General features: G+C 36.8%; 1 protein-coding gene across 1 annotated transcript; it reads right to left on the bottom strand.

Annotated features, from left to right (window-relative positions):
• Positions 1-1472: 1472 nt before the first annotated feature.
• On the bottom strand, positions 1473-47672 carry LOC118185846 (uncharacterized). Its single transcript, XM_085819532.1, has 4 exons — positions 47569-47672; positions 39566-39636; positions 36551-36831; positions 1473-1894 (listed from the first exon to the last, which is right to left on the bottom strand). The coding sequence occupies exons 2-4, from the start codon at positions 39612-39614 to the stop codon at positions 1568-1570; spliced, it is 657 nt and encodes a 218-aa protein (XP_085675658.1). The 5' UTR covers positions 39615-39636; positions 47569-47672; the 3' UTR covers positions 1473-1567.
• Positions 47673-60948: the final 13276 nt, after the last annotated feature.

Raw genomic sequence — 60948 nt, 5'->3', positions numbered from 1 at the left:
AAAACATCTATATTGATTAATATAAAATATAAAAATAACAGCTAATATTGTAGCAGAATTATAAATAGAATGAAATTAAAGATTTCGGGAGGAGCCTAAATTTAACGAAGACTAACTTATTCACAAAGAAACTGCCCAGCTCTTCTTAATGACTTATCGTGACATCCTCTGAGGAGCTGTGGGAGGGGGGCTGTACTCTTCGATATCGAGGGAACAGGAGGAATTTTGAAAAACGCGGAAAGAAAAAACGCGGAAACAGAACGAATTCCTGAATTTACAAGCGTTTAAACAGAATTCTATTTCCTAATGATACTCAGATCGGTTTTAACATAGAAACCTCTTAAGGTATTTCTCCCGCTTTCTTAGCATGCCTTCGTAGTGTAGTGGTCAGCACACTCGGCGCGTATTCGAGAGGTCTGTGGTTCGAGTCCCGGCAAGGGCATTGCTCATTTTCCATCTCTCCTCCTTCGAAATAACCTAATGTTTCTACAATCTCAATTCAATCACAAAAACAATGCGCCACCGTGTCTATATATTGTAACGAATTTTGTACATAGATAGATGATTATAGTGCAATTATATGTGAAATTGTTGTATTTTTCTGTGTTTTGTAACATGAAAAATCTAAAGAGACAAGCTATGCCATAAAATGTAAGAATACAGGACAAGTCTATTCAACATTGAGTAAATGTAAGTATTGAGTAATGTGTCTATTAAACATTGAGTAAATGCTCGGTAATTTGGCGACATATTGTCAAGCTGGCAACGGTTTTGGCAACTAATATTTGTCAACAAGTTTGGCAAGAAACCGTCAAAAGTTGCCAAACTTGGAGATCATTTGGCGACATTTTGGTCCGGTCCCTATATCGCCGTAAAAGGTATTGTATTTTAATAAGTGTAATTGATCACTATATCATCTGTAACCATAATTCGACCCTCGTATTGCGTTCCAGTAATTTTGAGAAGCAGAAAATACTAGAAATATCTCGCCTAACGAATGAAAATTATATAATGCCGAAGAGAGCAGGCGCTCTCATTTCTTGTAGTTGCGAGTTGTTGGTTCAGCGTGAGCTCGGAGCACTGAGATATCTCCAGGTTTGCTTTCCCTTTAGATGCACTTTGCATTTCCTTGTGTTTAACGTTCTTATTAGTATGAAGTGTAACTACTGATAGTACTCTGTGAAAGTGTGACCACATGTACGAGTATATATATCTGGAAAGTTCCAGAACTCTGAAGTGTTCTTTTGATAAAATAAATTTCATCAACCTACTACTGAACCTGTAAGCATTCAATCTCTTTCGAACCCGTACGCACGCAACAATAGTCTTACATTACCCAATTTAATATTATTACTCAATTAATATTACCCATATTAATTAATAATATTACCCAATTTAATATTACTAATTTACTTAAAGTAGGAATGTCTATGCCATGCCCATAAATGTTGAAATATGTATTTCATAAAGTGTTTCTGGAATGAAACCAGCAACTTTATTTCAGTTCTCCATTAAAGTTAGAAAGAATAGGAGCCAATCAGCATCTGGGTGCAACAATTTCTCAACTTTAATCTAAGTTTATCTCTCGAAATTCTCTTTCGAGAGCTTCTTGCAGTGGGCCTTGAATAGCTCTACCAATAGCTCGTTGGAAGATTCCGGACATCAATGTGGTCACTTCGCCTAGAGTCCAAGTGAACAAACCGAGACCCGTCATTTCAATTTTAGCGTCCTTGAACTTCTTTATTTCAAAGCGTGTAAGACGAGGATGGTTCTCTTTTCCTTCACGTTTTTCAATAACGACTTCAACATCTGCCTCGAAATCATCCGAGATGAAAACGACGTAACCGTCTTTATCTTCCTTACGTCTACGTGGTTTTGTCCAGGTGTAACGACCCTAGAAAAAAGATATATAATTAAAATTTGAAAATAATAGGATGGTAATTGTTTATGATGACTTCCCTTTAAGTAACTTGTAGGGTTTATATTTATTTTAACTAACATTTATTTTAAGTTTAAACTATCTTTCCTGTCAAGCCTTACTTTCCCCTGGAACTGCCAATGCCAGAATATGTAAATTTTAGTAGAACGCGCAAGGATTCAAATTATCAGCGGAAGTATTATGATTTAAATAGGGAGGAAACGAGTTCGGTGTGTGATATTCTTACTTCACGAGCGCGGAGGTAGTTAGCGAGAAATTGAAGAACCCCGCGTTTCGGCCTATGTGCTTGGCGGGAAGTAGTGTTAATCGTTCAAGTGAGCTTCAAGTCTGCTGAATTAGCAGCGGTATTGTAAAACGCGGTGAGTTAGTTATTTTAAAGCCTCGTAGTTAGAGTCTTGTCTTTAGTTTCTTTTCAGGTTATTATTTTTATTTGACCGCCGAGTTGGCGCAGTCTGTGAGCGTCAAGAGCACGCAATTGTAATTTTTACGTTGAATAAAAAGGGACTTAAACCCTTCACAAGACTCTGTATTTTATCCAGTTTTCACAGTCACCTCTTGGTTGCGTGCAAGTTGGAGGCGCGCAACGTTACATTGGCGCCCGAACACTTATCGAACTGAAATGGCCGAAAATTGGATGCAAGCCGCTGGACAACACCAAGAAATGACAACTCAGTTGGAAGGATTTGGATACCTGGTCCAGACTTTGAGAGCGTCAATCAAGCCAAACGTCCATTTCGACGGAAAAAATTCGGTGGCGGTATTTCTAGAAGGTCTAGAAAACCACTTTCAGCTCTACCCTGTTCCTGAAAGACAAAAGTTTGCCATCGCCACATCAGCACTAAGAGGACAGGCCGCGCTATGGTGGAAAAATATAGGCAAATTTTTATTAGGGGAATTTGGAAGCCAGACATATACATTTGAAAATTTCAAAAAATCGTTAGTAAAGGCCTTCCCCATAGTGAAAGATCGCGCACGGCTGGAAGTCGAACTATATAGTTTCTATCAACGGGATATAGCAGAATTGACGGACTTTATTCTACGAAAAATCAAGCTAACGGATATGCTGTATGGAAAGAAACCCGATGCGGAGATTATTGAAATAATATTACCAAGATTGTTACCCGCTGTTCAAGACTACTTTGAAATTAGAAACCCAAGCACATTGCAGGAACTCTTCGAATTGGCGGTGAAGTTTCAAAATCGCAGAAGAGCGGAAAAAGCGAGAGGGGAAACATATTCTCAAAGTACCCGAAGGAAATCTTCAAATGAGGAAACCAGAAATGGAAATCGCTCTTATGGGGGAAAGAGCTATCAAGCTAACGCATCGAAACTCGAAGGTCAAGGCCCAAAAAGAAAATTTGAAAATAAACATCCGCGTACCCAGAAGACACAGATTGAAAGGAAAGCTTTAAACGAGTAGAGGGGCCTGTGAAAGGGAGGGTCCAGACCCCAAAAGTTTAAAAAAAACCCTCAAATAGACATTTAAATACGGTCATCGTAAAAAACTCACAGCTACCAATTATACAAGTCCTGGTTGGTGATGTACCAGTAGAAGCCCTCATCGATACAGGAGCAGAAGGAAATTTTATGAGTGAAAATTTCTTCAAAAAGAATTTTTATAGGGTACGATTATTTAAAACCAAAAATACGGAAATTATAGCGGCGCAAGGAAAAACATGTCACTATATCGGGAAATTATCATTAAACTTACAGGTAAAAGAGGAAAGTCTCAAAGTATTAATTTTTGTGGTGAAAGATCTGCAACATTCTCTTATTTTAGGTATGGAGTTTTTAAGGGCCGCGAGGGCCAAATTAAATTTTCAAGATAGTTCCGTGGTGTTGGAGATGGACCAGAGGGTGGTGGAACCTGTGGAGACACCGCAATTGGACCTTAGCCATCTGAATGACCATGAAAGGAAAGCAATACAGCAAGTGGTGAGTAATTTTTCTCATTTGTTTTCAGAAAAACCAGGAAACTGCCAAATAGTTACGCACAAGATTCAATTAAATGCCGAAAAACCTTGTAGGACTAAACCTTATCGGTATGACAAACAAAAAGACGTAATCATCGAAGAACATATTCAAGAGATGTTAAAGAATAAAATAATAACGCCCATAAATAGTGAGTACGCGAGTCCAGTCGTACTATGTAGGAAAAAGAACGAGTTTCCTCCTTCGGATAAAAGGGCTTGGAGGTTTGCTATCGATTACAGAAAACTAAATAGTATTACTAAATTTCCAGTTTACCCTTTGCCGGTTATAGACGAGATCATTAGACAGATCAAATCGACAAGATATATGTCTACTTTGGACTTAACGTCTGGCTACTATCAAATAGCTATGAGATCCGAAGATATACACAAAACCGCGTTTATAACAAAATCGGGCACTTATGCATTTTTACGCATGCCCTTTGGGTTGTGTGGGGCCCCATCAACATTCCAGAGAGCTATGGACATTGTTCTAAAGCCTGTCCTAGGAAAGTCAACTTTAATTTATCTAGATGATATAATTATAACGAGTAGTACGTTGGAACAACACATTAATGATCTAGAACAAGTTTTTAAATTATTAAAAGAGGCCGGTCTTACAATTAACGCCTCAAAATGCAAGTTCGCAACTAAAGAACTTAAATATCTCGGTTATAAAATTTCGCAAAAGGGTATAGAAACGCAAGATTCAAAAATAAAAGCTATTAAGAATTTCCCACCGCCCAACACCGCCAAGAAACTTTCTTCTTTTCTTGGGTTATGTTCTTACTATCGATCTTTCATAAAAGATTGCGCTAATATTGTTGAACCACTCTTAGTAATCAAACGAAAAAGGGGTAAATTTACGTGGACAGCGGAAGCTAACACAGTATTTGAAAGATTAAAAGAAGCGCTCATTAATGCCCCTGTTTTAAAATTCCCGGAGGGGGACGAAAACCTGGAAATTGGAGCAGATGCGTCAGACTATGCGGTGGGCGCGGTTCTTATGCAAAATAACCATCCTCTGGCATTTTTTAGTAAAACATTGAATCAGACACAAAGGAATTATACAGCTACAGAAAGAGAAACATTAGCCGTATTAATGGCTGTACACAAATTTCGAGTTTATTTCGGCAAATCGCCAGTAACAGTCTTTTCGGATCATGCGGCTGTTGGTAGACTTTACTCGGGGAAAAACCTAACGCCCAGGTTAATAAGATGGGCTTTAAAACTCCAAGAATATAATATCACAATAAAATATAAACCGGGTAAGGAAAACAATGTAGCTGACGCACTTTCTCGTATAAAACTGGACGATGAAGGAAATGAACTTAAATGCGCTGTGTTGACTTCAAAAATTTGAGACTCTAGAGATACGGTTATTACTGAACTGAAAGGTGATCCTGAATTTGGAAATATCTATGCTTATTTGAAAGACCCCGAAAGCTTCGAGCACACAGATATCGATGCGATAAGAAATAGAGCAAAAAACTATGAAATAATAGATAATGTATTATTTTATACGAAAACAACAAACGAAAATCTTGAGTATAAGCCAGTCATCCCAGCCTCGCTTCGATTAAGCATTTTGAAGGAGTTGCACGAAGCAAAAACAGCGGGCCATTTAGGGGTCAGGAAGACTTTAAAAAGGGTACGCGAGGCGGTATATTTCCCGCAATTATACAAAAAAGTAACTGCGTATGTCAGGTCCTGCAATCAATGTCAGTTAATAAATGATATTAATTACAGCCCGGCCGGGTACTTAAATAGCATTCGCGCTACATTTCCGAATGAAATTTTAGGCATAGATCTTCTTGGTCCCTTCCCCCAGAGCGAGTTAAATAAAAATAGTTTTCTTTTAGTAATAGTAGATCATTTTTCAAAATGGACAGAAATTGTTCCACTTAAACGCGCGTCAGCCAAAACAGTCGCAGATGCATTCTTACACAGATACATTTTAAAATACGGTGCACCGATAAAAGTCATTAGCGATAACGGAAAACAATTCATTAGTCAAATATTTAAAAACATATGCAATGGACTTGGCATACGCCATATCAAAACATAGCAGAAAGAGTTAATAAAAACATAGTAAAAATAATTCGCAGTTACGTGAGCACACATCACAAGCGCTGGGATGGCTACATAAATGAATTAGCTTATGCTTTAAGAACGGCACATCATGATACTACGGGGAAAACTCCAGCAGAATTATTTTTAGGCAGAAAGTTAATTACGCCTTTAGATAAATTATTCTTTGTGCAACAAAGAGAGCAGGAGTTTAAACAAAAAGATGTGCAAAAGCTGATTGATCAGGCGTTTAAAAGCTCGGATACGGCAAGAAATAGGCAGAAAATATATTATGATAGAAAACGCCGTGAAGCAGATTTTAAAGTTGGGGATAAAGTATTGAAGCGGAAATTTTCTTTATCAAGTGCCCCAGACAATTTTACGGCAAAGCTAGCTCCAAAGTTTGAAGGCCCCTATGTAATTCAGGAAATCAAAGGAGTAGTATTATCTATACTATTAAAATCTGTGTGCCTCTGTCTGTTTGTGTGTTTGTAACATCATCTCCTCGGGAACGGCTGGGTGTAGAGCTTAGCGGAAGGTACCGTTGGATTCAGAATGCCCGTGGCTCGCCGGATTGACCATCGGCATCTTCGTGCGACTTTAATTAGCCGAGATATTAATTAAAAACTGATTTTCTCCCTACATTTCCCTACGTTTTGCACTTTCTTTCACGGGTTTCCCCTATTTAGGGATTTGGCCGAGTGCCAAATTCGTTTTCCTCGAATATCTGCGGAACGGCTCCGAGTTGCGATTCGAAACGCATATCCCCGTATTCGAAAAAAAATCAACGAATCCATCGATACCGGTCCCATCTTCGTACGACAATAATCGGCGGAGTTATTAATTAAAAACTGCGAAAACTTTATTTCGTTTTTCGGAGTGGCAACCGTCTCGGAATTAGCTGAGATAAAATTGCTTTTTCGAAAGCGCCGGGGGGATGACAATTGCTTCCGCTCGAGATTTGTGCTGGCGAAAGGTCACGTGTCAATTTCTTTTTTCTTAAATATCTATGGAACGGCGCTGAGTTGGAATTCGAGGCAGGTGTCTGCGGATTCCAAAAAATTCTACGAATCCAACGATACCATTCTCATCTTCGTAGGACGTTAATCAGCTGAGATATTAATTAAAAACTGTGAAAACGCTAATTTTCGGGCTCATTTTTCCGATTGCAACAGTTTCTTGAATCGCCGCAGATACAAATCAAGGTTATATTCTAAAGTTGAATAAAGCACGCGATTGCATGTTACCTAACTGTATTTTAAAAATATTTCGTTAATGTAGGCATTTTAAATAAACAGCTGCTTTTCACAATTTTTTTTTAATTTCAGGTTAGGATGATTGTCACGTTAATTCTTTTATTGATATTGAATAAAAGTTATTATATTACATTAAATTTAAATGATGACGTTCTTGAAGTTGTACAACTTTAATCAGCTGGGATATTAATTAAAAAATCTGAAAAAGCTATTTTTTAAAAATATGTTGTTATTTTTTTAATAATAAATTTGATTTTTTGGAATAATATATTTTTTTATGTTATTAGATACGTGCACTTAATTTAGATATTATCTTTTAATGCAAATGATATTTTAAATAAGTTCGCACCAATAAAAATTAAATTCACACTTTTTTTTTTAGATTAAAGATTTTTCTTTGCTCCTTTGAGATGGTATACGGTAACTTTCGAATCCCGGTGAGCAGGCAGGCTACACTCATGTTTTTTGTGATTTTACGCATATCTGTTGTGTATGCAGTGTCTTCTGGATGCATAAATGAATAAAGCTGAACTCTGGTAGTTCGGTCCTAATTTCGAATCCCGGCGAAAGGGCTGGGTCCATGGGTGTTTGCGTGATTTTACGCATGTGCCTCGTGTACGCAGCATCTTCTGGATGCATAAGTGAATAAAGCGGCCGAAATTCGCTCAAAACCTCTGATTACTGGTAGTTCGGTCCAACTTTCGAATCCAAGCGACCGTGTTGGCTCAATGTGTGTTTTCGGGATTTTTCGCATGTGTAACGTGTATGCGGTATCTTCTGCATGCATACTTGAATAAAGCGGGAGCAGCCCGCGCAAAACTACAGAACACTGGTAGTTCGGTCCAACTTTCGAATTCCGGGGTACTGTACATAAAATTTGGTCGCATACGTGAATACAGCGCGCGGATACCGGGTAAAACCGCTGAACACTGGTAGTTCGGTCAAACATTCGAATCTCTGCGAGCGGGCTGGCTGCATGGGTGTTTTCCTGATTTTCCGCATGTGTATAGTGTATAAAGTGATTTCTGGATGCATATGTGATAAAAGTGGGCGCAGCCTGCTCAAAACCTCTTAACGCTGGTAGTTCGATCCAACTTTCGGTGTCGGCGAACCAGCTGGCTCCCCGGGTGTTTTCTTGCTTTAACTCATGTGTATCGTTTATGCAGTATCCTCTCCATGCTTATGTGTATAAAGCGGGCGCAGCCCGCTCCACAAAATCGCTGAACACTGGTATTTCGGTCCTACTTTCGAATTCCGGGGTACTGTATATAAAATTTGGATGCATACGTGAATACAGCGCGCGGATACCGGGTAAAACCGCTGAACGCTGGTAGTTCGCTCAAACTTTCGAATCTCGACGAGCGGGCTGGCTGCATGGGTGTTTTCGTGATTGTTCGCATGTGTATCGTTTATAAAGTATCTCATGGATGCATACGTGAATAAAGCGGGCACAGAATACTGGTAATGCGGTTCTGGTAATGCGGTAATTTCGAATCCCGACGAACTGGCTGGCTCCATGGGTGTTTTCGTGATTTTACGCATGTGTATAGTGTATGGAGTATCTTCTGGGTGTATATGTGAATAAAGCGGGCAGAGCCCGCGCAAAGCCACATAACACTGGTAATTCGGTCCAACTTTCGAATACCGCCGAACAGGCAGGCTCCATGTTTGTTTTCGTGATTTTACGCATGTGTATCGTTTATGCACCATCTTCAGCATGCATACGTGAATAAAGCGGGCACAGCACGCGCAAAATCGCTGAAAAATTGTATTTCGGTCCAACTTTCGAATCGGCAGCGGGCTGGCTGGAGGGGTGTTTTCGTGATTTTACGCATGTGTACGGTGTACGCAGTATTTTTTGCATGCACACGTGAACACTGTTTTGGGCGGGCTCCCGCCCAAAAGCGCTGAACACTGGTATTTCGGTCCAAATTTCGAATAACCGCGAAAGGGCTGGAAGCATGGGTGTTTTCGTGATTTTCCGCATATGTATAGTGTATGCGGTAACTTCTGGATGCATAGGTGAAAAAAGCGGGGGAAGCCCGCGGAATGCCGCTAAAAAATGGTAGTTCGGTTCAACTTTTCAATACCGGCCAAATTTAACATAGGATATCTTTTAAAAACGAACAATGATAAGCGGGCTTCAGCCCGCTCAGCTGGCGGGCTTGCCCGCTAGTCTATACTATTAAAATCTGTGTGCCTCTGTCTGTTTGTGTGTTTGTAACATCATCTCCTCGGGAACGGCTGGGTGTAGAGCTTAGCGGAAGGTACCGTTGGATTCAGAATTCCCGTGGCTCGCCATATTGACCATCGGCATCTTCGTGCGACTTTAATTAGCCGAGATATTAATTAAAAACTGCTTTTTCCCCCTACGTTTCCCTACGTTTTGCACTTTCTTTCACCCGTTTTCCCTGTTTTAGGGATTTGGCCGAGTGCCAAATTCGTTTTTCTCGAATAACTTGGGAACGGCGCCGAGTTGGAATTCGAAACGCATATCTCCGGATTCGAAAAAAATCAACAAATCCATCGATACCGGTCCCATCTTCTTACGACAATAATCCGCGGAGTTATTAATTAAAAACTGCGAAAACAATAATTTCGGCACTCAGTCTTCCGAGTGGCAACAGTCTCGGCAGTCGTCGGAGATAAAAATGCTATGGGAACGCCAAGGCCGTTCGCCACTAACAAACTAAGAATAAAAAATTAAAATAACTTAAAGGAATAAACTGAAAAGCTAAAATAAAACTAAAAATAGAAACATTCTCTTCATTTAGTTGTCGTTAGTTGAATGTAGATTGGTTTATGCCCTTGATAAGTCGAGTAAATGACGTCATAGATAAAATAAAAAGTTTTGTTTCCCGGTCTGGCAACAGATCAAATAGAATCAAAAGTTTAGTTTCCTGGTTTGGCAACAAAAAATTTATTTACGAATTTTGGATTTGGAAGGAGACCGTCGCAATTTTTTCCAGCATTTCAAATTTCGTAAATATTCTTATTATTACTCATTGCACTTAATCTTTATTTCTTTTTAGAGGATATTTGATTGTTTTTTGCATTTATATTTGTAGTTTTAGTAATTTAAAGTAGTATTTTAGACTTTTATATGCTCCTGTTTGTTTAGAACTTGAGAATTCTTCGGAACATTAACTTGGTGACTCTTTTTATATATTTAATGTATTATTTTGTATTTTTTTAAAGATCTATTCATTCGTGTTTTATATTTCTGTTATTGTTGCTCGATAAATTGTATTTACATTTTATATTAGACATAGGTACAGTAAAATATTTTACGGGTTCACACGACTGACATTTTATGAAACGTTTGGAAAAGTTTCTGTGTGCTGCCCTACTGTGTTATCCAAAGAACAACAGTTGCAGTAGTTGATGATAATGTGTGTACAGCCCCAAATAATTGGAGACAAGGATATTTTGGAGTTTGTTCAAAGCTAAAAAAATATCATTGATGCAGATTCCGACAAAGAAAACGAAATGAATAATGCAGTTCTTGTGGATGATTTTGTTTCATTGATTTTTTATTAAATACATGCCTATATGCATATCTGTGCAAATAAAATGTACTCTAATAAACTTAATTTTGTTGAAAATATGTTTTTTTTTTTTTTTTTTATTTTTTATTTCAATATCCTTTAACACGAAAAAATTCTTCAGTCCCTTCGGTTTCGTGTTAATAATAATGAAAGTGAGAAAAACAATTTTAATCATAGATTTAAAATTATTTTTCTGTTTTTGATTTAAATACAAAATATTTCCACAAATTTCACACAGAAACTATTTTAGACACCAGCAAAGAATTGAGTGGGTGCAGCCCACCCATCTGCAATACTTACTCGGTAGATTTTAAAAATTATTTTCTGTTATTTATTTATTTTGAATGCGATAAAAACAGGCGACTAACTAATTTGGTTTATATGTATGTACATATATATTTTCAAATGTATATACAGGGGATATTGGACACATACAACACTATTGACACAATATGAGCTATATCCACACAATGATGGAACAAGGTGTGCAGCAGATGCAAGACATGGGCATGATTCACATGATATTTGATATACTCGAGGGATAGGACTGTAATGAGCAAATGAGTTTGTTCCACAAAGTTGCGTCTTTTACAAACACCCAACATTCGAATCCCAGTGAATGGGGTGGCTGCATGGGTGTTTTTGTTATTTTCCCCATGCCACTTTCCTTTAAAAAGCCGACAAGAAGGCATCCCTCCCCTTAGGCAGATTGCACTCGAGTGCTTTGCCGTAGCTGAATACGCTATACCACTACATTACACACGGAAGTAAAAATGACACTTCCTGTGGTCGTTGCCTAATTATTCAAAATATTTTGATAATTGTTATCTGTTCTTAGAATTTCCATAGCATTGCACATATTATTATTTAACATTCTGTTATTTACCAGCAATTTTATAATCTGCAAGTTTTGGTTTTACAATTTTTGATTTTTTAAAATTAACACCTTCTTACACAATTTGCAAACGAGTTCAATAGCCAAACATTCCCTTTCATATTACATCTGAAGAACTGTTGTAGCATTATGCAACAAACATTTCGCTGTTCATTAAAATATAGGAACACTTTTCAATCAAATTTTGATTAGAATTTGATGTAGATTGAAAAGTTGTTTTCAACTCAGCTGCCTTTACACTCGCAGTTGTATTCACAATTGATTTTCACGCTGGACTTTTCTCATTTGTCATATCCGCTAAATTTTAAGTGTCAGCAATTTTTTCTGCGGTAACAGCATCTACAAATGACCATCTGCCATGAATATTCTTCACACATGCACGAGTTTTATTTTAGAACCGATGATGCTTTGGGTTTATGATACTACTTGCTAATAGTATGCATTATGATAGCATAAGTAAAAAAAAAAAATTACCAGTATAATCAAAATAGAACAAATTCACGACTAAAATATTATCAAGAGTCTTAGAAGACCCTTCGAAGAACATTTTTAGAAGGTAAACAAAGATAACTGACGAAAACTGATCAGCTCGAAAACCCACGCTTGAAAAATGTAAACAAACGCCGCCGAAAGCAGTTACAGTTACGACTAAGATCAAAGGTTTGCTCGCAGTTAAAAGTATTACTTCCGAGCATGAAAAAATTGTAACATAATGCTTTTAAATGTTTTCTACTATTTTAAAGGCATATATTTACTGTTATGAAACATAATTACAAAAGAGATGTTAAGTATAAAATATATAGACAGCAGTTGGAGTTTACCAAAAAGAATTTAAATAAAGGAATTGTAACAACGAGTATACTGTTGGAATATCACACCCGAAAATTTTCGCGATTACACTTCGTACAAGCAGCTGAGCGGTAAAATCGCTGAACACTGGTAGTTCGGTCCAACTTTCTAATCCCGGCGAGCGGGCTGGCTGCATGTGTGTTTTCGTGGTTTTCCGCATGCAGTATCTTCTGCATGCATACGTTAACAAAGCGGGCGCAGCAAATGTAAAATCGCTGTACACTGGTAGTTAGGTCCAACTTTCGAATACCACGAAGGCATCCATCCCCTGAAGTAATGGGCTTCAGCCCGCTCAGCTGGCGGGCTTGCCCGCTAGTCTATACTATTAAAATCTGTGTGCCTCTGTCTGTTTGTGTGTTTGTAACATCATCTCCTCGGGAACGGCTGGGTGTAGAGCTTAGCGGAAGGTACCGTTGGATTCAGAATGCCCGTGGCTCGCCGGATTGACCATCGGCATCTTCGTGCGACTTTAATTAGCCGAGATATTAATTAAAAACTGATTTTCTCCCTACATTTCCCTACGTTTTGCACTTTCGTTCACGGGTTTCCCCTATTTTAGGGATTTGGCCGAGTGACAAATTCGTTTTTCTCGAATATCTGCGGAACGGCTCCGAGTTGCGATTCGAAACGCATATCCCCGTATTCGAAAAAAATCAACGAATCCATCGATACCGGTCCCATCTTCGTACGACAATAATCGGCGGAGTTATTAATTAAAAACTGCGAAAACGTTATTTCATTTTTCGGAGTGGCAACCGTCTCGGAATTAGCTGAGATAAAATTGCTTTTTCGAAAGCGCCGGGGGGATGACAATTGCTTCTGCTCGAGATTTGTGCTGGCGAAAGGTCACGTGTCAATTTCTTTTTTCTTAAATATCTATGGAACGGCGCTGAGTTGGAATTCGAGGCAGGTGTCTGCGGATTCCAAAAAATTCTACGAATCCAATGATACCATTCTCATCTTCGTAGGACGTTAATCAGCTGAGATATTAATTAAAAACTGTGAAAACGCTAATTTTCGGGCTCATTTTTCCGATTGCAACAGTTTCTTGAATCGCCGCAGATACAAATCAAGGTTATATTCTAAAGTTGAATAAAGCACGCGATTGCATGTTACCTAACTGTATTTTAAAAATATTTCGTTAATGTAGGCATTTTAAATAAACAGCTGCTTTTCACAATTTTTTTTTAATTTCAGGTTAGGATGATTGTCACGTTAATTCTTTTATTGATATTGAATAAAAGTTATTATATTACATTAAATTTAAATGATGACGTTCTTGAAGTTGTACAACTTTAATCAGCTGGGATATTAATTAAAAAATCTGAAAAAGCTATTTTTTAAAAATATGTTGTTATTTTTTTAATAATAAATTTAATTTTTTGGAATAATATATTTTTTTATGTTATTAGATACGTGCACTTAATTTAGATATTATCTTTTAATGCAAATGATATTTTAAATAAGTTCGCACCAATAAAAATTAAATTCACACTTTTTTTTTTAGATTAAAGATTTTTCTTTGCTCCTTTGAGATGGTATACGGTAACTTTCGAATCCCGGTGAGCAGGCAGGCTACACTCATGTTTTTTGTGATTTTACGCATATCTGTTGTGTATGCAGTGTCTTCTGGATGCATAAATGAATAAAGCTGAACTCTGGTAGTTCGGTCCTAATTTCGAATCCCGGCGAACGGGCTGGGTCCATGGGTGTTTGCGTGATTTTACGCATGTGCCTCGTGTACGCAGCATCTTCTGGATGCATAAGTGAATAAAGCGGCCGAAATTCGCTCAAAACCTCTGATTACTGGTAGTTCGGTCCAACTTTCGAATCCAAGCGACCGTGTTGGCTCAATGTGTGTTTTCGGGATTTTTCGCATGTGTAACGTGTATGCGGTATCTTCTGCATGCATACTTGAATAAAGCGGGAGCAGCCCGCGCAAAACTACAGAACACTGGTAGTTCGGTCCAACTTTCGAATTCCGGGGTACTGTACATAAAATTTGGTCGCATACGTGAATACAGCGCGCGGATACCGGGTAAAACCGCTGAACACTGGTAGTTCGGTCAAACATTCGAATCTCTGCGAGCGGGCTGGCTGCATGGGTGTTTTCCTGATTTTCCGCATGTGTATAGTGTATAAAGTGATTTCTGGATGCATATGTGATAAAAGTGGGCGCAGCCTGCTCAAAACCTCTTAACGCTGGTAGTTCGATCCAAATTTCGGTGTCGGCGAACGAGCTGGCTCCCCTGGTGTTTTCTTGCTTTAACTCATGTGTATCGTTTATGCAGTATCCTCTCCATGCTTATGTGTATAAAGCGGGCGCAGCCCGCTCCACAAAATCGCTGAACACTGGTATTTCGGTCCTACTTTCGAATTCCGGGGTACTGTATATAAAATTTGGATGCATACGTGAATACAGCGCGCGGATACCGGGTAAAACCGCTGAACACTGGTAGTTCGCTCAAACTTTCGAATCTCGGCGAGCGGGCTGGCTGCATGGGTGTTTTCGTGATTGTTCGCATGTGTATCCTTTATAAAGTATCTCATGGATGCATACGTGAATAAAGCGGGCACAGAATACTGGTAATGCGGTTCTGGTAATGCGGTAATTTCGAATCCCGACGAACTGGCTGGCTCCATGGGTGTTTTCGTGATTTTACGCATGTGTATAGTGTATGGAGTATCTTCTGGGTGTATATGTGAATAAAGCGGGCAGAGCCCGCGCAAAGCCACATAACACTGGTAAATCGGTCCAACTTTCGAATACCGGCGAACAGGCAGGCTCCATGTTTGTTTTCGTGATTTTACGCATGTGTATCGTTTATGCACCATCTTCAGCATGCATACGTGAATAAAGCGGGCACAGCACGCGCAAAATCGCTGAAAAATTGTATTTCGGTACAACTTTCGTATCGGCAGCGGGCTGGCTGGAGGGGTGTTTTCGTGATTTTACGCATGTGTACGGTGTACGCAGTATCTTTTGCATGCACACATGAACACTGTTTTGGGCGGGCTCCCGCCCAAAAGCGCTGAACACTGGTATTTCGGTCCAAATTTCGAATACCCGCGAAAGGGCTGGAAGCATGGGTGTTTTCGTGATTTTCCGCATATGTATAGTGTATGCGGTAACTTCTGGATGCATAGGTGAAAAAAGCGGGGGAAGCCCGCGGAATGCCGCTAAAAAATGGTAGTTCGGTTCAACTTTTCAATACCGGCCAAATTTAACATAGGATATCTTTTAAAAACGAACAATGATAAGCGGGCTTCAGCCCGCTCAGCTGGCGGGCTTGCCCGCTAGTCTATACTATTAAAATCTGTGTGCCTCTGTCTGTTTGTGTGTTTGTAACATCATCTCCTCGGGAACGGCTGGGTGTAGAGCTTAGCGGAAGGTACCGTTGGATTCAGAATGCCCGTGGCTCGCCGGATTGACCATCGGCATCTTCGTGCGACTTTAATTAGCCGAGATATTAATTAAAAACTGATTTTCTCCCTACGTTTTGCACTTTCTTTCACGGGTTTCCCCTATTTTAGGGATTTGGCCGAGTGCCAAATTCGTTTTTCTCGAATATCTGCGGAACGGCTCCGAGTTGCGATTCGAAACGCATATCCCCGTATTCGAAAAAAAATCAACGAATCCATCGATACCGGTCCCATCTTCGTACGACAATAATCGGCGGAGTTATTAATTAAAAACTGCGAAAACGTTATTTCATTTTTCGGCGTGGCAACCGTCTCGGAATTAGCTGAGATAAAATTGCTTTTTCGAAAGCGCCGGGGGGATGACAATTGCTTCCGCTCGAGATTTGTGCTGGCGAAAGGTCACGTGTCAATTTCTTTTTTCTTAAATATCTATGGAACGGCGCTGAGTTGGAATTCGAGGCAGGTGTCTGCGGATTCCAAAAAATTCTACGAATCCAACGATACCATTCTCATCTTCGTAGGACGTTAATCATCTGAGATATTAATTAAAAACTGTGAAAACGCTAATTTTCGGGCTCATTTTTCCGATTGCAACAGTTTCTTGAATCGCCGCAGATACAAATCAAGGTTATATTCTAAAGTTGAATAAAGCACGCGATTGCATGTTACCTAACTGTATTTTAAAAATATTTCGTTAATGTAGGCATTTTAAATAAACAGCTGCTTTTCACAATTTTTTTTTAATTTCAGGTTAGGATGATTGTCACGTTAATTCTTTTATTGATATTGAATAAAAGTTATTATATTACATTAAATTTAAATGATGACGTTCTTGAAGTTGTACAACTTTAATCAGCTGGGATATTAATTAAAAAATCTGAAAAAGCTATTTTTTAAAAATATGTTGTTATTTTTTTAATAATAAATTTGATTTTTTGGAATAATATATTTTTTTATGTTATTAGATACGTGCACTTAATTTAGATATTATCTTTTAATGCAAATGATATTTTAAATAAGTTCGCACCAATAAAAATTAAATTCACACTTTTTTTTTTAGATTAAAGATTTTTCTTTGCTCCTTTGAGATGGTATACGGTAACTTTCGAATCCCGGTGAGCAGGCAGGCTACACTCATGTTTTTTGTGATTTTACGCATATCTGTTGTGTATGCAGTGTCTTCTGGATGCATAAATGAATAAAGCTGAACTCTGGTAGTTCGGTCCTAATTTCGAATCCCGGCGAACGGGCTGGGTCCATGGGTGTTTGCGTGATTTTACGCATGTGCCTCGTGTACGCAGCATCTTCTGGATGCATAAGTGAATAAAGCGGCCGAAATTCGCTCAAAACCTCTGATTACTGGTAGTTCGGTCCAACTTTCGAATCCAAGCGACCGTGTTGGCTCAATGTGATGTTTTCGGGATTTTTCGCATGTGTAACGTGTATGCGGTATCTTCTGCATGCATACTTGAATAAAGCGGGAGCAGCCCGCGCAAAACTACAGAACACTGGTAGTTCGGTCCAACTTTCGAATTCCGGGGTACTGTACATAAAATTTGGTCGCATACGTGAATACAGCGCGCGGATACCGGGTAAAACCGCGGAACACTGGTAGTTCGGTCAAACATTCGAATCTCTGCGAGCGGGCTGGCTGCATGGGTGTTTTCCTGATTTTCCGCATGTGTATAGTGTATAAAGTGATTTCTGGATGCATATGTGATAAAAGTGGGCGCAGCCTGCTCAAAACCTCTTAACGCTGGTAGTTCGATCCAACTTTCGGTGTCGGCGAACGAGCTGGCTCCCCGGGTGTTTTCTTGCTTTAACTCATGTGTATCGTTTATGCAGTATCCTCTCCATGCTTATGTGTATAAAGCGGGCGCAGCCCGGTCCACAAAATCGCTGAACACTGGTATTTCGGTCCTACTTTCGAATTCCGGAGTACTGTATATAAAATTTGGATGCATACGTGAATACAGCGCGCGGATACCGGGTAAAACCGCTGAACACTGGTAGTTCGCTCAAACTTTCGAATCTCGGCGAGCGGGCTGGCTGCATGGGTGTTTTCGTGATTGTTCGCATGTGTATCGTTTATAAAGTATCTCATGGATGCATACGTGAATAAAGCGGGCACAGAATACTGGTAATGCGGTAATTTCGAATCCCGACGAACTGGCTGGCTCCATGGGTGTTTTCGTGATTTTACGCATGTGTATAGTGTATGGAGTATCTTCTGGGTGTATATGTGAATAAAGCGGGCAGAGCCCGCGCAAAGCCACATAACACTGGTAATTCGGTCCAACTTTCGAATACCGGCGAACAGGCAGGCTCCATGTTTGTTTTCGTGATTTTACGCATGTGTATCGTTTATGCACCATCTTCAGCATGCATACGTGAATAAAGCGGGCACAGTACGCGCAAAATCGCTGAAAAATTGTATTTCGGTCCAACTTTCGAATCGGCAGCGGGCTGGCTGGAGGGGTGTTTTCGTGATTTTACGCATGTGTACGGTGTACGCAGTATCTTTTGCATGCACACGTGAACACTGTTTTGGGCGGGCTCCCGCCCAAAAGCGCTGAACACTGGTATTTCGGTCCAAATTTCGAATAACCGCGAAAGGGCTGGAAGCATGTGTGTTTTCGTGATTTTCCGCATATGTATAGTGTATGCGGTAACTTCTGGATGCATAGGTGAAAAAAGCGGGGGAAGCCCGCGGAATGCCGCTAAAGAATGGTAGTTCGGTTCAACTTTTCAATACCGGCCAAATTTAACATAGGATATCTTTTAAAAACGAACAATGATAAGCGGGCTTGCCCGCTAGTCTATACTATTAAAATCTGTGTGCCTCTGTCTGTTTGTGTGTTTGTAACATCATCTCCTCGGGAACGGCTGGGTGTAGAGCTTAGCGGAAGGTACCGTTGGATTCAGAATTCCCGTGGCTCGCCATATTGACCATCGGCATCTTCGTGCGACTTTAATTAGCCGAGATATTAATTAAAAACTGCTTTTTCCCCCTACGTTTCCCTACGTTTTGCACTTTCTTTCACCCGTTTTCCCTGTTTTAGGGATTTGGCCGAGTGCCAAATTCGTTTTTCTCGAATAACTTGGGAACGGCGCCGAGTTGGAATTCGAAACGCATATCTCCGGATTCGAAAAAAATCAACAAATCCATCGATACCGGTCCCATCTTCTTACGACAATAATCCGCGGAGTTATTAATTAAAAACTGCGAAAACAATAATTTCGGCACTCAGTCTTCCGAGTGGCAACAGTCTCGGCAGTCGTCGGAGATAAAAATGCTATGGGAACGCCAAGGCCGTTCGCCACTAACAAACTAAGAATAAAAAATTAAAATAACTTAAAGGAATAAACTGAAAAGCTAAAATAAAACTAAAAATAGAAACATTCTCTTCATTTAGTTGTCGTTAGTTGAATGTAGATTGGTTTATGCCCTTGATAAGTCGAGTAAATGACGTCATAGATAAAATAAAAAGTTTTGTTTCCCGGTCTGGCAACAGATCAAATAGAATCAAAAGTTTAGTTTCCTGGTTTGGCAACAAAAAATTTATTTACGAATTTTGGATTTGGAAGGAGACCGTCGCAATTTTTTCCAGCATTTCAAATTTCGTAAATATTCTTATTATTACTCATTGCACTTAATCTTTATTTCTTTTTAGAGGATATTTGATTGTTTTTTGCATTTATATTTGTAGTTTTAGTAATTTAAAGTAGTATTTTAGACTTTTATATGCTCCTGTTTGTTTAGAACTTGAGAATTCTTCGGAACATTAACTTGGTGACTCTTTTTATATATTTAATGTATTATTTTGTATTTTTTTAAAGATCTATTCATTCGTGTTTTATATTTCTGTTATTGTTGCTCGATAAATTGTATTTACATTTTATATTAGACATAGGTACAGTAAAATATTTTACGGGTTCACACGACTGACATTTTATGAAACGTTTGGAAAAGTTTCTGTGTGCTGCCCTACTGTGTTATCCAAAGAACAACAGTTGCAGTAGTTGATGATAATGTGTGTACAGCCCCAAATAATTGGAGACAAGGATATTTTGGAGTTTGTTCAAAGCTAAAAAAATATCATTGATGCAGATTCCGACAAAGAAAACGAAATGAATAATGCAGTTCTTGTGGATGATTTTGTTTCATTGATTTTTTATTAAATACATGCCTATATGCATATCTGTGCAAATAAAATGTACTCTAATAAACTTAATTTTGTTGAAAATATGTTTTTTTTTTTTTTTTTTTTATTTTTTATTTCAATATCCTTTAACACGAAAAAATTCTTCAGTCCCTTCGGTTTCGTGTTAATAATAATGAAAGTGAGAAAAACAATTTTAATCATAGATTTAAAATTATTTTTCTGTTTTTGATTTAAATACAAAATATTTCCACAAATTTCACACAGAAACTATTTTAGACACCAGCAAAGAATTGAGTGGGTGCAGCCCACCCATCTGCAATACTTACTCGGTAGATTTTAAAAATTATTTTCTGTTATTTATTTATTTTGAATGCGATAAAAACAGGCGACTAACTAATTTGGTTTATATGTATGTACATATATATTTTCAAATGTATATACAGGGGATATTGGACACATACAACACTATTGACACAATATGAGCTATATCCACACAATGATGGAACAAGGTGTGCAGCAGATGCAAGACATGGGCATGATTCACATGATATTTGATATACTCGAGGGATAGGACTGTAATGAGCAAATGAGTTTGTTCCACAAAGTTGCGTCTTTTACAAACACCCAACATTCGAATCCCAGTGAATGGGGTGGCTGCATGGGTGTTTTTGTTATTTTCCCCATGCCACTTTCCTTTAAAAAGCCGACAAGAAGGCATCCCTCCCCTTAGGCAGATTGCACTCGAGTGCTTTGCCGTAGCTGAATACGCTATACCACTACATTACACACGGAAGTAAAAATGACACTTCCTGTGGTCGTTGCCTAATTATTCAAAATATTTTGATAATTGTTATCTGTTCTTAGAATTTCCATAGCATTGCACATATTATTATTTAACATTCTGTTATTTACCAGCAATTTTATAATCTGCAAGTTTTGGTTTTACAATTTTTGATTTTTTAAAATTAACACCTTCTTACACAATTTGCAAACGAGTTCAATAGCCAAACATTCCCTTTCATATTACATCTGAAGAACTGTTGTAGCATTATGCAACAAACATTTCGCTGTTCATTAAAATATAGGAACACTTTTCAATCAAATTTTGATTAGAATTTGATGTAGATTGAAAAGTTGTTTTCAACTCAGCTGCCTTTACACTCGCAGTTGTATTCACAATTGATTTTCACGCTGGACTTTTCTCATTTGTCATATCCGCTAAATTTTAAGTGTCAGCAATTTTTTCTGCGGTAACAGCATCTACAAATGACCATCTGCCATGAATATTCTTCACACATGCACGAGTTTTATTTTAGAACCGCTGATGCTTTGGGTTTATGATACTACTTGCTAATAGTATGCATTATGATAGCATAAGTAAAAAAAAAAAATTACCAGTATAATCAAAATAGAACAAATTCACGACTAAAATATTATCAAGAGTCTTAGAAGACCCTTCGAAGAACATTTTTAGAAGGTAAACAAAGATAACTGACGAAAACTGATCAGCTCGAAAACCCACGCTTGAAAAATGTAAACAAACGCCGCCGAAAGCAGTTACAGTTACGACTAAGATCAAAGGTTTGCTCGCAGTTAAAAGTATTACTTCCGAGCATGAAAAAATTGTAACATAATGCTTTTAAATGTTTTCTACTATTTTAAAGGCATATATTTACTGTTATGAAACATAATTACAAAAGAGATGTTAAGTATAAAATATATAGACAGCAGTTGGAGTTTACCAAAAAGAATTTAAATAAAGGAATTGTAACAACGAGTATACTGTTGGAATATCACACCCGAAAATTTTCGCGATTACACTTCGTACAAGCAGCTGAGCGGTAAAATCGCTGAACACTGGTAGTTCGGTCCAACTTTCTAATCCCGGCGAGCGGGCTGGCTGCATGTGTGTTTTCGTGGTTTTCCGCATGCAGTATCTTCTGCATGCATACGTTAACAAAGCGGGCGCAGCAAATGTAAAATCGCTGTACACTGGTAGTTAGGTCCAACTTTCGAATACCACGAAGGCATCCATCCCCTGAAGTAATGGGCTTCAGCCCGCTCAGCTGGCGGGCTTGCCCGCTAGTCTATACTATTAAAATCTGTGTGCCTCTGTCTGTTTGTGTGTTTGTAACATCATCTCCTCGGGAACGGCTGGGTGTAGAGCTTAGCGGAAGGTACCGTTGGATTCAGAATGCCCGTGGCTCGCCGGATTGACCATCGGCATCTTCGTGCGACTTTAATTAGCCGAGATATTAATTAAAAACTGATTTTCTCCCTACATTTCCCTACGTTTTGCACTTTCGTTCACGGGTTTCCCCTATTTTAGGGATTTGGCCGAGTGCCAAATTCGTTTTTCTCGAATATCTGCGGAACGGCTCCGAGTTGCGATTCGAAACGCATATCCCCGTATTCGAAAAAAATCAACGAATCCATCGATACCGGTCCCATCTTCGTACGACAATAATCGGCGGAGTTATTAATTAAAAACTGCGAAAACGTTATTTCATTTTTCGGAGTGGCAACCGTCTCGGAATTAGCTGAGATAAAATTGCTTTTTCGAAAGCGCCGGGGGGATGACAATTGCTTCTGCTCGAGATTTGTGCTGGGGAAAGGTCACGTGTCAATTTCTTTTTTCTTAAATATCTATGGAACGGCGCTGAGTTGGAATTCGAGGCAGGTGTCTGCGGATTCCAAAAAATTCTACGAATCCAATGATACCATTCTCATCTTCGTAGGACGTTAATCAGCTGAGATATTAATTAAAAACTGTGAAAACGCTAATTTTCGGGCTCATTTTTCCGATTGCAACAGTTTCTTGAATCGCCGCAGATACAAATCAAGGTTATATTCTAAAGTTGAATAAAGCACGCGATTGCATGTTACCTAACTGTATTTTAAAAATATTTCGTTAATGTACGCATTTTAAATAAACAGCTGCTTTTCACAATTTTTTTTTAATTTCAGGTTAGGATGATTGTCACGTTAATTCTTTTATTGATATTGAATAAAAGTTATTATATTACATTAAATTTAAATGATGACGTTCTTGAAGTTGTACAACTTTAATCAGCTGGGATATTAATTAAAAAATCTGAAAAAGCTATTTTTTAAAAATATGTTGTTATTTTTTTAATAATAAATTTGATTTTTTGGAATAATATATTTTTTTATGTTATTAGATACGTGCACTTAATTTAGATATTATCTTTTAATGCAAATGATATTTTAAATAAGTTCGCACCAATAAAAATTAAATTCACACTTTTTTTTTTTTTTTTTTTAGATTAAAGATTTTTCTTTGCTCCTTTGAGATGGTATACGGTAACTTTCGAATCCCGGTGAGCAGGCAGGCTACACTCATGTTTTTTGTGATTTTACGCATATCTGTTGTGTATGCAGTGTCTTCTGGATGCATAAATGAATAAAGCTGAACTCTGGTAGTTCGGTCCTAATTTCGAATCCCGGCGAACGGGCTGGGTCCATGGGTGTTTGCGTGATTTTACGCATGTGCCTCGTGTACGCAGCATCTTCTGGATGCATAAGTGAATAAAGCGGCCGAAATTCGCTCAAAACCTCTGATTACTGGTAGTTTGGTCCAACTTTCGAATCCAAGCGACCGTGTTGGCTCAATATGTGTTTTCGGGATTTTTCGCATGTGTAACGTGTATGCGGTATCTTCTGCATGCATACTTGAATAAAGCGGGAGCAGCCCGCGCAAAACTACAGAACACTGGTAGTTCGGTCCAACTTTCGAATTCCGGGGTACTGTACATAAAATTTGGTCGCATACGTGAATACAGCGCGCGGATACCGGGTAAAACCGCTGAACACTGGTAGTTCGGTCAAACATTCGAATCTCTGCGAGCGGGCTGGCTGCATGGGTGTTTTCCTGATTTTCCGCATGTGTATAGTGTATAAAGTGATTTCTGGATGCATATGTGATAAAAGTGGGCGCAGCCTGCTCAAAACCTCTTAACGCTGGTAGTTCGATCCAAATTTCGGTGTCGGCGAACGAGCTGGCTCCCCGGGTGTTTTCTTGCTTTAACTCATGTGTATCGTTTATGCAGTATCCTCTCCATGCTTATGTGTATAAAGCGGGCGCAGCCCGCTCCACAAAATCGCTGAACACTGGTATTTCGGTCCTACTTTCGAATTCCGGGGTACTGTATATAAAATTTGGATGCATACGTGAATACAGCGCGCGGATACCGGGTAAAACCGCTGAACACTGGTAGTTCGCTCAAACTTTCGAATCTCGGCGAGCGGGCTGGCTGCATGGGTGTTTTCGTGATTGTTCGCATGTGTATCGTTTATAAAGTATCTCATGGATGCATACGTGAATAAAGCGGGCACAGAATACTGGTAATGCGGTTCTGGTAATGCGGTAATTTCGAATCCCGACGAACTGGCTGGCTCCATGGGTGTTTTCGTGATTTTACGCATGTGTATAGTGTATGGAGTATCTTCTGGGTGTATATGTGAATAAAGCGGGCAGAGCCCGCGCAAAGCCACATAACACTGGTAAATCGGTCCAACTTTCGAATACCGGCGAACAGGCAGGCTCCATGTTTGTTTTCGTGATTTTACGCATGTGTATCGTTTATGCACCATCTTCAGCATGCATACGTGAATAAAGCGGGCACAGCACGCGCAAAATCGCTGAAAAATTGTATTTCGGTACAACTTTCGTATCGGCAGCGGGCTGGCTGGAGGGGTGTTTTCGTGATTTTACGCATGTGTACGGTGTACGCAGTATCTTTTGCATGCACACATGAACACTGTTTTGGGCGGGCTCCCGCCCAAAAGCGCTGAACACTGGTATTTCGGTCCAAATTTCGAATACCCGCGAAAGGGCTGGAAGCATGGGTGTTTTCGTGATTTTCCGCATATGTATAGTGTATGCGGTAACTTCTGGATGCATAGGTGAAAAAAGCGGGGGAAGCCCGCGGAATGCCGCTAAAAAATGGTAGTTCGGTTCAACTTTTCAATACCGGCCAAATTTAACATAGGATATCTTTTAAAAACGAACAATGATAAGCGGGCTTCAGCCCGCTCAGCTGGCGGGCTTGCCCGCTAGTCTATACTATTAAAATCTGTGTGCCTCTGTCTGTTTGTGTGTTTGTAACCTCATCTTCTCAAGAACGGCTTTATGGAGAGCTTAGTGGAAGGTACCGTTGGATTCAGAATTCCCGTATCTCGCCATATTGACCATTGGCATCTTCGTGCGACTTTAATTAGCCGAGATATTAATTAAAAACTCATTTTTCCCTACGTTTTTAGCATTTCTTTCGCTTTCTTTGTTGGGTTTTCCCCTATGAAAGGGATATTTCTCCGCGGCAAGGGGCGAAATTAAGGTATTGGAGCATTTTTAGGCATGCCGCTAATTAAGCGTCTAATTGGCGGATCGACTTGGGGCAAACGGCATCCGTCATTTGAAGATCCGCGAATTAAAAGTTTCGAAATTTCAAGAAAATTGGATGATTGGTTCCCAAATTACGAATTTTCCTTAATTAAACTAAATGAGTCGGAAAAATGCACAAAAAATACGTATCTCCGGATCTTACCGACCGATTTTTTTCAAATTTTGAATTTTGCACTTCTTGGATGCTCAAATGAACGTTAGCGTTGATTGTAAACTGTTTTGCTAATTAGGAGCCTAATTAGCAGGTTCATTAAAAAAGCGCTACTACCATTATCTCCCTTTCCTAACTCTTCGTTGACGGCCTTCGACTCGGAAAGCGACGGGTGTTGGGGGGGAGAGATGGTATCCTCTCGACTGTTGGAATCGTCAAGGCCATTTTGCAGGGGTTGAAATTAGCGTAGTGGCGCTTTTTTATTCATTATGCTAATTAATCATCTATTTTGCCAATCCATCTAGAACAAAGAGCATCCTTCATCTGACCATCCATCGGTTGTAAATTTCTAAATTTGGAGCCGATCGCATGATTAGTTCCCGAGATACGAATATTTAGTGCATTTTTCTTAATAAGAGAAATTGAGCCGGAAAAATGCACAAAAATACGTAACTTTTGAAAAAATTAACCGATATCGTTCAAATTTTGAATTTTGCACTTCCCGGATGCTCAAATGAACGTTAGCGTTGATTGTAAAAACTGTTCCCCGAATCCCGGCAAACGGGTTGGCTCCAGAAGTGTTTTCGTAATTTTGAGTATGTGTAATGTGTATGCAGTATATTGTGAATGCATACGTAAATAAAGCGGGCACAGCCCTCCCAAACCGCAAAACTCTGGTAGTTCGGTCCAGCTTTCGAATAAAGGCGATCGGGCTGGCTGCATAAGTATTTTCGTGATTTAACGCATGTGTATCGTGGACGCAGTATCTTCTGGACACATATGTGAATAAAGCGGGCGAAGCCCGCTTAAAACCGCTGAACACTGGTAGTTCGGTCCAACTTTCGAATAGCCGTTAAAGAGCTGTCTGTATGGGTATTTTCGTGATTTCACGCACGTGTATCGTGTATGCAGTATCTTCTGGATGCATACGAGAATAGAGCGGGCGAAGCCCGCGCAAATCTGCTGATCACTGGTAGTTCGATCCATCTTTCAAATCTCGGCGAACGGGCTGCCTCCATGTATGTTTCATGATTTTCCGCATGTGTAACGTGTATGCAGTATCTTTTGGATGCATACGCGAATAAAGCGGGCGCAGCCCGGGTAAAATCGCTGAACACTGGAACTTTCGAATAAAGGCCAACGGGCTGGCTCTATGGGAGTTTTCGTGAGTTTCCGCATGTGTGTCGTGTATGCAGTATATTCTGGATGAATAATTTAATAAAGCGGGCGCAGCCCGCCCAAAACAGCTAGACGCTAGACACTAGTAGTTCGTTCCAACTTTCGGCAAGCGGGCTGTGTGCAAGTTCTTTTCGTGATTTTACGCATGTGTAACGTGTATGCAGTATCTTCTCTATACATACGCGAATTAAGCGGGCGCAGCCCGGGTAAAACCGGTGAACACTGGTATTTCGGTCCAACTTTCGTATACCGGGGAACTCTTTTACACACGAGCGTACACGGGAACTCTTTCGTACACGGGAACTCTTTTACACACGAGCAATATATAGCGGGCTTCAGCCCGCTCAGCTGGCGGGCTTGCCCGCTAGTATCTTAAGAACGAGAGAGGGGAAATCTGTAAAGCAAGTCCCGACCAGGTGAAAAAATACTATAATCCAAATGATTTTGAAATCCTTAAAAGTTTCTTGCAGGACTCAAGTCTAAACGAAATAGAAGGTCCACAGATAACAACTATTCCACCACCCAAGAAACAGAGAACTGAAGAGAGACCTAGCCCTTCTACAACCCGGACGTCGGTATCAAAAAGAAAAAATAATTTTCAAACTCCAGCGTTTAAGAAAAACAAAAATACAGATGCACCGGGTAAAGAAACCGTGGTAAAGAGAAAAACACCACCTACAAAGGATTGCAGGAAAAATTATACATCAAGGAGAACGCGCACACGGCCCCAGAGTCAGGTGCCAGCAAGGCCGCCGTTCCGGAAACTGAAACGGCAACAGGAGGCACAAAAACACGACGAACAGAAGAAATTCAAGAAGGACTCCAGACCGGAGGACGTCAAGACCAGCCGTCCCAGGGAAAAACGGAAATGCCAACAACCAGACGATTACTCCGCCAAGAGGCCAGCATGTAGAGGACGCAAAAGTAAAAGTAATATGGACGACACTCGGAGATCAGTAAGGAGAAGATTAACATCCATGAAACCTCTATCTTGGGACCAATTTTGCCAAAAACGAATGACGGAGTTTCAAGCATCGAAAATTCAAAGATAAGTTAAAACCTTCTATAAATTTTTTTTCTCTTTTGTTCCGAAATGTTATGCATAAGTACGAAGTTCTATGTTTTGACGAAAGTCAATATGTCTCGGTTGAGACTTAGTTTTGTTTTACTTTATTTAGCTAAGGCAAAAGTATTATTTTCTTTAAGTGTAAAAGCTAAAACAAGCATTTTCTGTTGGTCGAAAGACTAATTCTGTTATGTTAAAGCCAAAATTTGGCCGGAGATAAAATAACTTCGTATTCTTGTACTAATAAGAATTTTAGTTCCAGTGCCGCCAGCTTGGCGAAGAATGAGTAAAGTAAAAATTTATTTTCTCTTATTCATTTTATGGTAAATTGTAAAAAGCATATGTATTAAACTTTTGTAAATGTATGTAAATACTTGCATGTTATGTAAAAGTAGAATTTAGTCTAGAAGCATAAAATTGTAGATGCTAAAAGTGAATGCTTAAAAGCAATGAAGTCAAAATTTAAGTATTAAACTGTAAAGTCATGCTTTAGAGCGAAAGCCTGCATTTTTAAAGATGAATGAGGGGGAAGTTAGAATGAATGTGTTTCGTAGGGTTCTCCACCTACATTTGAATTTTTAAGAATATTAAAGTAGCTCATTGAGTTGTAGAATGTCGAGTAAGGTGTGTCTATTTGGTCGTTGAATTTTAACAAATCATGGTGGTTAGGGGAAGTGTTGTAAGACTAAAACACGAATATTCCCGTTTGACACCACACACGGTGGAGAGCCAGGGTAAAGTTAAATTAATGCTTGAAAAATTGAATGAATGTGAAGTAAGCAATAACTAAGAAAAACGAATCGTTTAAAAACAAAAATTTATTGTGTCAAGAAAGTGTAAATTATAATGTATTTAGAAAGATACTGATACTTATTCCTTCCAGATGCTGGAAGGAAAGACCAAGATTGATTGATGAAGTCCAGGAAATGTTGCTGTAAGAAGAGAGAGTTAAAACGAGCAACAGAATTTTAGTATACAAATTGTTACATAAGATTTTTTTGTGTAAACGAGGTTCTCGCCAGTTAGTTCAGAATTAGAGAAACTTACAACAGGTCGTTTGTAGGACCTGCTTCCAAGTTTTCCAAATTCTGGCAGCGGCAAATGTAGGGTTTATATTTATTTTAACCAACATTTATTTTAAGTTTAAACTATCTTTCCTGTCAAGCCTTACTTTCCCCTGGAACTGCCAATGCCAGAATATGTAAATTTTAGTAGAACGCGCAAGGATTCAAATTATCAGCGGAAGTATTATGATTTAAATAGAGAGGAAACGAGTTCGGTGTGTGATATTCTTACTTCACGAGCGCGGAGGTAGTTAGCGAGAAGTTGATTAACCCCGCGTTTCGGCCTATGTGCTTGGCGGGAAGTAGTGTTAATCGTCAAGTGAGCTTCAAGTCTGCTGAATTAGCAGCGGTATTGTAAAACGCGGTGAGTTAGTTATTTTAGAGAGCCGCGTAGTCAGAGTCTTGTCTTTAGTTTCTTTTCAGGTTATTATTTTTATTTGACCGCCGAGTTGGCGCAGTCTGTGAGCGTCAAGAGCACGCAATTGTAATTTTTACGTTGAATAAAAAGGGACTTAAACCCTTCACAAGACTTTGTATTTTATCCAGTTTTCACAGTCACCTCTTGGTTGCGTGCAAGTTGGAGGCGCGCAACGTTAGAAACTATTACTTAATTGCTGATATTAGGTATAAAAATTAATAAAGAAGATAATGATTGTTGTCATGAGGACCTAAGTTTAACGAACTAACACATCTGATGACATAATTGCGGATGTATCATACAAATATCTTTCTACCGCCCAGACGGCACCGTGGTTAGGGGAGTCTACTGCGGTATCGACAGGTCCGGATTTAATCCCGGAGAAGGCATGGATGTTTGCAAATATCTAGTATCTGTGCGGCATGGGAGCACTCTAAATGTGAGGCAAGTCGATTGCCCTCTCGAGAGGTTGTTGGTAGGGGAAGAGGTGGGGAAGAACTTCGGACTGGTCCCCTTCCAGGGTGCTGTACATCAAAACTGGGGGCGAAACTGAGCGAAGTCGCACTGTCACCTGTATGATGCTCAGGGCTTAAGCCCCAACGACAGGTGCATTCTTACTCTCCTTGCCCCCATATTTTCGTGGACTTGTTCTGATATTACTATCAGACAAGTAAGATCACAACAACAACAATTAATATCTTTCTTACATTTCATTAAAACAGATGCCTTTAAAGCACCGATCTGCAGCTGTTTCCATTACTAAATTTTGCTTAATCGGGGAGTTGTTGCATATTGCAAATATCTCTCAAGAATGCTTGGAAAGTTGTCTAAAATTCAGAGCTTCTTACGCTGAATATATCATTTGGCTGTAGTATACCAAAGATGGTTTCACGTGTTCCATTTCAGAACGTAGCTTTTCCTTTTGAATGACTGCATCTTTTAAAGAATTTTTTTTAATGTTTAACTAACAGTATTTTATGTGTGTGCATTTTACTATAATTATATTTTTATCCCAAAGAGACGTTAGCCCAGAAGAGCAATTAGTCTGGAAACGGTATTTTGTCTTAAATCACGTAAATGCAATTTATCACTTTTCAGATTGCTACCAACAAATATTATCGTCCTGTATTATATTTAAAGAATCTAAATAATGAAGAATATGCAGGAATGTATGTATGTTTCTCGCATTGTGTAAAACAGTGATACCTACAACCATTAAATTTTGAATAACGTAGTGTTCCACCCGAACATGGACACCTGGAAGCCCAAATTTCGAATTTGTTTTGTTATCTATTTCAGATTCTGTAAAACGTTTATGAGTTTTTGATTAAGAAACTCGTCGATTTTAAAGCAAAGCGAGCGATGGCAACACTGCACGGGGAAAAAATTATTTCCAGCGCGCGAGACTGTGTATGGGAAATTCTAAAGATTTGCTCTTTTTAAATTATTTTGCGATATTGCTGTTTTATTGAATTTCATGGTTCAAGCGCGAAGAGCGTGATGTTTAATAAATAAAAGCAACAAACAAAACGTTAAAAAAAGCCCCTTTAGGCGTAATATAAAATCTGAAAGCTTTCAAATTTTTTTTTTCATTTATTTATTTATTTTTTGTTAATATGGGAATTTGAGTGAATGTGTCTACATCCAAATATCTTTGTCATAGAAAGTGCAATGACTAATAGACAGGTATGGTCGCACACCCGACACTGTATAAACCGTGCCACTTACTGAATATTTGACATTGTGGTTAATGTTATAGAGGGGCTGTGCTGTGCTACATTCGATGGACAAATGTGGATGAAATTCTGTATACGCTGGTGTGAAGGGATGTATTGACTCTGAAGAACAATAGGTTTGGAAGTCTTTCCTTTTTCCTCCATAATAAAGGAAATATAAAAAAGGATTCATTTACAGTTTACTGTTGAATCTTAGTTTCATTTAGAATGCAATTTCCATTGAGCAAAAGTAGGCTTCTAGGTGATAACTCCACACACCGGAAAACAATTACAGAAATGTTTGAGAATCTGAGATTACAAAAATTCATAATGCCAAAATGAGGCCATGAATTCGAATACGCTTTATCCTGAACGAACGAATTCCTCGAAGAACAACAAATACAAGCAAAATGAATTCACAAAGCAAAAGGAATTCTAGAAAATCCGAAATAGGAATACGATTGTTTAAGTTATTTTATTGTTATATTAGATAACCTAATTATGCCTCAGCAGGGGTTCACTTAGTTGCACAAATTTTGTTCAGTCGGCAACTGAATACTTATCAGGAGTTTTGCACAATTTTTCACATAACTGTGAAAATTACAAATGCGGAATCTGTTCGCACAATTTTTAGACGATTTTCATTTTATTTAAAGAAGTGTTTTACCTAAAGGTTTTATGTTCTAAAGGTTCTATTTGATAACTTATTCTTCACTATCTTTTTATAATGTCCAAGGCAACAAAGCCTCTTGAAGTATCGGAAGCGGTACTTTAAACTAGCGTTTCTTAAACTATGGGTTGCGCCAAAAATTTAGCAGTTTTGATATTTCTTTAAATTATAATAATTTTACAGTTGTCAAATATTTTTACACAATTATCTGAAAATAGATAAATATAAGACAATACAGACAAAGAAAAAAGGAAAACGTTTCAACGCATTCTTTTTATAATAGAAACTTTCATTTTACTTTCTTTGCACGTGACGCTGTCATTTCTTCTGTTACTTATTTAAAATTTTCACGTTGTTCTATCACATAAAATTAGAAATTAAAGTTAATAACCTAAAACTGCAATAGTATATTACAGACAAGTGAAAAAATTGTCAGTTTCACACACGCGTGTGCCGGATTTGCGCAGTGTTTATGGGGTCCCACAAAATTTTCCTAAATATTATGGGGTCCTGGGGGTCGCGAAAGAATCTCAGTGATAAAAAGAGGTTGCGACTGAAAGAAGTTTAAGAAACCCTGCTTTAAACCATTCCTCTTGATCAACTTTCCAAAGTCCAAGGAAGATTGTAGGTCCGCATTTGGTTGTAGGTCCATTTTTTAAAAGTCCAAAACACAAAAATCTATGGTTTGATATATCAGGAAATTTAATATGGGTATGAGCGAAGGGTATCTCTTGATACCCGTTTCTTGTTGCATTTTTTCCAGGAAATTAACGGTTGATTTTGACATGAGACTGTTTGATGGAGTTCTACTGATTGATGGCACTATGGGTAAAGAGCAATTAATGAGTTGGATATAAAATATGTTCCTTATAATATGTGGGGTTGATCTTAACATCATTCTCCACTCTCTTTATTTTTAATTTGCCGTTATATGAGAAACCAGCAAAAATCATAAATTCCTTTGAAAAACTTTCTTTAAATTCTTTGAACCATGTTTCAAGATACTTTTCTCCTCTTTGATGATAATAAATGCATTTCGTTTTATCGCAGTCATTTAAATATATCTAAGATTAATTCATTGTGACAACATTTTTCCATTTTTGTCTCGATCATTGTTTTTCTAGCCTGCTCTGTATTCAGCGATACGTCGTGGGGAAAGACGATCCACATTATATTTTTCCCCACTTTACGATTCAAAGCAGAATTAATGACTTTCTTTACGGTTGAAGTTTTTTCTTCACAGTGAGCATTTTAATGATTTTGCAACTGTTCTTTGACTTAACGGTTTTTTTAATTAAAGATCTTACCGTTGCAACATTCGAAATATTCTGTTTTCCCCTTGAATATGTATTTGAAACAAATTTTCCACTTGAATCCAAACTGTGACTTTTCCCCCCTTTCTTTGTTGACAATATTGCCTACCGCAGCTTTAGGTATCGATGAACCATGGCTTTAGATATCGAAGAACTTTAGGTATCGATGAACCGTTGTTTTTTAATAACTAGGTACGAATAACTTTCGTTGGAAAGAGAACAAACGCAGCCTTCCATCCACTGCTTCTTTAAAAGCTCCATTTTGCATGAAAGGAAAACTGTCAAGTAGCAGACGAAAACTTATATTTTCAAACATATAGCTGTAGGTAAAATAAAAATTTCCAAGAAGTCGATTTTTTTACAGTGAAGCAGAATCGTCTAAAAAATATGCGAACAACCTCTGTGCTATCCGTTGCTTATAAACGGTAACTTTAGGATTTTGTTCTATATGCAGTGGGTTTCACGTAATTATATCAGAAATAATTAAGGATACGTTATTGATATCCTTGTGTTTATTTGTTTGAAAATAGAGAAGCAATATATTTACGTAGATGGTTTAGTTTAAATAACATTGTAAAGACATTATGTTTTTTTTTTTTTTTTTTTTTTTCTTTTTTTTTCATCAGGCAAGATGAAAAATTAGCGACGCCTTCGCCAGGAATCGAACCACGGACCTCTGGAATACCGGCCCAGCGTGCAGAACCGCTACACCACGAAGGCACGCTAAGAATGCGGGAGGAATACCTTATATACTCCCCCTTTTAAAGGGCGACTGGGGTTTTTAGGGGACCCAATCGCCAAATCCTGGATGAGGAGAATCATCATCCAACACCCTTTTAGTTTGGGCGCCACTGTAGAGCCATTAGGTATTTTGGAAGCAGGAAGATGAAAAATAAACAACGCCTTCGCCGGAAATCGAACCACTGACCTCTGGAATACCGGCCCAGCGTGCAGAACCACTACACCACGAAGGCATGCCAAGAAAGTGGGAGAAACACCTTATAACATGTTACTTTTAATTGCAATTCTTCCGCCGGCTTTCATCAAAATACAAATTAGACCTGTAACCAATCCTTTAATATAAACACTGCGGCGAATATAAACTGTTAGACTAACTGTAGCAACGAGGATGCCCTCTGGTGAGTAGCCAGAGAAATACTTCAGTAAAAACCAAGTGATGAACCTGATAGGTTGTATTGCTCTGTAATTTTCTTAAAGTTAATTGTGATGTTTGTTTGTAATTCTGTCAATAAATTATTGTTACCCTATAAAGGACTCTTTTGTGACCCCATCCAAAACGACACTCCTCCCATCATTCGACCAAGTTTAAATAGCGAACAAAGCTTTAACTTGGGGAGAGCAGTCTGAGAAGCTTGGGTTCTGTTTAGTTGATTATGGCAAAGCACGCTAGGGCTATCTGCCTAAAGAGAGGGCTGCCTTCGTGGGGGATTGTCTAAGAGTAACTCGTATGCTTGTTACACACGGGGAAAACCATGAAAACGTTCATGCAGCCATTCCGTTGGCGTGGAATCGAACCCAAGTCTGAGAAAAGTCATTCCTTTCACCGATGTGTTAATTGACGATTTTGTACATATTAGTATTAAATGATTTTTGTGCCTGTTCGGATTAATATTAATTTAATGGAGCCGAGTTAGTCGCCAAAATTTATATTGTCAGAGATTTAAATATTTGAGATGCTGAAATCTCGAAATTAACACTGGCTATTGATTGTTATTTAAATTTGTGAAACTGAAGTTAGAAATCTGATGAATATTTTAGTTAAGAGTTCTGAGTAGTGTTAAAGTTTATGAGGCATTTCGTTACAATAGAGAAAATGAAATAAGTCCGAGCAAGCTTGTTTAAATTAGAGAAATCTTTAAGTTAGCCTTACATATTTAAGAGAAAACAGTTAACAGATTCTTGGCAGACACTCCAATTCGTGTTCTGAGAGAAGAATTGAAGGTTGAGGATAAATGTCATGTAACAGGCCACTTTAAGCAGTAGCGTTGGGCATGCTCGTTCATATTCTTTTACATTGCATGAATTTTCAGAATTCTATATCCTGGTATTATGGTAATTATCCTTTCCTCAAACGCAAAACATCGCTTCAAAGTTGAAGCATATCATCATATTTTAAGTGTTCCGTGTCACCACCCTATTTAACAAACGCACGCAAGTGCAGACTGGCGTGACTGATCTTTTGATTTAAAGCTTCAATTAGTTATAATAATAACAATATTAACTATTATTATATCATTTGATTTAAAGAAGCTAGAAATAACTATCATTATAATTGTTATATAAACTTGTAGTAATCACGTGGTGAGAGAGACCTCGGTGGCTTTGAGTGAGTAGTTCCTTGTTCGTATCACCATCTACTAGCACCAATGAGAAGGGCAGCAGCGTAAGCAGCTCCTAGTCCCGTGAAAGATGACCTTTCACAACTCCCAAGAACCGCAGCTACAGAAGAAAAAGATTTCTTCTAAAAGTACTCTACAGCAAGAAGTTGAATAAAACCACTTCAAGCTGTCCCTGATGACTCCAGTGAAGCCATTTCCTTTGAAAGAGGAAACATCACTCACATCGAGAAGATCTGCGCTCCTAAATCCGCGGCAGAGAAGTTCGTCGCTCAATTTCATGCAGCAGTGACACTCATGAAGTTTGCCGAAGAAGAAGAATAATTTATCATACCAGAAGTTACCGCTGAAATACTCCATAACTACTTTAAGATCTCCAAAACTTCTATTTTAAATGTTTATCATATTTCTTCAATAAAGATACATCTCTTTGGGTTAGTACTTGGGAGGGGGAACCTCTCACGTGACTGGCTTCGACGAATCATACTTTAGTTTCACTTTGTGAAAAAAATTGGCTTTTCCTTCAGAAAATCTTCAATCTCTTATCTCACGTACTTGAGGTAGAACATGTTTCAGCTCCGCCTCTATGGCGTGGCGATTTTTCGCCTTAAAAGTCTAATGACCAGCGCCTCAGGTCACCACTCCACGTTAAGCAATAAAAGCGGAATCCGCTAAACGTTGCTAATGCTATCCACATCAAAGATCTCCTCTCAGATTTTTAGTTCAGAGTCGACTTCGGAGTATTGAGTTCTTCGTGGAAGCTTCGCTCTTTGGATGAGCTTTGCACTGCGCTGTGTTTAACATTCTTAGTAGGTTGAGCTATAATTACTAATTGTATTCTGTGACACTGAGGGGTGCTGTACATGCATTACGAACAGCTTAACTTTATTGGAGGATTGGACCTTTCTCTTATGAAGAAATGAATGTAGTGCTGTGTCAGTATGATGGCTTTTCTGAATAATATGGAGTTTTATATACTTCTGCACATAAAATATTTATGTATTAATTTTAACATTGAAAATGTGATTCTTTTCAAGAGCTTCAAATTTTGAATAAGAGACTATTTTACACTTTACCTTGATTTCCTCCGCTGTCAGCTTTCCTCTGATTGTAATTTTCGAACCTTCGCAAGTCACTTTCACAGGGCCTGCTCTTTCGATGGTTGACATACCCCACAGAACACCATCGCTCAGTTCCACTACTGTGGATCGTGGCGGCAATCGCATCGGATCCGGAAGGTCCTTTCTCGCCTTTTCCAGCACAGTGTCCAAGTAAGCATCCACATCTTTGTTGATGCAGTTCGTTTTTATTTCTTCGTTAGAGCCGCTAAACAATGACCTAGAATTTTTACATTCTCCTGAAATGAGAGTAGACAAGACAGTGTTTCAAAACTGAAAAATCATCTAAATTGTAAATGTAAAAATTAAGAAAAATGAAGGTAGGTTTCCTCTCTTTTAGTTTAAAGAGCCGCTGGGATTTAATAAAATTACTAAGAGAAGTGTGCAGACTTTTGACAGGTGTTATTGTGTTGCACGAAGTTGATGCTTTTTTCTCCACAACAAAATGATTACAGAATATCAATGATTTTGATTCAGTTTTCTCATAATATCGTCTATTACTTTCTTTCTGCATTAATAGTGGACTCCTTTTGGCTCTTTCCCAAGGCGGGGTAGGCGCAATATGCTCCGTGATGGAAGTGATGCTAGAGCAGTAGTGCGACTGAGCCAAACCTGTAAATCCATAGGCGAAATTCTAATGTTCCGTTCGCTTTATCCTATCCCTACGCTCAAAACAAAACTAAAAGACTTGGTGATGTCCAAAGAATCTTTACCAACTGATCACAAGCTACCTCACAGAACGTCAAGTGATCTACAAAAGAGACGCCATAAATATTACGATGAAATTACCACAAAGGGATCTAATATCAGACCCATCCTGTGGAACATAATTGCAGATTCAGCGCTAAACATCAGCTTTGGAGACAATGCCAAGATACAAGCTTACGCCGACGATATTATACTCATAATAGATGAAGGCAATGGGACAACAATAAAGCGTAAAGCAGACGCAGTACTCAAATTGCTTACAAAGTGGAGTCAAGACAACAAGCTGTGCTTCAGTATTGAAGAGACACAGATGTTAGTCTTTTCAAAGGGCTCAAAAATAGACGCGAATCCACCACGCATAAAGTGGGAAGGGCATCCACTGCGACGCCAGGATACCATTAAATACCTAGGATTCACGCTTGATAAGAAGCTCTCGTGGGTATCATGTCTTACGAAAGTCCGAGATAAGACGCATCGAATTATCAATAAACTAAACAGGATAATCACAGACAAATGGAGCCAAAAGGGACGCCTGTTAAAACATTTATACCTAAATGCAATTGGACGCATGATCCTCTACGGCTGCCCAGTCTGGATGACTGGCACAGGAAGAATATGTCAAAAACTACAACAAATACAGCGAGTAATCCTGTTAAAAATCACCAGTGCGTATAGCGCCATATCAACCGCAGCACTTCATGTTCTAGTTGGCACCGTCTCACTCGATTTAAAAGCAGGATTAGAAAGATAGTCTACCGACTTCTACACTACAAAGAGGATCTTCACACTAAAGAACATACATCTATCCTATGCCAGCATAGAAAGCTTCCAAGATCCCCCTGTCTTAACACCCAGGAGATCTACCCATCCTTCCCTGGTGGAAATTCCACCCTCAGGACAACAAAGAGAGATTTTCTCTGGCGGATCAAAAATTTCAGGACGAGTAGGAGCAGTGTTCACGGTCTTTTCGAACAATGAAGAAATTTATCAAGCACAATTCCGTCTAAGCAACCACGCTTCAGTCTTCCAAGCCGAGACCCTCGCCCTCAAAGAAGCAGCACTATGGTTAAGTATGCAACCAGCAGCTCACACTTTATTGTTCACCGATAGCATGAGCTTTCTGAATGCGCTTAATTCATTTCCTCCAAAACATCCGCACACGGCAGCACTTAGAGAGATCCTCTTGACGTTAGGATCCTCCATCCCTTTAAAGATCAACTGGATAAGAGGACACTCCGGGCAGAAAGGCAACGAACGATCGGATAGGCAGTAGCACGTGTAGTCCCCCCAAATACATTGTACCAGTTTATTGCAGAGAGCTTGTCCTAAAAGGTTAATGGGAGCTTCCTTGTTAGGAAGTAGAAAGAATGCCATTTGAAATCTTCACACCTCTTTGTGCGCTAATGAACCTGGATGGGCGTTTTGGTCTTTTGAGCGTACATATTAGCGACGGCTTCGGTTTTTTAAGGACTAATCCTTTTCAAGACTCTGTTATTACTCCAAACCAAGTCTGTCAGGAGTTTGGATGCTAGTTTATGCTACCAAGGAAGATCAATCTATATAAGTTAAATAAAAGGAAATTGCGATCAGAGATTAAAATCTTTGCTTAGTTATCCTAATTATTATGTTGAAATTCTTTACTTTTATTATTAAAATTCACAAAGCTCTTTTCCACCAGAAACTGTCTGCTATTGTTAATTTTTCATATTCGAACCATTTATGCTTTTTTAACTAGTTGTCAGAGTAAATATTGAAATAGTAATATTAATTGTAATAGGTACTTTCCATTTTACATGGTTTTCATGACTAAGAATTTCATTTGTGATCGCTTAGAACTAAATAAAATATTATAGTTATCTGTTCACTAAAAAATAATGAATGCTAAAATAAGTAAAACAGAAATAACAGAAATATAGACTATGTTAATAATAATAATTAATGATATAATAACAGAAAATATAGACTATGTTATTTTTCTGCCAATTCCTTTATTAAGAGAAAGCTGGATGATGGGATTTTTATTTATTTTTCATCCTACGCGCCCCCACCAAAATATTGAAATTAATAATAAGATTCTTTTTATATCCTTTAAAACCTGCTTACATTTCAAATTCTGAAAATTTAACAATAAACTTTAAGAATACTGTTGATTTATCCTTTTTCTAATCGAAATTTCATTAAAGAGTAATGGTACAAGTACAGAGATGGATATGTTTATACTATCAGTATCTAATTAATACTTTAACCAAGCATTGCAAATAATACCTGATATTAGGATCGAGGCGATTATCGCCACGATGCAGGAAATTTTCATTTTCGATTGTCGAGAAATAGATCTGAAAATAAAGTTGGTGTATAATAATAAGTTTTCATTAAATATAAAATACTATCATAAATAGCACTGAGATACTGTAAAAAAATAAAGATATGAATTATTTCAAAAATAGGTATATTAGTCCTCATTCATTCGGTAAGCTAAGCAATGTAGTAAGAAATGTAAGAATAATATTATTCAATTATATTATATTACTGAATATTATTATATTATTTCAAGAATTAGAGCTGTTAGCTCCAAGAATTAGAGGTTTTGCCGTAATCACATAAACCAAACCAATCTTTTCCTGTTCTTTTTCCATACAGTATTTCCTTTTCAAAAATTGCAGAGAATTTCGAGCTATAATTAATTACGTAATTAAATGTATGATTAATATTAACATATATTATATAGGCTAAGTAATAAACTGAAATGTTCTGAGTTTCAGTTTACTATTTAGCTTAATTTATTTTTACTTCCTTGTATGAAGTAAAAGAAATACTGTAATCACAAAATATTCCGGGTACCATATTTCAACGAAAATATCCATTTGACCTCTATCGGATGCAATTTAACGATGTTTTTGCTTGACATCTGGACGTAAGGACAGAATAAGGGACTCTTTTTTTTCCCCAAAGGAATTATAAAACTGATTTAAAATGGATTGAGAAGAGATTTTTTTCGTGTTGGTAAATTGTGTTAAAATGATTGAATTATATTGTTGTTATCTTCCGGTTAAGATTTTTATGCCTTTAGGTAATCTGCATGCAATAGTTTTAGAATTATCACTAATTTAAAAGTTCTTTATGTGTTGCTAAGCCTATTTTTTTTTTACTATAGCAGCCATATTTGTTTACATTTGAAACTCAGGAGTATAGTGAACTCAGCAGTATAGTCTTTCTGCACTTTCAGTGTCTTTTTGCTGAGTGGAACCAAAAGGAAACTCTTAGTTTGTCCACCGAAAAATCTGCCTTCTTGCCTGCTGGCGGAATTACTTTTTTGCTTAGAAACTGTAATTTTAATTCTAAAAATTGGTTTTTAATTGTTTTAACTCTATTTTACTTTTTATGTTTTTATACCTTTCAATTTTTAATGAAAATATTTTGAGCTTTTATGTATTTTTGCTTTGCTGCGAAAGGAGAGCTGAACTAACTGAAGGAGAAATATAGCTCTAATGAAATGCGAGGAAATAAGTTTAAATTAAATGCAGAAAAGAATGCTTATATTCCGTACAGGGAAGTCATGAGGTGTACATATCAGATTTTTTTTATTTAGCTTTAATATTTGCTTGTCATTTGTTAATTTCTCCTGGTCTAAGTCGGGACTAAACCAAATCCAATAATCATTAGGTCAGTAATACATGCTCTAAGAGGACCGTGTATGAAATTCTGCTTATAGGCATTATCCTTAATTTCCAGATTTAAAGACTCAATTTCTTTCTTCTCTTTAGTGATATTTTAATTGTTTTGCGTTTAAATGCTTCGGAATGTCATGTAACTGTTTTATTAAATTAGGTAATTTTCTCAATTTTGAAATGATATTTTTCTTTCCTGTTACATTTTTAAAATCCCATATTAATTATCATTCGCATTTTTTTATTTAATAATGAACTTTTGTTATGGAATCACTTTTGCGTGATTTAGATCTTTTAGAATACTAAACCTTGCGTACAATGACAGAAAATTAAATATCAAAGCAAACAATCGAAAATTCATCTAGATTGCGATTGCTTAAAATCAGTATAAAATTGCTTTGGAAGGTAATTTGTTATGCTTTGAATAATAAAGTGTCGGAGTATTCTTCGGAGGAACACACACTGAAAACGAATGTGCATTTTGAGAGCACTGACTAAGTTTTAACAGAGAGATACCACAATCTAACTCTGATTCGGTTTATCTGGTTATGGTAAAGCACTCGAGGGCTATCTGCCTAAGAGAAGGGATGCCTTTGGGAAGGACTTCTTAAAAAAAACTGACTATTATACACATACATTACACATGGGGTAAAACACAAAAATATACATGCGGCCAGCAAGATCGCTAAAATTCGAGCCCCCAGTCGAGCTCAGAGATTTTGGCTTAGGGCAGGTCTTCCCAACCTTTTTGTCCCTAACAGCACATTCTATAATATCTGTTGGACAGCGGGAACCATTTACTTTTCAAGGTGAATTTATGGTTGGATAGAATTAATAATACATGTACCGAAAAAAGAGATCGGTTGCATTTCTCTCTGTGCTGGTATCTGCGCTGGACGCAATTCCTATTTCATTAAAAATGAGAAAACTTTTACATAGAATTCTATTGAAAACTAGAACATTTTTATTGTAATCGCAAAGCGGAGGGCAGACGTTAAAGGATCGACGGGCATAGGGTTGGAAACCTCTGGCTTAGGGTGCCAAATACCCAATGTGGAAAGTCAAGTTTTCATCTGCTTTCAATAAAAGGTTTAAAATCTTAATCTTTTAACGGGGCATTTAATAATATTAATAATTCATGATAATAATGGTATTAATAGAGTCATTAGAATTGATAAGCATGTTATTAATTCGAGTAATAATGTCTTTACTGTTTTTTTTTTTTTTTTTTTAATTTTTTTTTATTACGTGCTCTTAGGCACTACACGGAAAGGGAGGGATGCCTCGTGGAGGTCTTTTTAAGGGAAACTGGCTCGTAAATGAAAGATTAAAATGGGGAGATCATATAACAGAGTTCAGAAGAAAAATTTTCACTGTTGTAAATAGTCTCATCCCTATATTGAGTAATTATTCTAGCTTAGACCTCAGGAAAAAGAGGCTAGTTTATATCACGGCAATTAGGCCATTGATGACTTATGCGTCGCCGGCCTGGTGCACGGCTACCAAGGAGGATATAAAAAGACTTCAAATCATGCAAAACAAAGTCTTAAGGCTTATCACCCATGCTCACTTTTTTGTGAGCAATGCTACACTGCACTCTGACTTAAAACTGGACACTCTAGAAGAGCACCTGAATAAGATCAACAGGAAATTCTTCACGAAAGCTCTGAACTGTGACCATATGAGAAATTTTGATATTTTTACCTACGAAATATTGAATGAGGACGCCAAACTGCGCCCACTTGCGGCCCACCTTATCAGGGACCCGAACTTTCCCACCTAGTGCCCACCTGTAAATAATGTACCCAATGTGTTTATTAGCATTCTTAATTTTGTATCTTACTCATTTATTGTACTGTGTAGTTCTTAAATTCTCTAGTTTTATTCACATTCTACACTCATTTTATGACTCCCACTTAGTCACGCCTTTACCGGGCCGGTTACTTGCTTGTGAGCTCTTGCTTTGCTGGTCTTCCTATTCTTTATCCGTCTTTCTCCTCCTTACTGCGGACATTATGTGAAGATAGTTCTATGTTATTGTGCCCATCCGGCATAAATTTGATTGAGCCAGATAAACTACTGATCTCAGTGGTATTCTGGCTATAAGTTATCAGTCAGTCAGTCATCCACGTTACACATGGGGAAAGCCACGAAAACGCCCATGCAGCCAGCCCGTTCGCCGGGACTCGAACCCCGGAACGAACTAGCAGTGTTCAGCGCCTTTTACCGCTCGGCCGCTAGTGGGCCTGTTGTTACTGTTGATGAACATTTTTAGCAGATTCGCAATTTTTCCTTTCAGCATTTTAAGATATACAAATGTTAGTAGAATTTCCATCCAGACACCAGAGTTCTCTTTTTACTTCCTTCTACGAAGTAAAAAGGAAGTATTGTAATCGCGAAAAGTTTCAGGCTGCATATTTCAACGAAAATATCCATTTTGACCGCTGTCGAATAAAATTTAACGATGCTTTTGTGTGCTATCTGTACGTAAGGGCAGAATAAAAGACTCTTTTCCTCCAAAAAAATTATAAACTGCTTTAATATGAATTCTGAAGAGAATTTTTCGTGGCGTCTATACGAACATATGTACGTACGTACGTATCTCGCATAACTCAACATAGTGCACCTCATATTTTGGTTGCAATCGGCCGCACCAAACGTATATAAATATATTTATATATATATCCTCTCTGTTTTCCGGCTCAGTGATCACAGTTTCTTTACTCTTATATGTTTGTAAATTGTACATTTTTTGCTTTAAAAATGATTGAATTATGTTGTTCTTATCTTCCGGTTGAGGTTTTTATGCCTTCAGTAAATCTGTATGCAATATTTTTAAAATTATCGACAATTTAAAAGTTGTTTAAGTGCCGCTAAGCGTAATAATGTTTTTGATGGCGGCCATTGCTTGTTTACATTTGAAACAGCAGAATAGTGGATTTGTTGCCAATGTAGAGAAACTTAGCTTCGCAACAACAAAGGTAACGCCTTCATTTATTATTGCGAATTAAATCATGCTTAATCCTTTCTGGAATTTTTTCGAGGAAATAAGTGTTTAAGATTTACTTCGTAATTTTTAATACAGATATTTTTGCCTCGTCGCGAAGTGAGAACTGAATTAATTGAATGAGAAATACTCAATCGTCTGTGGAAAACTGTTTCTTTTTTGTTTTATTTCCTTAATTTCTTTTATACATCGTTCTAGCTTTATTATAGTATTTGAATAGAACATGTGGCAACGATTAGATAATTCTTTAAACGATATAAATTTTGTGCATTCTGAGTTATAATATGAACGAAATATAATACTGTTAAGTGAACCTAGCGCCAGAGTGTCGCTATGGTAAACAAATAGAGTGAATTTTAAAGAATGCATTTATTCTGTTGTGGTTTATGCGCTGTCGGCGAAGTAGATTTAATTCAATCCAATAAGTTTTAATGAAATGCAAGAAAAATGCGTATAATTTAGTATTCCGTACAAGGAAGTCATGTGGTGTACACATCAGATTTTTTTTCCAAGATGATCAAATACATACTTCTTGGAAAGAAATTGCAGAAATTTTACTTTTTCATATATACTGTTTACTTGAATCACTTTAGAACAGTAAAAAATGTATCACACTTTACAAAAGAGGAAAACAGTGACCTTTTAGTCTCACGAATATGAAAGCTCGCGCGAAAACTAATTAAGGTAGGCCGATATTGTAGTCAGTATTAACTGACTGTAAATAAATTGCATATTCTGAGAATAAAATTAAGGTAGGCCGATATTGTAGTCAGTATTAACTGACTGTAAATAAATTGCATATTCTGAGAATAAAATTTCTTGCCTCTGAAGAGATTTGTAAAAAAAAAAAAAAAAAAAAAAAAAAAAAAGAATATTTGTTAGGCAATATTTCGAGCAGCAAAGATAGTAACCAGTACGTTTCTATTAAGTTACGTGAACCACATAGTCACAAAATGATATGTCATGACGTTTCATTGAAAACATATTTACCAAATGATTTGTAGTGATATGCCGCTAAACTAAATTAAAAGAATCTGTGTCGTAGATTTCTACGATTTTAGGTAAATTAAGCAGTTACAGATTGCACGGAGACATTCTCCTCCTAGAAATTTTAAATTCCCTGAAACCGCACTGCTGAAGGAATGGAACTTCATTTCCCAGTGTATAGTTAACGGCATTATTGCTAGCATGCAAACACGTTTTGTGATACGTGTATCAAGGTAGAAAGCCTTAATTTGTTTTTCTCAGTTATCATTTCTTTTCTCTGAACTCTTCTCGTAACGTATTATTACCATTTGTATTGTTTCATGCTTCAACTTTATGTCACATACAGTGCTCTTAAAGTTTTTCTTTGTGTTTGCGTTATGATATTATGTATTATTCCTTACAAATTCATAAAATTATAGTTCACATTTTATGAGAAGTTAGTGATTGCATGCATGTAAAGGCAATTTTGGACATTAGTGAAGAAAATTTGAAAATATCTTCAGTGTAAAAAATAATATCTGAAGTGTAATTTGACCATTCAAACCTGATAATACAACCTATTGGAAAAATTAGAGATCGTATGGATCTTCTTTTAGCCGTATCGTTGAAGGCTTGGAGGTGGAAGATGCAAAAGTTTAAGGAGCAGGACAGAACGACCTATTAACATTTTTCCCTGCATTTTTCTTTCTCGGTTCTCTACGTGTGTAACTTCTGTGTCATCCTGTTTATTATCGGAGATTAAAGTGTTTATTCTATCCGCTTGTTAGGAAAGACCTCAAATAGAACAGTGCGATTGATATTTAATTATCCATTCTTTCTTTTCCAAAACTACTCTAAGCTTAAGTGCTCTTACAGAGTTTAAAGTAATTTTGTTCTGCAGTGTGTGCCCAAAATAAAACTCTGAGCATTAGTTTTGCTACATACAGAAAAAAGAAAACCCTCTTCAGTTCCTTTTCGGTTGCGAAACAAATATACTAATACGGATCTTTGTAAAACTAAAATGGCGCAAAACGAACTCTAAAGAAACAGACCATGTTACGCAATGTAAAATAAGTAGCTTTATAAATATTTTCATTCAATATATTTGAAGTTTATATACCTGCTGCGAACTACAGTTATATTATAGTCACTCTACTAAATATATTTTCTGATATGTATATACTTAGTTATGTACTACGATTCGAATTTCAAACAAAGTTTTTGAATAATCATTTGAATAATCATCTGTCAAAATATGAAATTATTTAGCGTTCTTAAAAATCCATTTCATTTGATTAACTCGTTGCTAATTTTAAATCAGTACAGCTGAGCTTTTTAACAATAAAGAGGTTATGTAGAAAAACATGTTTAACTTCTGTTTCTCTGAACTTTTTCTACTAATATTGCTTTTAATTATGAGCCTTACTAGTAACTATCAAGAGTTAGTTAATTCATATATAAGGAACTGTATATTATATATATAATATGGTGAATTCTTACTCTCGTATAAGTTAGACAAAAGGAGATGTTACAAAGAAAAGCATAAGAAAAGACAACACATGTGCAATGCTATCATACTAGAATTATCGGCATCAAAATTTATATCCTCTTGGCTGAAAGATGAATCTATGTTTTTGGCTGTCGATATTATATTAACATATGTGAAATAAATAGCACATATAGTTCCATAAACACTCAGCTTTAGTCTAAGGAGTTTTTCAAGCCGTCTTAAATCTCAAAAATATTTTTTGACATATTTATTAAAAAGGACTCCATGTATTGCCACGAAGAAAACCATGAAGAAAAGAAAATAGAATGTACATTATAAATCATACTGGAATTATCGACATCAAAATTTATATCCTCTTGGTAAAAATGAATGTGTTGATTTTTGACTGTCAATACCTAGAATACCTATATTGGCATACATTTTAAATAAGTACCGCATATATATTTCCTTATTATAATACTCTGTTGAGAGATTTTAACACTCAGCTTTAGTCTAAAGAATTTTTCAAACCGCCTTAAATCTTAAAAATATTTTCTAATATATTTATTAAAAAAGGCTCCATGTATAACCATAAAGAAAACCACGAAAAAAGACAATACCTGTACATTATTTGTCATACTGGAATTATCGACATTAAAATTTATACCCTCTTGTAAGAATGAATCCGTTGATCTTTGACTGTCGATACCTATTTTAACCACATATATATTTCCTTATTATAATTATAAAAGAATATAATTAATTAAAATTATAATTAAGTAACGCATATATATTTTCTTATTATAATACTCTGCGACGAACGAATTTTTCAAACCGTCTTAAATCTAAAAACTATTTTCTAATATATTTATTGAAAAAAAAACGCCTCATAGTTCAGGTTCGCATTCTTCAAAGTTTAACAGTATTTTAATTGAATTTGATGATCATTCATGATTTATATAATTTTTATTATCACATTATTATAAGAAGTTTTACAGAAAAGCGTTTGAATATTGCTCTAATGTGCTATGTTCTAAATTAAGAAAGTAATTTAGACAGAATAAATGGATGATAGAATAAAGATGGATAGATAATAGAATAAATTGACATAAAATCTGTAAATTATTTTATCGCTTACTTGTTGCCTAACGGGTTGAACACCAGGGCTACGTGTTATGATCCGTGAGAATTATCGATTCTTTGCAGTTACGTTCAGTAGAACATGGCAAAAGAACATCTGTTTGATGAGACGGATGTTCATTGGTAATCATTCTGAACTTTGCTCTTTTCGGGCTTCTTTAGTGAACAATCATCAATTCTTATCTGCTCTTTCTGATTTCTAGTTTTCAAGAAACATTTTTAGGGTTGGATTTTGATCTCACTAAATATAACATCAGTCATACTTATTATTGCATATTGGATAGCTGTTATTACTAACAGCTACTATTGGACCCTCTTTCTTTTGAAATTTCACGTTTATAACTTTTTATATTCGCCACGCATTGTAACATCGTTTGTGTAAAATTACAGTTTGTTACAATCAAAACCGGGATTTTTATAACGGTAATCGAATTAACCCTCTGAATGGCTCAGGATTTTAGACCGGTATTTAAACAGCATTTATTAATTTAATTTGTATAATTATTTTAATCGATATTTTCATAAACTTACATTCATTAAGATGATATTTACATTATCAAAGAAAGTAACAAAGCAAAATATCTTAAATTATATGCTAATATATGCCAAGTAACAAAACTTCTGGTCACAGGATAAAGCCAGTCATAACGCTAAGAGGGTTAAAAAAATGATTACAATCACTGCATAGAAGATTTTGTTTTAACCACAATTAAAGGATCTGAGAAATTGGTAATATGATGTTTACTGAAATGTGTGAAACCTTGCTGTAATTGTGCTACATTTGATTTACAGTTTGTGCTCATATTACTCAAACATCACCTGAATTATTATAGCATAACAACGCTGACTTAAAACGCTGACTTAAAACACTGGAAAACATTCCTAAACTACTAGATGACTTCTCGTTTTGTCTAATAATCTACTAACACAAAATAATTACAACAAATCTAAAATAACTGAAACATTTATTCGTACTTTGCCTTGAAATATTTACAAAACGGCCGTCTAAATGGTATAGCGGTTAGGAGAGCCGACTGCGATACCAAAGGGCCCGGGTTCGAATCCTGGAGTAGGCATGGTTGTTACTGTGCTTCACCCCTTCACAGCTCTACCCGAAGAGACGGCTCCTGACCTAAGCTGTCCTGTAGGGCAACGAACAAGATAATACCATCCCACGGAAGAAGAAATCACTATGAGCGCACCACAGCCAAGGGCTGGTGGCGGATCAGATGTTCTAAATTGAACGATAGTCATAAGAAGATGAAAGTTTTTGTTAAGAAGACTATTGTGCCTTGTGCACTAGGTGCTTCGTGCGATTAGAAAAAGAAAAATGATTTGGGAAGAAAACTACGTCTTGAAGGGGAAATGTAAAAAGCATTGCTATGAAAGTTAGGCATAGTAATTGGAAATTTGGACTTTGAAATTTTAAATTTAAAGAACTAGCATATATATCAAAACCAAAGAGCACATAATATGTGAATAAACATAATTTGACAAAAATTTCATAAAGGAACTAAAAGAGAAGCTATTTTAAAATGTCTAGCAAAGTTACAGAACACTGATGGTAAAAATCAAATTTCATTGTTCATAGTTAATACGAAAAACGGAGCAGTAAAATTTAATTCAAAGAACATTATCTATTTATAATGATTCTTATCTATCTAAATCAATTCTTATCTAGGCAATAATTTATCTTAATTATAGAATAAATGCCCTGCTAATTAACATGTTCCGGTTTGAAATACAATTATTCTCAAAAACTAAGAAAAGAAAAACAAACAAATAATATATCAATAACATTTAGTTTGCTATCTTAAGACATAGCCCTTAACTAAGAACGTAACTCTTTTTTAAAAAACAGGGCAAGCATAAGAATTAGAAGTGTGACAAATGTTGTACTGTGTATGCGTTTCTAAATTTGATCTTAAACAGTTAATACAAGATGGAGTCTTTTTACAGTTCGGAACTAAATTATCATGCGTATGAGCGCAATGAGAGCAAAATGAAGAATTTGTACAATTCCGAATATGGTGGTTAACATCTTAAAATTCGAATATATTTACGAAAACTACAAGAATGAAATCCAACATAAACGCGACCCTTATGACCCAGTAATGTCAAAGACTGCTTGTCTATTTGTAGAATGAAAATCTTACTATTGTCTGTGCATTTAAAGCTTGTGATAAAATTTACATTTGAATTAGTATCTCTCGACAAGAGCGCCTTAAAAGCATCTTCGATAGCAGCATCAGCTACATTAACAGGAATGCCAAATAAAAGAATTCTATCCATATGCGATCTGGGTACACGTGCCGAAATATTGGCACCTGGAGAAGATGATATTAAATGTTTAAGGTGTTCTTGATGCTCCTGTGTATCACAACCTATCAGAAGATCCTTCGCACGAGTTAAACGCATATTCGTAATTTGGATTTCTGTATTTTAAACATCAATTTTAGCTAACTTAGATTGAAATTCAGCCAAAGTATTGGCTGGTTGCGATGAGGAGATAATGATAACAGTATCTAAATGACGTTTAAAGGAATTACCAATCATAGAAAAATTATTCTTAAACGCAACTTTTCTGGTGTCTTCTTGTCAAAGAGCCCACCAGCGGCCGAGCGGTAAAGTCGCTGAACACTGGTAGTTCGGTCCGAGGTTCGAATCCCGCGAACGGGCTGGCTGCATGGGCGTTTTCGTGGTTTTCTCCATGTGTAACGTATATACGAGGCAGTTTCCTTTAGAAAGTCCTCCACGAAGGCGTCCCTCCTCTTAGGCAGATAGCCCCCGAGGCTTTGCCATAATCACACACACACACACACACACTTGTCAAAGAAATTTCCCTTACTGGGATAAGTATTTGTGAAATGTTATCTTTTCTGTCAATTATATTCGTCTGAATCTCTTTATTTTTATTACCGGAATGTGTGTCTAAATATGCATAAGTTTGAATGTTCACTTCACATGCGACATGCGACGGAGGACGTGGGCAGCACTCGTCTACCATTACGGTTAATCGGTATAGTCCACGTCCACCTTTATCTAGATAATAATAACCATACTTAGTCATTGTGCTAATACACTAAAACATAAACATACATACGAATTTGGTACTTAAATATGCTCCCTTCACAGGAGCCAAATGCGGCCCACCTAAATGGTCACCACTTTTGGCCTTAGTTGTGGCTAAGCCAAGTCCGCGGAGTGCCCACCAAAAAAAAAAATAAAAAAAAAAAAATAAAAAATAAAAAAAAAAAAAACTGAAAGCTTTTTACAGATTTTACATTACGCGCAAAGGGGCATTTTTTTAACGTTTTGTGTGTTACCTTTATTTGTTAAATATCATGTTCTTCTCACTTAAACCATAAAATTCAATTCAACGGCAATATCACAAAATATTTAAAAATATATATCTTTGTTTCCCATACACAGCCTTCCGCGTTGGAGATAATAATTTTTTTTTCGTACAGTGTTGCCATTGCTCGCTTTGAAATCGTTGAGATTTTAATCAAAAATTCGTTAAAATTTCACAAAACATGAAACAGATAATGAAACAAATTCCAAACTTGGACTTCCAGATGCCCATATTCGGGTGGAAACGTGCGTTGTTAAAAATTTGATGGTTCTATAGGTACCGCTTTTATATCACAATACGAGAAACATACATACATTTATGCAAATTCCTCATTATTTAATTCCTTTAAGTATAATATAGGGTTATAATATTTAGGTGATAAAAATTTTAAAAGTGATTCGCCAGTTAAAGTGTATCAACCCAAAATGCCAAAACGAAGTTAATAGTCCTTCTGGGCAAATTGCTCCTTTGGGGGAAAAAAATTACAAAACGAATTTTAAATCTAAAGACCCGGTTCTACGCTAACACACCTTCTAACGTTGCTATAAAAGCAAGCGAAAGTCTTCTATAAGCTGCATAGCACTTCAACAAGTAGAAAGAGAGATACGGAGGACTTTGACACATTTTTAAAACGATTTCGAGTCTGTTGAATTTATGCTTAAAATATAAAATCTGTTATTCTAGATCGATCTTCAAATCGATAGCCTTTATTCTGCGTAAATACGTCTGCGTTGTCATGTAAATGATAGAACGGTCTTTTGTAAAATTTCCAGGGGTACTGATTTTCGTCTTCTTCCACTACTTTCCAGAAAACATCATAGCGAGTTTCATAGTGAAGTCTTTTCAACAGACGAAAGACACAACAGTCCGTAGTTGAAACATCAGAGGATTTAGCAGCAATACATTGAAAAGTATATATGCAATACCTGTATGAGTCTTCAATTTTTCAAGGAATGCAGTAGTACTTTCCGAAGTACGACTTGTTGCTCTGCCTCGATGAAGTTACACTCTTTGAAAATCATTGCGATAAAGAAATGGAAATTTTTCGTAAATATCGGAAGTTAAACTTTCTCTTGATGGTAAGTTGGGCTGATTTTTGCATTTTTTTAACTCTTCTTGTTTTTTTTTTGTCCATTGTAAAAGAACCCACCGACAATGTTAAATCCCTTAATGAAACCATCTTTGTATTGACGGAACTAGGTTTTTTAATATTTTTTTCTCTTTTTTATAATTTTGAATCACATAGTCATCCACTCAAATATGGGCACAGGAAGCCGAATTTAGAATTTGTTTCATTATCTATTTCATGTTTTGTAAATCTTTAACGAGTTTTTAATTAGAAAAGTCAATGATTTTAGAGCGAGCAATGGCAACACTGTAAGAAAAAAAAAATTATCTCCAGCGCACGAGACTGTGTATCAGAAATTCTAAAGACATGCTGTTCTTAAATTATTTTGCGATATTTCTGTTGAATTTAACTTTATGATTTAAGTGCGAAGAACATGATATTTGATAAATAAAAGTCACACAGAAAGCGCTAACAAATGTCCCTTTGGGTGTAATATATAATCTGAAATCGTTCGAATAATCGGCGTTAGTCCGGAACGACAATTAATGGGTTCCCCTTGAATTAGAGAGCATTTAATGTCCATGACATTTTTACTGTGATATATAAGATATCCATCCCTGTCTTACTAAAGTGTTTCGATTGGAAGAAATGTTTAAAAAACTTTGTTCTTTATGTGTTTTAACTAGTCAACATTTTTCTGAAAATAAAACTTCAATTCCATGTGCTTGCGGCGTTTAGTTGGGCGTTACTTTAACTTCTGTCCATTAAATATAAACTTCTGGGCATAATGAGCTGCTTATGAAAGGGTAAGGATATTACTTTTCCATAAACCTTTCAGCTTCAGAAGCTTAATGGTATTTCTATGGCAAGACTGAAGTAATACTCTAATGGAATGGAAGGTGCCAAACTACCGTACCCATGGGTAATAAGAATTTAGCTTAATGGTATTTCTATGGCAAGACTGAAGTAATACTCTAATGGAATGGAAGGTGCCAAACTACCGTACCCATGGGTAATAAGAATTTAGCTTAATGGTATTTCTATGGCAAGACTGAAGTAATACTCTAATGGAATGGAAGGTGCCAAACTACCGTACCCATGGGTAATAAGAATTTAGCTTAATGGTATTTCTATGGCAAGACTGAAGTAATACTCTAATGGAATGGAAGGTGCCAAACTACCGTACCCATGGGTAATAAGAATTTAGCTTAATGGTATTTCTATGGCAAGACTGAAGTAATACTCTAATGGAATGGAAGGTGCCAAACTACCGTACCCATGGGTAATAAGAATTTAGCTTAATGGTATTTCTATGGCAAGACTGAAGTAATACTCTAATGGAATGGAAGGTGCCAAACTACCGTACCCATGGGTAATAAGAATTTAGCTTAATGGTATTTCTATGGCAAGACTGAAGTAATACTCTAATGGAATGGAAGGTGCCAAACTACCGTACCCATGGGTAATAAGAATTTAGCTTAATGGTATTTCTATGGCAAGACTGAAGTAATACTCTAATGGAATGGAAGGTGCCAAACTACCGTACCCATGGGTAATAAGAATTTAGCTTAATGGTATTTCTATGGCAAGACTGAAGTAATACTCTAATGGAATGGAAGGTGCCAAACTACCGTACCCATGGGTAATAAGAATTTAGCTTAATGGTATTTCTATGGCAAGACTGAAGTAATACTCTAATGGAATGGAAGGTGCCAAACTACCGTACCCATGGGTAATAAGAATTTAGCTTAATGGTATTTCTATGGCAAGACTGAAGTAATACTCTAATGGAATGGAAGGTGCCAAACTACCGTACCCATGGGTAATAAGAATTTAGCTTAATGGTATTTCTATGGCAAGACTGAAGTAATACTCTAATGGAATGGAAGGTGCCAAACTACCGTACCCATGGGTAATAAGAATTTAGCTAATGCATGTTGTAAAGGTTTGGTAAGTTGGGTTCATTTAACATCGGAGTCTAATAAAGATTTTCTTCTTGGGTTGGCTCTAAATCGAACTGTTATATTGCATTAAACTGCTTCTATTAGTTGATTACGAAATGTAAGAAAATGCTGTGAAAGAAAATATGAAAAAGCTTAGAATCTTCACAGATAATTTACCTTGTTTACCTGCAAAATATTAACGCTAGAGTATATGTAATTTTCATAAGCTAACTGTAAAACTTCAATAGTAAATTTAATAATATGTCTACGGTTAAAGCGATTAAATGAAAGTCTAATGATTAGATTTCCCGTTTTAAGAAATTCTGTTTCAGATTCTGATACCTAACGAAAGGTCTTTTAATATTTGAATTATTATTGTGTTTATTTTTTTATTAATACATTTTACTAATAACAGTAAGATCAATGTTGTTGTTATTATTAAAAAGTGTTAAAATTTATATTTTTGATTATGGCAACTGTGAAATCACACCCGTAGTCTTTCTGAAAAACGAATACAACCGTAAAGTAATACTGTAATATTCTTTTGCGGTCTTTTTATTTCCTTGTAGGAAGTAAAGAAGGCATTTCAATGGCGATAATTTTGGTATCATATTTGAACAGAAATATCCATTTCGACCGTTTCCGAGTCCATTTGGACAACTTCTTTGCACGACGCCTGTACGTACGGATAGAACTTCGAAAAAATAGTAAAGATGGATTGTAAAATGGATTCAAAGGGGATTTTTTTTTTGTGTGTGTGACTTCTATGCGTATTTCGCGTAATTCAAAATCGATTAACAGTAGAACTTTAAAGTTTTGTATACATAGCTACTGCAACATCCAATTTTGCACCTTCATTTTTTATTGCAATCAAGCGTATACATATACGAGTAATACCCTTTTACCCGACTTAAAAGTCCTTATCCAGCCTCCCCCCCTTTTTTTTGCGATCGTTGATTGTAGTCTTTTAAATGATAAAAATAATCATGTTTGGAAAATGTCAAATTAAAAAAAATTAATAAATAAATAAAATTTCCACAAATAATAAAATCTCACTTTTAATGCGGCCTCCCAGTTCCTATACTTCGGAAGCTTTTCACTCGTTATGAAAAAATAAAATTAAAAGAAGTTTGACTCTCGTACGATAAAAATTGACTGGGATATTTAATTTAAAATTTGCAGTTTCTGATGTCATTTTCAACTTGCCTTGAGAGATAGGTTAATTTAATTTAGAATAATTCGAGGAAATAATTTTTGCCTTGAGAGATCGGTTAATTAAGTTAGACTAATTCGAGGAAATAAGTTTAAATGAAGTACAGCAAAGCCGTACGAGGAAGACATTAGGTGTCCACATCAGTTCACCACATCGGTTTTTTTTTGTTTGTTTGTTTTGAGTGCGTATTATTGTTAAGAATTTTGTGTTTAGACAGGTAATTTTAGTAGAATTATAATTAAAATTGCTGCATTTCCTCGTGCAATGCAGGAAGAGATGAATTTTAAGAGAAAGCTTCGCCGGAAAAGTAAAAATACAATAGCACGGGCATTTAACATTTAATAAATGAGTATCTTTTGAATTTGCATTGAAATTGAATAAATGTAATTGACCGCTGTATTAGCTGTAACCGTGATTCCACCCTCTTATTGCTTTCCAGAAATCTCGAGAAGCAGAAATTGCTAGAAATTTCTCGCGACCGATTGAAAGCTAAAAAAAAAAAAAAAAAAAAAAAACCAGAGAAACAACATCTCAGCTGAGTTGCTGACTCAGTTGCTTAAATACTACTGTTTCGAGTTTGATTCTGCACGATATCTGAATTAGCTTTCTTTTCCTCTTTGCACTGCATTGTATTTTAACGTTATTAGTAGTCTAAAGTACAACTACTGTTTATATTGATTGATACTGTGAACACATCTCCGAAAATCTCTGAAGAAAATGCCAGCATTCTGTTATATATATTTTTTGATAAGATTAAATTTTATTAACCTTTTATCGGACTTGTGCATTCAATCTATTACGAAGCCGCACGCACACAACATTATTATTGAAAAGAGGTATTGTAATATAGGATGCGGCAGCGTTCATAATAGGATATTAAAAACACACCATAAGGCAGTAACTGTAATTTATTTATTACCTTTTTATGTCAATTAATAGTTAAAGGTATGCCATTTACTAATGTGTAAGTCATTGTCCATTGCGTGAATCCGTCCATTGCCCCCTATGCACAACACATTCATATAGGCGGCGTTGGAAGCTTGCCATAACTCGGCGTAACGTATTCCCTGGGACATTACCGACGGCAGTTCGGATGTGATCCTTCAACTCAGGAATGGTGGCACAGCGTGTTCGGAAAACTTCTTGCTTCAGGTGCCCCCAAAGTCGGCACATAAAAGATCAGGTGAGCGAGGCGGCTAGGAAATGTCACCAAAACGGGAAATTACTCTACCTGGAAATGTCTGTCGCAATGGTCCATCCATCTGGAACTTTCCCATAACGCCCCAAGTTGAAATGTTGCCGAAATAGACGCTGGGTAGCAATAACAGAGTAGTTGTTCTTGAAATAACTTTCAACAGCAAAGGCGCGATGCTGTGCATTCCAACGATCCATATCACTGTCACACTCGAAATGGCAGCTCATTAGTACACGAATGCGTCACGAGCTGGCGCGCATTCGTGCAGTACGTCATTGTGCTACGCAAGTCAAATTACGCTATGAACGCTGCCGCACCCTGTATTATTAAGTTTTGATGCAACCGGTGCTATAAATATATTTATTTAGCGCTTCATTGGTCTTTCGTCAGAAAGCTTTCATTATCAGAATAGGCCTACCCACCGACTATCAGAATATGCCAAATAACAAAGCAACTCAATAGGAGCGGTAAAAGAATTTGTTTGGAATTATAGAAACGCATTCATGTTAAAACACATATATAATACTAAGCACGAAAATGAAAATTTTGCTTTTGTTATTAAGTACGAAGAACATGATATTTAATAAATAAAGATAACACATAAAACGTTAAAGAACGCCTCTTTGGGCTTTATATAAAATCTGAAAGCTTTCGGATTCTTATTGTTGTTATTTTTTTTTCCTTTATTAAGAATGTTTTTTGGTCGAAAACTTTTGTTACAACCAAGTACATACCTAGCATTAAGAATAGCATATTATAAGCATTTACTATTAAAGATTTCACTTGGTATGCATCACTATTACTTTTTTTAAGTTAAAATTCCCTCGAAAATATTGCATTTAGAGAAGGTACAGTAATCTAAAGTTAAACTTTGTTATTAATAATGTCTCAAAACTTTGTTATTAATAGTTTCAAATTTGAAAGATCACAGATTTTAATCGGGCACTATCAGAAGAATTGAACTTTCGTATGTTATCTTAAGGCTGCTATTTGCCTGTTTCTCAATAAATGCTATCAGTTATCAAGCAGCAAACATAGTTTTACCCTTTGTGAAAGAGACAGGTGTTTGACTTTCGTGTTTTTTCTTCTGCGGCAAAATAATTCGACACGAAATGTTCCGTTTCGCGAATTCTCAATAAAATGCATTGTACAGAAAACAAATACAGAGGCTGTTCACACATTTTTTAGACGATGTATATTGTATTCACAAAACTAAATTACATAAAATTCTTGTGTTTGAAATGTTCTATTTGACATCCCTTATTCTAAACGATCTTTCGACACCGCAACTTCCAGGATAATAATGCCTTTTGAAGTGGCAAAAGAGGTATTTTATCCCATTCCTCCCGAACAGCTTTCCAGAGTCCTGTTAGGGTTTTGGGACAACGTTTGGATAATGCAGTTTTTAAAAGTCCGAAAGCACAAAAATCCATAGGTGACACATCGGGAGATTTAGTAGGGATATCAGTGAAGGGTATGGCCTTGATACCAGTTTTTTGTTCCATTTCTTTTAGGAAATTTACAGTGGGATTTGATGTGTGACTGCTAGCTTTGTACTGATGGAGTCTCACAAATTGATGGCACTGTGGGTAAAGCGATGGTATTTCATTCAAAACAATTGGCGATAATATATGTTTCTGATAGTGTTTGGAGTTAATCTTGACATTTTTTTGCACTCTCTTTATTTTTAACTTGCCATTATAAGAAAAACCAGCAACAATCATGAATCCCTTAGAAATACTTTCTTTCGATTCTTTGAACCATTTACTTGAATTTTTTTCTCCCCTTTTATGATAATAAATGGCTTTCTTTTTGTTACAGTCATTTAAATACACCCATTCTTCACCTATTGTGACAATTGTTTTCTATTTTTCTTTGGATAAGTGTTTCTCATTTAGAATTCTGCAGCGTCTCCTGCGTTGAGCGATATGCTTTGGAAAAAGACGATGCACATTGCGTTTTTTTTGCTTTCTTAAGATTAAAATCAACGTTTATCATTTTGTTTACAGTAGACACCGAACATATTAATGATTTTGCAACTGTCCTTTGACTAGGGGGATTTTCTTTTAACATTAAACAACGTACCTTTGCAATAGTCGAAGATGTCCGTTTTTTCCTTGGATGCTTGTTTGGAATTTTTGTCCCACTTGAGGCTCCAATTTGACGTTGTTTTCCTTTCTTGTTGATGATATTACCTATCGACGCTTTAGATATCACAAAACCATGACTCTCACATCGTTTTTTGGATAACGGAGTATGCATATTTCTCTTCGGAAAGAGCGTAAATGTAGCCTTCGAACCACTGCTTTGTTAAATTCGCCATTTTGAATAAAAATAAAACTTTCAAGCCACAGACGATAATTTTGAGTTTTAAAAACATAGTACAATTGTAATTATGTCTTTTGCAGCAAACGATTTTTTATTACCGCTTACCAAAATTGTCTAAAAAATGTGCGAACAGCCTCTGCAGTCTTACAGTCTTATGTCTAATTTCCTCCACGGACATTGGTTTCCATTCATTTTCTCGATTCGACTAAGCTACTATTAAACCATAAAATTCAGTTCAACAGCAACATCACAAAATAATTGAAAAAAGAGCATTTCTTTATAACTTTCGACACACAGTCTCGCGCACTGGAGTTAATTTCTTTTCTGTACAGTGTTGCCATTTCTCGCTTTGAAATCGTCGAGTTTGTTAACTGAAAATTCGTTAAAGTTTTAAAAAATGGGAAATAGATAATAAAACAAATTCCAAATTTGGGCTTCCAGATGCTCATATTCAAGTGGAAGACTACTTATTCATCAAAATTTGACGTCTCCAGGTACCGTTGTTTTTCAAAATGCGAGCAACATACATACATTTATGCAGATTCTTCATTATTTAATTTCTTTAAATATAATGCAGGGACTAATATTTGGTGGCAACTATTTGAAACGTCACAAAATGCCAAAACGAAATTAATAGCTCTTCTGGGCTAACGTACTTTGGGCCTAAAAAAAAAAAAAAAAAAAAAAAAAAAACATGCAAACAGTATTTTTAGTGCGGGTAGTAATCATCACCTAAATCAATGATTTTCTGCCAACGTTTTGGTAGTTTTTCAGAGCTTTCGATTTAGAAACTTAATGGCTGCGGGTCCAAAAACATATCAACCTCATTTCAGACGTGTTATGCAGAATGGAAGGACGTACCAGCAAGATATAGTTGTCTATATGATGGGTGTGGCAGAAGGTCTTATTCGGAGTCCGTACAGCTTCCAACCGATGAATGCAGACACATGTGGTCTTTGTGTTGGCTGGGCTGCCTCCTCTCTCAATTTTATACAAATTTTATTATGAGAAATTTTTATTTAGAACTGGACGAATGGAATTGAATTTGTATGAAAATTATTTAGTTACAAAGAATGTTTTTGAAAAATTTAATATTCTTTTCATACATCCTCCAATAGATTTGGTTTTGTTTTGCCATCAACAGTTGCCAATATATCAACAGTTGGATCCTCCAATAGATCCAACTGTTGATATATTTGATACTTATTCAGATGGTTCTGGGGTCGGAGGGAGCGTAGGAGCTGCCTTTGTTGTTTTCAACTATGGAGCTGAGGTGGATTATAGAATGTTTAAGTTAAACATATATAATTCAGTTTTCCAAGCAGAAAGTGAAGCGTTCAAACAAGCCTTATTATGGATCAAAAATACCTTGTTTATACCAACGTCTGTAAATATTTACACTGACTGCCTGTCACTTCTCCATGCGCTCTCCCGCCCAGGCAATTTCAATCCATTAACTGTCGAAATTAAGAGTCATTTAGAAACTTTGAGTTCAAATTTAAATATTAAGCTACATTGGGATAAAGCCCACATAGGCTTTATTGCTAATGAGAGGGCCGACAGCCTGGGCAAGCAGGCGGTCTCGAATGTCAGTGCAATGGATATTGAAGTAACAGGTTCGAAGACAATTGCTATGAGAAGAATGAAAGAATTTTACGTTAAATGGAAAATACAGTGGTTCTCTTCACCTAAAAACAAAGGATTCATGGAACTAATTAAAATCACGAATAAAATGAAATGTATAAACAATATTGATGTTAATCAGGTTTTAACCGGACATGGTAGGTTTCCGTCCTATTTCAACCGATTTAACCCGCAGGAAAATAAACTATGTAATAGTTGTCAGGTTGATGGTGATGCTAGGCATTTTGTGGTTGATTGTAGTTTAACAGCCCGTATTAGACAGATTTTTAACATTACTGATTTTAATGTAAGTGTCATTAATTTTAAAGTTTTTAAATCATATTCTATTGCTCTACTGAATTTTATCAACGAAAATAGGGCGCTTGTAGGAATCTTCTGTTAAAATTGAATTCTCTACTTATGTGGGTTTTAGATATATATGTTGGGAATTTGTGTTTATTGTTTGATTTTTATGTTTGTTTGTTGATCTGTAATTTTGTGTTAGATGTGCTTACTTATTTTTAATTTAGTATTTTTGTTTGTTGTTTGGGGGTGGCTGGGTTACTGGATGCCCTCGTTTGTGGAGATACGGGGCCCCTTGTTTTGAGCTATGGGGGCACTCGTGTCCAGGTGGGCTGAAGAGAGCCTCCAA

The sequence above is a fragment of the Stegodyphus dumicola genome, chromosome 6 (genome assembly GCF_044657685.1).
Source record: "Stegodyphus dumicola isolate Sdum_Otavi_A_Nest chromosome 6, ASM4465768v1".
NCBI lineage: Eukaryota > Metazoa > Arthropoda > Arachnida > Araneae > Eresidae > Stegodyphus > Stegodyphus dumicola.
Note: the sequence above shows the minus strand (reverse complement) of the source record. Positions and strands in the feature narration are given on the sequence as shown.

Bases quoted from the DNA above. Each gene is read 5' to 3' on its own strand.
- LOC118185846 (XM_085819532.1), bottom strand. From the start codon at position 39,614: ATGAAAATTTCCTGCATCGTGGCGATAATCGCCTCGATCCTAATATCA. The intron at 36,832-39,565 runs GTATTATTTGCA...CTCTCATTTCAG, and splicing joins CGCCTCGATCCTAATATCAG to GAGAATGTAAAAATTCTAGG. The intron at 1,895-36,550 runs GTAAAGTGTAAA...TCTTTTTTCTAG, and splicing joins TGACAGCGGAGGAAATCAAG to GGTCGTTACACCTGGACAAA.